The 72089-nt window shown below is 35.4% G+C and overlaps 2 protein-coding genes across 2 annotated transcripts; one reads left to right on the forward strand and one right to left on the reverse strand.

The window, feature by feature from the left end:
* Positions 1–13315: 13315 nt before the first annotated feature.
* Positions 13316–33412, reverse strand: LOC125670498 (adenosine receptor A2a-like). The gene is made up of 3 exons (XM_048905705.2): positions 33395–33412; positions 16680–16801; positions 13316–15650 (listed from the first exon to the last, which is right to left on the reverse strand). The coding sequence occupies exon 3, from the start codon at positions 15639–15641 to the stop codon at positions 14679–14681; it is 963 nt and encodes a 320-aa protein (XP_048761662.1). The 5' UTR covers positions 15642–15650; positions 16680–16801; positions 33395–33412; the 3' UTR covers positions 13316–14678.
* Positions 33413–46543: 13131 nt separating this feature from the next.
* Positions 46544–47308, forward strand: LOC130053789 (protein NYNRIN-like). Its single transcript, XM_056161362.1, has one exon. It carries the CDS (start codon positions 46544–46546, stop codon positions 47306–47308), a length of 765 nt encoding a protein of 254 aa, XP_056017337.1.
* Positions 47309–72089: the final 24781 nt, after the last annotated feature.

Below are 72089 nucleotides of genomic sequence, written 5' to 3' on the forward strand. Positions count from 1 at the left end.
AATGAAATTTCCTTGCGCTAAACACCCAGTAACATCTCAATATTTAAGGAGTTTATATGGGGACAACAGTTTTACATGATCCGCCTATTCATTGAACGCGGGAAATAAAACGCAAGGCGACGTAAACTGTGCATTGTGACGTCACATTTAGCCTCGACTTTTTTCTCTTTTTTCAAAGCAAACAAATTTTATAAACAACAATAATACATTCCGTATGCAATGAAAAAGGCCGTTAAAACCAAACAAAATTAACCAATAAATTAAAAATGGTAAAAAAGTAACCGTAATTTTATCGTATATTCTTATTCAAAGAAACTCATGAACTCGTTCATCTATTTAGTCGTATTACGGTTTTATATGTATTTATTTGCTAAAACCTGTACCAATGATAATTATATTATTCACTTTGAACAAACTGAGTGTTTAAATTACGAATTGCACGTTAGAGTCTTCTATTATTGGCATTCAAAATAAAACACGAATAACTGTTGAAACAGGTAATGAAAAAATAAATGGCGGCGCCCATATGGATCACGAAAATTTCAGTGAACGTATATAGAGATTATCTCTTTTTGTTTTGCTGATTTTGACTTTTTTCTTTTACATACGTGTTACCTTTAGAGCCTTGCTTCGCGGACGGGCCTTCGGCCCGTCCGAGCTTCGCTCGGTATAACGGCCTTTTTCATTGCATACGGAATGTTTTATTGTTGTTTATAATTGTTTGCTTTGAAAAAGAGAAAAAAAGTTGAGGCTAAATGTGACGTCACAATACACAGTTTACGTCGCCTTGTGTTTTATTTCCCGAGTTCAATGAATAGGCGGATCCTGTAAAACTGTTGTCCCCATATAAACCCCTTTAATATTGAGATGTTACTGTGTTTTTAGCGCAAGGAAAATTTCATTAAAATATATATTTTTAAATGAATCATAACCTGCCATACTTAACGGAATTATGATTACCACTTGGGACACTCGAATGGACATTACATGCTTCGCTCGGTCCAACGGTCACACCGTATACATATTATGATTATGTATACTGATATTTTTCTCTTGTTAAAAAAACTACTTGACATTTGAAATCTTATATGCATTATCTTTGTACATTTTTATCATCTTTGTTTTCTTTCATTGCTAAAATTTTAATGTGTAACGGGTAAGCGACTAATATTGGTACTTAGCGAGAATACTTTGCAACCTTATATACACGTTGTAATCTTATACAATTTAATCTTTTCTAAGATATATTTCATATTTTCTAAGCCTTTTTGTTCCTCTGTTTATCAAAACTATCTTAAGGATGTTAGTCGTTTTTGCCACATTTCTAGGTTATGTATAGACTGTGTGTTTTAATAGCTACGTATACTGTCATTATCTCACCAGAGGGCGCGTTACGCAAGCTTCACTTATAGTGCTAGCAGCGCACGGAACTCTGGGTAGAGAATGACTGTATGTTTGTTGTTTGTATCCAGTGTCCATAAAACATTATTTGACCCATATAAGGACGACGCGTGGTAATTGATTAACCTAAGATATATACCTCTTCAAGTGCATTGATTTTTCATGTACTTTCCCGTAAAACGGCCACTTGTTTCTTATTAAATGTAACACGTCTTGTCGTTTCTGATAAAACTGCAATAATGTATCAAAGTTTCTCATCAATTCAAACGACCAAACCCATATGACCCTTGCTTTAATTTTCCTATAGAACATTTGATGTCTGTTAATGTGTAAATTAGCTGATCGACATTCTCGTCTCGCAGTTAAATAAATTAGCTGATCGACATTCTCGTCTCACATTTAAAATAAGTCTATCATTGTCTTTCGTTTATTCTGCATCTATAAATAATAAAACTAATTCACCACTACTAAAAGAAATTCTGCATCTATAAATAATAAAACTAATTTACCACTTCTAAAAGAAATTCTGCATCTATAAATAATAAAACTAATTTACCACTACTAAAAGAAATTCTGCATCTATAAATAATAAAACTAATTTACCACTTCTAAAAGAAATTCTGCATCTATAAATAATAAAACTAATTTACCACTACTAAAAGAAATTCTGCATCTATAAATAATAAAACTAATTTACCACTACTAAAAGAAATTCTGCATCTATGAATAATAAAACTAATTTACCACTACTAAAAGAAACTCTGCATCCATAAATTATAAAACCAATTTACCACTACTTGAATTCACTGTTGACCGACACGACAAGAACGGTACTTCTTTTTATTGATTTTTGTTATGGCTGTTCCATCATTAAATAAAAATTCTTTAATTTATATACAGTTGTAAAAAAAAACAAAAAACAAAAAAAAAACAACAACTGAAGGCGGTGGTCATTTCTTTGAAGATGTGCATGGGAGTCCATTCTTGACCTTTTTGTGTACCGGACTGATCACTCTATTTTTGTAACATAAATGAATGAACAAAAACCATTACAGTAAGTATACCATTTCTAAGATATGATAGTCCATACCTGGTGGCGGTCACTTCATGTACAAGAGCAAGCTATGGTTTGACGCATTTTGCAAGACACATTGCTAATATCGTTCCCACGAAAATTCATCAAAACCTACTCTCTGTAGTACATGTATACCAGAACCATTTGCAAGTCACTATACCCACATTCGCTGTTATGCCAGTCTTTTACTTGCTATAGATGGTAGGATAATATAATGATGTCAGTCTCAAATTAGCTGGCACTGAATCTTATCAGTAGTTTAGTACCATACAACAGATGATATATAGTTCATTGTATTGTGGATGGAGGCGTCTGACCGAATCAAAAATAGAAATCTAGAACTCTTCAAATTATTGTTTACTAGTAGACATTCACTAAACACTCACCTAAAGATAATGTATCAAATATCTTATGTGTTTACGTACCTTCAAGACAAGAAATAACACTGATCAAGACAAGATTTCTCTCTCTGGTTTTTAATAAGAAGAGTTCATTGATAATATGGGACTCCATGATAGTAAAAGCAATACATTATTGAAGAGGCATACTTTCAAGTTATGAGAAGCTTGCTGTTTCAATTCGTCAATTAATAGCTGCTGTTATTTAAGAAATAAATTTCATTTTAAAAACACACGAGGATATGGACTGTAGTACTGAGAGCCTTCTTGTATATTTGGGGCGTTCTTTTAATATTGAAATATGACCCCTACTACATGTACCTGATTGAGATATGGATTGCTAAGAAACATTGTGTATATTTGTGGTCAGTTTTCAATGTTGAAATATGACCCCACCACTTGTCCGAGATGTGGACTGTACAGAAAACATTTTGTACATTGAGGGTCATTTTTCAATGCTGAAATTTGATCCCACCAGAAATGATCACTAAGGGTAATTTTTAACGAGGGTCAAAATTTCCCGATTGGGAGGGTAGTTAATTAACGGTCTAAGTCAATTTTGAACGTTGAAAATTGATCAAACATCTGTTGAAAATTGATCTCCGGGGTCGTTTTCCAACGGGGTAACTATGCAGTGTTATACCGGCAAACTTCATGAAGCGCTTCGTGAAAAGTATGACGGTGTGAAAATTCCAGTTCATATACTGATAAAAAAAAAGAAGAAACGCATAAGACAATTTCATATTCATTCAAGGTCACCCAAGTTCACTATCTAGTCCACATAAAACATCCATGACTGCATGACAACGCCTTCCCATGGACGCAAAATTTAAGTATCTAAAAAAATGTCTACTTTAACTCCAGAGCTTGTGCCAGTTGTTGCAAAGTCTGAGGCTGTTGTTTTCTTTGCCTGATGCATCTATCCAGTCCGTCCTATGCATGTTCGATAGGGTTCAAATCTGGTGAATTGGATGGCCAATGAAGAACCTGGATATTGCGTCTTTGCAGAACATCACGTGTTAGACGAGTAGTATGTGTACAGGCGTTGTCATGTTGTAATACTGCATTATTGGAACCACATGTGGCTGTATGACTTCATCTATATACCGTTGAGCCGTCAAAGTACCCTGTGAACCATTGATGTGCTGTCTGTATAGGACATTGTTGCCCACATCATGATATTGTAACAGGTAGGGAGAAAATGCAACGGACCAAATCGGGATTCGAACCCCCTGAATCTCTAGATAGGTGCTCTACCACCTGAGCTATCTGGCCACCGGCGATCGAACCCGGCTGACCGCTACATTCCTCCCTCCTTAAGTGTGAAGACATCAACCCAGGATCTTAATCCCCTGGCAGGCATTTTCACCTGTCAGTTCCAGCGGCTGATCACGGCACCAAATGTAACAGGAAGGGATAAAATGTAACTGACCAGACCGGGATTCGAACCCGGGCCCCCTGAATCTCTATTCATGTGCTCTACCAACTGAACTATCTGGCCACCGGTGATCGAACCCGACTGACCGCTACAATACTAACCCGTCCTAACCGTTCCGTCTCCTGCATGCAATTTTGCGCAAAACGTCCATTTTGGCGCCTATACACTCCCAGTCTTCCGTCAAGCCTCTGAAATAAAAATCAAGATTCATCGCTAAACCATAAGTGTCCGTTAGCCTTGCCGCGGCCATGCTCTTTGAGTCTGAGAACAGTTGAGGAGTCAGAACAGTGCCACGAATAGGTCTGCGCGCTCTAATCCCAGCATTCCGTAATCGATTGTGAACAATCTGATTAGATATTCTGCGAATCCCAGGAATGACTGATGATGTAGATGACGCTGTTGTGAATCGTTGATAAAGATTTACGCAATCGGATTCTGCTGACGTCATGCGTGGTCTACTTGCTTTATGACGAGATCATTTGTTGAACCAATCTGTTGATATCTGCTCACATTAAAGTAGATCGATCCTCATGTGATGTCATAGGTTTTTGTAAAACTCTTTATTAAGTTAAACTTTGCACAGAGGAATTTTATTTACTGGATAAAATAAAAGATTTCGTAAACTATTGATAGTGAAAAAGTTTATAATTTCCATTGATAATTAATTATTCATAATTTTAAAAATGTTGTCAAGGAAAATAGCTCCTATGCTGGTATTTCCTCTACTGTATGTCTATGAAACAATGTTTTCCCTAATATCCACAATCAATTTATGCATATTCATAAATTAGTTTTTCTAAATGTGTTGGCATTAGAAACTCATCATTTTATCAAGTTTTTATCTATCTTTATTATTTATTATTCTGTTTTATGAAAATGTGGAATTTTTTTTATGTTGACATATACTTCTGCTTTTGTATGTCTGACATCTTAAAAAAGCTGGCAACATACACATTTCATTTGGTTATTAATTGACGTCTACTATATTGAGTGGGAATCAATACCGTTTTTCCACTTTCAATCGTTAATATTGAAAAGTCACATGAGGGTGAAACTACCTTAAGCGATAAAAGACAGTCAGACGGAAACAGGATAAAGAGAATCCCTTTAAGCCATGGAGGGGGAGTTGAATTTCATGTCGAACTTGAAATCAGCATTCAGTACTACTACATACTGTAAATTTCTAATGATGTTTCTAATAACATTTTCTTGTGCGCTTGCGCACATCCACCATAAACGTCATTTCTTCATAGATACGCATTAGAAAATCATCGTTTTCTCCTTACATTGAGTAGACCAGTACTCCTTTAATACCCGTATATAATTTGTCGAAATTGTCAAATCGCATTATTTTTCATAGTTTATCATAGTGACAAAATATTGGTCTGGGTTTTAACATCGAACAAAACACTGTTTAATACATATACCTTTAATACAAGGCGAGTCAATAAGTAACCAGCCTAACTTAATTCCGGTTGAGATCCACCTCTTCTTTTTCGATGTAATTGCCCTCTAGTGTGATGCACTTCTACCAACGTTGTTCAAGTGCTATCAGCCAAGACCTGAAAAAATCGAATTCCTTTCCATTGACCCACTCCTCAACTGCCGTCACGACTTCTTCGTCAGACCGGAAATGACGTCCACGGATATCACTTTTCAAGTTTGGAAATAGGAAGAAGTCGCTAGGAGCTAGGTCAGACAAATAGGCAGGATGTGGTATTAATTCATACCCGTTTCGTTCTACAGCACCCATTTCAACTTTGCAAGTGTGGACTCTCGCGTTGTTCTGTTGCAGCAAAACACCCTTAGAGAGTTTACCTCAGCGTTTTTCACGGATGGCGGTTCTCAGCTGGTTTAGCAACTTTGCATGGTACACTCCAGTTATCATACTTCTCTTGGGTAAAAAGCCCAACATAATAACGCCTTTTGCGTTCCAAAATACTGTGTCCATCACATTGCCAGCAGATGGTTGCGTCTTGAACTTCTTTGGCCTCGGGGACCCAGGCCCTACCCACTGACGACTCTGAGCTTTATTCTCTGGCTCATAATAATGAACCAAAGTCTCATCTACAGTCACCAGACGCAAAAGAAAATCATCGTTTGACCTAAAACGCTTCAACAAGGCGTTGCATACTGATGCTCTGGTTGCCATGTGCTCATCGCTAAGGGATTTGGGGACCCAACAGGCTGTTAACTTGCGCATACCTAAACGATCATGTAAGATTGTTGAAACGCTACCATGTGGAATGCCTTATGCCTGCTCTATTTCTTCCACCTGAATTCGCCTATCAGAGTATACCAGATCCCGAACTTTCTTACACATTTCTTCGTCGGTGACATCCAGTGGGCGTCCAGACATGGTTTCATCTTCTAAAGACGTTTTACCGCGTTTGAATTCCCCTACCCAGAATTTAACCTGATCATAAGATGGTGCAGAAGAACCATAAACATCGTGCATATCCTTGCCTGTTTTACGGTACCTTTTGAATACAAGTACCGAATTATAGCACGGTACTCAATTTTAGATGAAAATCATGCCTTTGCATCACTAGCCATGTTTGACATTCAACTAAAGAATGACTCGATATGCGTGCAAATTTGTACCCAGGTATAATGTATTGAAACAAGGCATGAAAATCGTGACCGTCTCGGTCAATCGGAATGGGACAGGCTGGTTACTTATTGACTCGCCCTCGTATTTATAGTGGCATTCCTTGTGACCTTTGTATCAGAATCAATATTCTTTTACCTTGTGCAATTGTACATGTAGGTCATCTTTTCAAATCATTCAAAATACAGAGTTGAGCGGGGTATTCTCGGTCATGACCATTCTAGTTTTAATGAGCTTTTTCATCAGCATTTCTGTTTTATGGCATATTTAACAAGACCATTAATTTATCACTTATCTCAGGTGTCTTCAATGAACCATGGTACTCGTGTCACCGCTAAGGGATATAAGCCCATTGCACTGGGACCTCTAGTTTTCTTTCAAACGATGGCATTCTAGTTAACGATGAAAGATATAGGCCCATTGCAACTTCTTTTCCGTTAAATTCTAGATTACGGACTAGTGGACTTTCGGTTTAGTGGAGCTTCGAAATGGTAGTCTTCGAATTAGTGGGTGGTCACCTCGCCCGCCTCCTGGTGGCCGATATTTGGACGATTCATTCTAGACCCATATAATTTATGTATAAAAAATCTATTTGAAAATATTCAGCGAGAAATTGTTTCTTTCTTTTTTTTATCAATATACTTTCATGTATTTTCAAAAATGAAATTTATTTTCTATATTTCGTTTTTGTTGGAATTCTCAGCTGTTGAAACAGACGTAGTATTTTTTTTTTTTATCAAGATTCGTTCGCGAATTGTTTACAACTGCAACGCATTCATGAAGAAATTGCTATCGTACCAAGGTAATATGAGTGGCGGATTTAAGAGGGGAGGTGTAAACGATAAAAGAAGCAATCAGTTTTTTCCACTCTCAGAGAAAGATCTTTTGATTTACTGTTACTTTTATTGGGGGTACTGATATTCTATTATTATTTTTTTTAAACTTAAAATTTGTGTCAATTTATGAATTTCACCTCATCAAAAAATGACAGAAAATAGTAGAAATTACTGCAAATGAGACATATTCCAAGCTCTATAAAATCCGGGAGCTTCGCCCCCTGAGGGACTTAAGACGGCCTCATGACCCCCTGCCTCATGAAGTTGCCCCCTCCCCAACTTCATTTCCTGGACCCACTCCTTATTACAATTGGTAAAGATTTCAAAGGCAAAAACATTAGAAATGTAAATATTTCAGAATGATTCCCGGATCACCGTGAAAGCAGTGATTTACTATTTGTGTTTTTACTTTGAGTGTTTTTCGTCTCTTCGACCATTTTTCACTCATCGAGGTCACGTGGGGATCCGGGTTAGAATAGGTCCTCAGTACCCCATGCTTGTCGTAAGAGGCTACTAAATGGAGTGGCCCTTCGGATGAGACCGCAAGAATCGAGGTCCCGTGTCACAGCAGGTGTGACACAATAAAGATCCCTTCCTCCTCAAAGGCCATAAGCGCAGAGCATAGGCCTAAATTTTGCACCGGCATTGGTGACGTCTCCATATCAGTGAAATATTTTACACGTGGCATCATGCGTAGACAAAAGAAGGCAAACTGTATAAATTTTGCTAATAGAGACCGACATGGAACGAATATATTCGAAGCGACTGTCAAATTATATGAAGGCATAATGTGTCCATGAACATTTTTCACTAATTTTTAATTCAACGATAGCTTTAGTGACTTCGTATAGGTGTCTTTGTGGTATAAGTGTCTTTGTGGTCGGATACAATACGATAGCTTTAGTAACTCAGTAAGGTGTCTTTGTGGTCGGGTACAAACGTGTAACCTGAGGCCAATTTGATTTTTCTTGTCATGTGACCCATAGTAGTTGCATGTACAATAAAAGATAACGTATTACATCCGAGGATTTTCTCGACTCGACGGAAAAGCCCGAGTCATGTTCGGATCGATGCATTGAGAAGCCAGGGGCTGCGTTCACGATCATAGCGGCTGGCCTAGCTGCTAGGCTAGATATCTAGGTCTATATAAAGCACCGTATGAGTTAACGCTTGTTATATCCCTACGTAGGGCCAGTCTAGATGTTCCTTTCAAGTTCATAGTACTATCCAGTCACTTCGTAGTCGCTACAATCTTGAACGCAGCCCAGACCTATTTATAATGTACATGGGTGGCCATCATAATGAAGCCACGGTTCAAGTCCTATAACAGATCTTGTGTTCGACAAACAGAAGCAGAATTTGAGTTCTGCATTAGATAAAGTTGCTCGGTCGTCCCTGTAGTCATACCGCCGTATGACCCGTCTTCAGCATCAATCGAGTCCACTCGGACTCAACGCATATACTTACTTAGCCTCAGGTCGAAGCAACATTTCACAATTCCAGACCTGAAACGTTTTCAATACCATGTAACATATTCTCTTTAGAGAAGTTGAGAGGCATAGCCTTCATCGATTTCTCTTCGCAAGCATTCATGTTTTGATTCTGGAAAACGTGTAAATGCCGGAGTAGGTGACGGTTTATGTTTCGACCGAGCTTTCGACTCAGATGTGCTTGGATTTACGCAACAGACAAGTTGTTTTCAAACATTTAACAGTAACGCACAAAACTGTCACAAGGAAATCAACACTTAATAGCTTTTAATTCATTTTCAACATGTCCCCAGTCCCGGGTTTAAATCACAACTCTGATTACGTCAGCCATATTCGATGTGAATTCTTAACTGATCCCCTATTGTGACAGTTTCTCCCAAGACCAGTTAACCACATTACATATCAAACAGTCCTCGTAAACAAAAACATGGCACAAGCCTTGTTTACATAACAAAGAATTGTGAGCTCTGTATCTCTCATGTACCTCGACAATTGACATTCAATTTATTACAGACTATTAGAAATACTTTAGTTAAGCATTCTAAACATTAAAAATGGATAAATAAAATTTGAAAATACTAGCATTGGTCACATCTGTCTCGAATTCATGAAGAAATGACTATCATTACAGTTGGTAAAAATATTGAAGGCAAATACATTGGAAATGTAATATTGTCAATTGAACCAAAAAATATGTTTCAATATTTTTATACATGTAGCAAAACCATGTTGGAATGTACATATATAGATATAACAACTTTCAAATGAATTTAGTATTTCATTTGATCTGGAGACATCTTTTAGAATTTCTTGTAAACGTAATGACAAGCATGCTGTCACAATATCAGCACACTCATCTGAAGTTTCATTGGTTGTCTGCTGCTCTTTTAAATTTCCTTCTACAGCAAAGGTAAGGTGTGCATCTATTTTTTATTTCACATTATTTCATATTGATTTGCCTACTGGAAAGGTAGATAAAATCCCAGAGCCGTGTTACGAGGTAGGTGCTTGTCTAAGAGTATTGTGAAAATTTTCATCGATATCATTTCAGAGATACTAGATCTTTGAAACTTTTAGTTGCTTAAGAGCTTTTAAACAATAACGATGAATATGAGGAAAAAGTTATTGTCTGTACATTTTGTTTAAAAGACTTCTTAATTTTAAATATTTAAATTTTATATGAAAATATTTGCTATATGTTTAAATAGATAAATTTTAAATACAACTTTACATACTTTTGGGGTTTTAAAGTACAAACGTATATAATATATAGATAGACAGATTCAGTATATATATATATATATATATATATATATATATATATATATAGCGTGTAATTCTATCGTTATGGAAAACAAACTAACGAGATATATCATAATGAGAGCTCTTTATGTATATGTATATAATATAGTGAAATTGTGAAATTAGGATTCACGAACAAAAACTGATATATTCCTGTCAAATAAATAAATGTTCATTCGGTATAGCATACATACAAACATAAATACCAAGGAGAACCTATGAAAGCTCGAAAGCTTATTTCCAAGGGAAATAAGCTTTAAGTGTGGGAGGAAACTGGAGTACTCGGTGTCCGAGCGGGCGACCGCCGGTATACCCTCTCAGTTGCAACCACTGCCGATCACGGGGATTGAACTCGGGTCACGGGGATTGAACTCGGGTCGCAGCGGTGAGAAGGGAGAGCGTTACCTCTGCGCTACCCGGACACCCTATGTCAGGTGTTGTATGATTTGACCACTAGCCTGCTCTGAAAATCATAAAACTATTGTATTGACATCTTAAATTATATTTAAATTGTAATTTCGACAAGAATATTATTGACTCATATATATCATTAAGTCTCAATTTATGCGCATGTAATTATAACCCTAATCCGCAATCCCACGTATTTCCGGAACAGTTTAGAAAATACATGTACTTATTGTCCAAGTTAGGTAATACACCAATCTGATTAAAATCAGATCCTTTGATTCGCTGACGTAGATCTGATTTTAATCAGATTGGGTAATACACGTATGTTACGTTATTGATTGTATCTTGTTTAACGTCCCACACGAGAAATTTTCACTCATATGGAAACATGACCATTGCCGGTGAAGGGCTGCAAAATATAAGCCTATACTCGGCGCTTACGGCCTTTGAGCAGGGAGGGATCTTTATTGTGCCAACGTGCTGTAACACGGGGCCTCCGTTTCTGCGGTCTCATCCGAAGGACCACCCCATTTAATCACCTCTTATGACAAGCAAGGGGTACTGAAGACCTATTCTAACCCGGACCCCACGGCAGAGATTACATTTATTTACTGAAATATGTTTGCCATTTTACACACTAGCGTTGCTTAGCTACTGTAGTGAATTATACTCTACTCAGGTTTGTTTTTCTTCCACCGTTTTACATTATTAAAGTGCTTCCAATTCTCAATTTAACGAATGTAAAAATAATAATAATAAAAAGGTTCGAGACAGAGAAAATTATAAACAAAATCGATATACTGAAAGTATCCATCCGCCTTACAAAGCCAAAAAAGTTTCAGTTTTGACTATCAGCGGACAGGCCCTCATTTTCTAGTTTTATATGATATGTAATGAAAATTCTCTCTGCTATTCTTTAAACCCCTCCCATAAATTGTGTCCGATTATGAATTAAACAATATAGAAAACCATATGTTTTATTTCCCATATTAATTTTCAAGACGTGTCGCACCCATCCCACCCAACTCCTTTTTTCTGACAACATACGTTTATTCTTATTTTTACATGCAAAGTCTGACACCCCCTTCCCCGCTTTTTCATATCATAGCACTAGTATGTAAGCTTGAACTGAGTCCGTATATTGTACTAATAAAGAACACCCCACCCCACCCCTATCACGCAATTTAGGATTTGAGGTTCGGTCCGCCTTTTTTAACATGTGAACATGAGGTTTTCATGTTTCAAAGGACGCAAATAATAATTGAATATTTACAATTACTAGTTGTTTTCTTAGTGATAATCCTAAGCTGTTTAAACATATCATATTTCCCGATAAAAATAGTGATTTTACAACTTCATATACAAACCTATATAATATTATATCACAAAATATAAATGAGAGGAAAGAATGTCTAGGCTGTTTTTATGATGAGGATTACGTGTATGTAGACAATGGAAACACGGGATGATTTCTGCTTAATAGGATTTTAGAATATCGATCGAATTTGTATCCCTACGTGTGGTTGCCGAATATTCTTCAAGTGTTCACCGATTTCTAGCACGAACTGCAGGGTGGGGAACGAGCGGGGACATCACTGTGTTCCGTCATGTGTTGATATAAGACTAGTATGGAGAGGTCTTATGCAAGGGTTAATGTACGAGTATCGCTCCATTCCTTAAAAGGAATGGACCGAGGCCCTGAAGGGGCCGAGGTCCATTGCTTTTAAGGAATGGAGTGATACGAGTACATTGGCCCACTTAAAATCCACCTTTGCTGGGCCCCTTGCTACTAAACTTTGTGCATTTTAATCATGTCTTACGTTTTTCATTCTTTTGTTGCATGCATTTATATCTACTTGTATAAAGGTTGACCTACTTTCCGAACACTACATTCCTGAAAAATAATGGAGTGTTCGAACAAAAGAATGACGTCATAGGTGGATTTTAAATAGGCATTGTGCCTGCTGCCTAATCCTATTTATGTATATATGTATTTTCTGTATATACATGAATAAAATACTGTTGCAATGAAACTTAAGACTAGTTTTATCTCTATAGCATAGGCCTTAAATTTTGCAGCCCTTCACCTGCATTGGTGAGTGAAACATTCTCGAGAGGGACGTTAAACAATATTCAATCAATCAATCAATCTTCGCTATTTACACGACGTCTCCATATGAGTGAAATATTCTCGAGCGGGACGTTAAACAGTATACAATCAATCAATCATACAATCGCTAGTTACACAAGTACGATGGAGCGTATATTTAGATGCAAACACTTGCGTGTGATTATTACTGTCCTATGACAGCATCTAGTCAAGATTAAAATCGTGCAGAAACTACTTTTAAAAAAAACAAGCAAAATCATTTTACTGAGAATAAAGAAACCACAATATACATGTATGTACATTGGTATGCATGATTTGCAATAAAATGTGACGTTCCATTGATTTTATACTCCATGATATAAATAATCTAAACATTTGTTCCATAAAAGACATGAAAAGCGAACGTATTAGGAACTTTTTTAAGCCGACACAGTTGTTGCATCATCAGAATGTTTTAAACATTGTCAGGCATGAACAAGAAATCCACTTTATGGTACTTTGTTTATCCTGCAGGTCACGAAAGAACATGAACCTCAGCAACAGCTCGCTCCTCGACCATTCGTACCCGCCACAATCTACATCACCATCTCCCACGGTAATGCTGTTCTTGATCCTACAGCAATGCGTATTTATACTGTCATTTTCTGGAAATCTTATAGTCATTATAGTTGTTCTGAAGTATCTCAAACTGAACACGTTCAGCAACAGAATGGTCGTCAGTTTGGCAGTTACAGATTTATGCACCGGTTTCGCCAGCGGAAGTCAACTCCTCTATTTTCTATTTCCGCAAATGGACCAAAACAAAGTGTCTTGTTTCCTCCGGTATCGCATTGTTTCAATCATGACCACGGCTTCACAATCCTCTTTGATGTTTTCCACTCTTGACCGCTTCGTAGCGATCCACCGTCCGCATCATTACCAGAACATAATGACGAAACCACTGGGTATATCCTTCATCATTTTAGCGTGGTCTTTCTCGATAGGTACCGGTATTTTGCCTTTTCTGGTTCAGAATGATTGGAGCGATCTGCAGTTTTGTTTTTACCACATCGTTTTTGATAAATACATCTATCTCATTGACTCGATCTCCTTCTACACGTTAATGATTTCATCATTTGTGTTGAATATCATTATTTTGAAAACAGCATGGTCATTTATAAATAGAGTCCAACCTGCTTTTGAAACTTCTCGAAATCGTCAAAAAACAGTAAGAATGAAAAGTGATGTAAATTCTGCAAAAGTCTGGGGATTAGTTACGTTGTTTAACTCCGTCTGCTGGGCTCCGTTCACCACGTTTCCCCTTGGGATAGGCCTCGGAGTTTCCTACTCTCTATCAGAGTTGCTAACCATGAATTGGTTAGTATTTCTAGGTATGCTCAACAGCATCATGAACCCGTTCATATTCGCCTGGCACCGACAAGATTTCAATAAAGCTTTGAAAAAGCTCCTCGGGGTACGGGAAAACCGAGTGAATCATGCTGTTCATGTCAACGTGATTCAACTTAGGCAAAGAAATAAAACAAGCCAATCGGAAAATGGTTGTGGCACCAGTTCCTCTCAAACAAGAAAATGAAGACAAATATCCGATAGCCAAATTCTGATAACAGATTTAACTGCCAACGGAAGATACATTCAGCGTCAAAGATGTGTCCTTTCCTGGCCACATTTTACCAAAGCAAGGTATTAATTTGTAGCACTTTTGTTTAAAGTCATTGCGTTGCCATGCATAGATAAAGGGATTCATAATACTGTTTGAAATTCCCAGAAAAACCAACCAATTAGAGAGGTTGTAGAGTTCATTATTAATTATTCCGAAGCCATATCGAATTTGAAAGACAGTAAATGGAGCCCAACAAATACTAAAAACCACCGTGACGATAGCCATCACCCGGGCGCTACGGATGTCTTTTTCAATTTTCTTTTGTCTCTCGATGTTCATAGAATTTCCCGGACGAATTCGTCTCTGGTATTTCCAAGCCTTTTGTAGGATAAAACAGTACAGAACAACAGAAATGGCCATGAAGACAAACATAGAAAACCCTATGACAAGGTACACGTATCGGTGAAACATGACATGGTACAAGCATAAGGCACCTGAACTCCAATTGTGAGCGCCTGCAAAAGGTATCATCGACACCAAACTACCGAAGACCCACGCAGTGATGACGAACGTACTCGAAACCGTCCTGGTCATAATGTTTTTATAGTGATGAGGGAAACATATCGCAACAAAGCGATCAAAAGTTGTAAAAGTGACCAACACCTGTGACGTAACAGTCATGAGACATAGAATCTGATATCTCAGAAAGCAGGCCACCATATTCGTGTTCAAACTGACAAGCAGGAAATATAATACCTGAATTCCCGAAGTAACACCAGTGAAAAGATCGGCAATGGACATATTCACGACAAACTTGTTCGTGGCTGTCTTCAGTTTTAAGAATTTCACAAAGATGATGATTACGATCATGTTTCCTAAGCATGCCAAAAGAAACACAGCCTGTTGCAAGGTTATGAAGACAATGAGTGTTGCTGTTAAGGTTGGCTCGGCTGTTGTGGCATTAACGGACATGACAAATACCTGGAAAAAAAATAGACGTATTGTGTACTTGGTTTTGTATTGACTGTAAAACATTTCAATGTAAATAGATATTGTGATTGAATTCACCATGATGATATGGAAATAAATTTCATAGATGTCATTTCAAGTGTTGTTTAAAGATTTTACGATTTGGCAAGAAGCCGATGGGGGGAAACAAAGAAATAGGGATTAACCTATATTCAAATTTTATTAAGAAAATTGGTCGGTATTGCGAAAAATACACTAGTATACTCTTCCAAAAATGGGAGTGTCCTTCGAATTCTTTCAATATACATGTATACCTCTGAATATACCGTCATTTCCTCAAAGCAGAAGACAACACTGAAGTGGTTGGTACACTGAGTAAACACCATTACCTACGGTACAAGCCTGTATACTTAAACAGTCAACCATAACTTTTTGTCTTCGATCTCGGGGGGGGATCTAAAACGGGGGGGGGGGTGTCATTTGCATCTGTTTATCTTTTTTATATTATCTCTTCACAACTTTAACTTTGGTCACAACTTTTGAACAATTTTATGCGTGGGGTATGACAGATGAAGATCCATATTATATATACCATGGTCAAATTCACCTCATTTGAACTTTACCAATGGTAGTGCTTCACAAATTAAAATAAAATTTCGGCAACATAAAATTAAGTGTGAAAACATTACAGTAACCCGACTCTTTTTCAAAGCTTGTTTCCAAATGATGCTTCTGATTGACTTATCTCGAATAATACGCAAATCACTGCTGATAAATTGGCGGTTTTTTGTTTTGTTTTGTTTTTTGTTTTTTGTTGTGCTTGTACAAGAGATAAAAAGAACTGCTCTACAGTTCAAACAAGGAAAGTTATGTACGGGCAACGAATGAGCCAAATCGAGACGTACATTGTATAGCGTTCCATCATAATATGATCCCTACCTCATTGGATCTCTATACCCATCTGAATAGGTCAACAGGAATCAAACAAAATTGCACTTAGTATCAAGATTTTTTTAAAAAAAGATTTGAAGGGATGATTACCTAGAGCTCGAAGTATCTGTGACGTCCTTCAGTTTATGATGTGGATGTTTTCAAGACAATAACCTTCATGAACAGTATATATGCTTGCTTGAAGCGTTGCTGTTGATACCCTCATGTATTTTCTGAAATTTAATTCTTATGTTTACATTCTATTTTCATTTCTGTCGGAGAATTTCTAGTCGTTAAAATAATTGTACTATTCATCAAGCTTCATACGTACATTGTTCATCACATTCATGAGGAAATGGCTAACATTTCAATTGGTAAAGATATCGAAGGCAAAAGCACTAGAAAAGTTAATATCCTTTTATAACTGACAATATTTCTGTCATCAATCTGAGAGAAGTCTTTGTAGCTAGATGTAAATAGGAGGTGGTCAGTGGCGGTGAAGTTAAAAGGGGAGGGGGTTCAATCAAAGTTGATTTTGAACGGGACATAAACTCGTGTTTCACAAGGCACATCTAATCGTGATGTTGTGAATTTGTTGCTGCAGAAATACTGAGCTAGTCTTCATCTCTCAACTACTGATACATTCTTGTTACACCCAAGTATGTTTTTTCATGATCGATGTGCCATCCTCCCCTCCGAAAACACTTCATTAGAAATTAAAGCTATTTTGTTTAGGTATATTTATATCAACGAAGGAATGCTACGTATTCATAAATATTTTGGTACTTTTAAAAAAAAATACCGCTGCTTCCATTTAAATCTGGAAATTCAACTTACAACCTTATTTTAACAACAGTCAATATAAAAAATCACTTCACCCGACAGAAAAACCCTCATGTGAGATAGTCAAACAGATAACTTCAGGCGAGGCAGTCAAAATTTCAGAAAACCTCAGGTGAGATCTATTCAAAATTTTAGGTTGGAATATCGAGGGATTTCGGGTTTTTTTTAAATTTTTTTATTCAATGAAAATTTAGCTGAAACTACAAATTACATATTTTTTTCTAGGTCATTGATGTACTTGGGAATTGCCGTAACTGCCTTTGAATGTGAAATGTTTTACCATCTCAGCCGGGAGACTATTCTTTGGAGCTAAATATAATTCATCTGTAATACATTTCTCACGATTGTTTTAAATTTTCTTATGCCATGCTAAAACTAAACTTGTATACTGCCATTTCTTTTTACTTATTTATCAATTCCAACAGTGCTTCATAACCCAATTGTATCATATGCGTGAAAAAACTGAAGAAAAGTCCCGGAATGTGGATAAAATCAAAGATGCAATTTCCAAAATATAATGTCCACATTTCTAATGTTTTTGCCTTTAATATCTTTACCAGTTCTAATGATGAATGCGTTGAAGTTGTAAACAATGTGCGCGTGGATTTTGATAAATTATAGTACGTCTATTTCTCTACATTATACCTCTATTCCACTATGTTATATGTATATAATAATTTACATGTCTTCCACATCTGCTTTATACCTGGATATTATGTGGAATATAGATGTTAATAGCTAACTAAAACATCGATTTTATGATATATAGGATGACCTTGGCTTCTCCTTCCTCAACTTCCATTTATTTATTTATTCAACAATATTTATGTACCAATATACCATTATCACTGGCATATTGTGTTTATATCTTTCAAATAATTTGATACGCACGAACACGTTTTGCGTATGATCAATTTTTAAATTGAGGTAGGCTACTGACAAATAAGTTGGTGTTACAAAAGTTTCGTTCAAAGTCAGCGTTTTGCAAATTCTATGGTCGTTATAACGACCTGATTTACAAATACAACTTCTCATCGTGTCAAATGTCGGAAGTGTTCCACATCAATTGTTAAGCCGTTCTTTGGACACTGATTTTAACTACGAATTACTCCTTTTACCTGATCGACATATAGCGCTCACGGCAGATGTGACCAGTCAACAGGGGATGCTTACTCTTCCAAGGCACCCGATTCCAAGTCTGGTGTGTCCAGGGTTCCGTGTTTGCTCTACTCATAATTGTTTTTAATTCTTAATTAGTCACTGTTCGTTATTTTCACTTTTTCATGCATATGACCCTCTGTTGACCTATTCTGTGTATGTACCTCATTTAGCACGGTTTGATCGAAATGGATTGAATTGAATATTTCATGGGCTGGAAAATCCAACAGAAATCAAGGCAGAATGTGATTTTTTTTTTTAAAAAACCGTAAGGGCATGAAGAGCAACGTTAACTCGTTTCGTAAGGTATGCTGGCGTTAAGCGTTGCAGTTCATACCCAAATATATTTTCAACAATGTAACTTATTTCTTAAAATGCACTATAGATCTTCGGGAGCACGGAAAGATGCGCAGTATCTTGTCTAACTTTTAAAGTTTGCCTTCATCCAATATATTTTTAAATACATTGCGAGTTGTATTTCAAAAGAAATGCATGCATTTCGTTTATCTCCGTAGGTCGTCTTAAAAGTACAGGCTCATCAGCGAACGTGTCAATTATGAGATCAGAAGAATAACTAATCGTTCCACACGCCGATTTTGAATTTTATCAGTATGCCGTTCCGGCCCGAAAAGATCATTGCACATGGACACCTATAGGCAACTTACTTTGGTTACCAACAAATATTGAACATCTTGAACATCTTGAAAACCCAGCAATTTCAATTTCCGTTAATGTTTATTAAACCAGTGTTTTTGTATTCATTTTACTATTGATTCCGATAGAACCTTATCAACAAACTTTACCGCAGATATGTTAAATAAAGATTTCGGAAACATGGTACTGTATAAGAATTTCCGACCTTATATGAATAGTTTACGCTATACTGCTCCTCGGGTTAGAACATCATCATATATGAATAGTTTTGTACCAGCAACAATAAAACTATGGAATAACCTTCCTGAAGACATAACAAAATCACCTTCCATTACATCTATCAAAAACAAACTAAAAAACCCCGCAAGAAATACATATATTAAATTATATAATTATGGTAAACGTAGAGTAAATATCATACATTGCCAACTTCGCAATCAGGTTAGCAATCTCAATGCGCATCTTTTCAATCATTGTCTTATTAGTAATCCATTTTGTAATCTTTGTGGTAATCCATGTGAGGATAGTTACCATTTGTTCATGGAATGTCCATATTACAATGCACAAAGAAAAATGCTCTTGAATAACTTAAGTTCAATTATTAATATCCCTGTTACAGTTGAAATATTGTTAAATGGTGTCAATGGCGAATCTTTTAGTACTAATTCAAAAATATTTGATACAGTTCATTCCTTCATAGAAAGAGAGATGAATAGATATAACATTCAAATTCTGGGAGTTAGTGAAAGCAGATGGGCAGGAAACGGAATAATAACAACTAACTCTCGTAATACCATCATATACTCAGGAAGAGAGGATAACAACCACAGAGAAGGAGTAGCCATCATCATGACACCAACAGCAAAGAAAAGCATGATAGAATGGGAAGCAATTAATGAACGGTTAATGACAGCAAGATTTAATGGTAAATACGTCAAAACATCAATTATAGTCTGCTATGCTCCAACAAATGATGCAGAGGATGAACAGAAAGACACCTTCTACCAACAACTACAGAAGGCAGTAGATAAAATACCAACACATGATGTACTCCTGATAATTGGAGACCTGAATGCCAAAGTTGGAAGTTCAAATGAAGGACGTGAGAAATCAATGGGAAAACATTGATGTGGGACTATAAACGACAATGGTGAAAGATTGGTTGACATCTGTGAGTTGAACAACTGTGTGATAGGTGGCACTATATTCCCACACAAAGAAATACATCAGAAAACATGGATATCTCCAAATGGTAGGGACAGTAACCAAATTGACCACATCATAATAAATGGAAAATGGAGGCACTCGTTAGAAAATGTCATCGTTCGACGGGGTGCAGATGTAGGCAGTGACCATCACTTTTTGTTTGCAAAAATCCAATCTAATTAAAATTAGATCCTTTGATCCGCTCATCTACTATCGCTACACAAGGTAGTAGCGATAGTAGATGAGCGGATCAAAGGATCTAATTTTAATTAGATTGGCAAAAATCAGAATCCACCTGAGAAAAGCTGTGAAAAGATCAGATACAAAAAGAATAAAGTACCACACAGCAAGACTGAGAGATCCAGGTATACAGAAAAAGTTCTCTTTGACACTGAGAAATAGATTTCAGACACTTGGAGATATAGGAGAAGGTTTGGAAAATAACTGGAATGCGTTTCAAGACAGTATCATACAGACCAGTGCAGATGTGCTTGGCACAAAGACAAGATCAGACAAAGACTGGATACAACTAGATACATGGAAGCTGATTGACAAGAGAAGACTTCTTAAACAGAAAAAGCATAATGCAAGATCAAAGTGAGTAACAGCTAAATACAGTAAAGAATACTCTGAATGCAATAAAGAGACCAAAAGAAAGTTAAGGAAAGATAAAAGGGAATACTTTGAAGCAAAAGCAAGCGAGGCAGAAGAGGTAGCAAAAAAAGGTCAACAAGGAGAAATTTTCAAAATCACAAGAGAATTATCTGGGAAATATAACAGCGTAAGCTCCATCATAAAAGATAAAAATGGAAATAAGATAACCTTAGATGAAAAACAACTAGAGAGATGGACAGAACACTTTAGCGAGGTTCTTAACAGACCAATGCCCTCAGCCTTCCCAGACATAGACGAAGCTATTGGTGACACATCACTGAAGAGACATTATTTGTCGAAATGCGCATCTGGTGCATCAAAATTGGTACCGTATAAGTTTTACATTATGACCCCTGGGTCGAGGCCTCTGCTGGTGGACTGTTAGTCCCCGAGGGTCTCTACAGCCCAGTAGCTAAGTACTTCGTTACTAGCTTGAAAATACGGATGTATATTTAATTGCTGTTATAAAATTTAGAAATTCATTTCAAAATTAAGGATTATCTCCCTCATGCATAGCTCTTATCCTTGGACGAATTTGGCTCCACTTGTTTGGCACGCTGTTTTTGGCTATATTTAGATCTAAAACTTCATAGTTATTTCGGATTTCAAACATTTCGGTTGAGCATCACTGAAGAGACATTATTTGTCGAAATGCGCATCTGGTGCATCAAAATTGGTACCGTATAAGTTTTACATTAGAAACATTCGAAACATTCCAAGCAAATCTTGAACCACCAACCAAAGATGAAATATTAAAAGCAATAAAAAGTCTGAAGAACAACAAGTAATCAGGTATCGACAACATCAGAACAGAAATGCTAAAAGCAGGTCCGAAACCAGTAGCTAATAAACTATACGAACTTTTTAATAAGATATGGACCAACGAAGTACTACCTGCGGACTGGTTAAAGAGTCTTATTGTAAAGCTTCCAAAGAAAGGGGATACAACAGAATGTACAAACTGGCGTGGTGTTACCCTGTTGTCTGTGCCAAGTGAAATATTCTGCAAAATCATCTGTAGGAGACCCAGCGATGCCATAAATGATATCATCAGGAAAGAACAGGCTGGATTTCGACCAGGTGTAGGCTGTATCGACCAATCCATATATTTACATTAAGAAATATCATAGAACAGTGCATTGAGTGGAACAGCAAAATACACATAAATTTCATTGACTTTGAAAAGGCTTTTGACAGCATACACAGAGAGAGCCTTTGGAAGATACTCAAAACGTATGGATTACCAGAAAAATTCATTAACATCATCAAAAGTTTTTACAACAACTTCTCATGCAGTGTCATACATAACAACACACTGACAAACTGGTTTAACATAACAAGTGGAATACGCCAGGGATGCAGTATGTCACCTATGCTTTTCTTAATTGCAAATGATTGGGTTATGAGAAGAACTGTTGGGAACAAACGCAGAGGAATAAGATGGACACTGATATCTATACTAGAAGACATAGATTTTGCTGACGACATCGCATTAATATCATCTACTGCTGACCATCTTCAAAAGAAAACAAACTAACTGAATATAAATGCTAACAAGAAAAATAAGGAAAATAAGGGCCCGCTTGAAAGCCTGCTACCCGAGGATGATTCCACATTTATATGATTAATTCTGTCCCTGTTGCTGCTCAGAATAAGAATTTAAGGTCATACGCGACGTTTCTCAATAATATTTAATTTTTCTTGACATTTCAGGTACAATTCATTTGCATTTGCTCTTGTTTCTACACAAAAAATCGACACAACAACAAAACAAGAGGGCCATGGGCGACATCGTTCACCTGAGGCACCTTGGCCCATATCTAGAGATTTTCCCTATGATATATTTGCATGAAAAACTTTGATCCCTATCGTGGCCCTAACCTACCGCCAGGGGCCATAATTTTTACAAACTTGAATTTGCACTATGTCAAGAAGCTTTCATGTAAATGTGAACTTTTCTGGACTAGTGGTTCTTGAGAAAAAGAATTTTAAATATTTTCTCTATATATTTGTATGTAAAACTTTGATCCCCTATTGCGGTCCCATCCTACCCCCGAGGGTCATGATTTTAACAAACTTGAATCTGTACTATGTCAGAAAGCTTTCGTGTAAATTTGTACTTTTCTCGCCCAGTGATTCTTGAGAAGATTTTCAAAGATTTTACCTATATTTGTATGTAAAACTTTGATCCCCTATTGTGGCCCCTATCCTACCCCGGGGATCATGATTTTAACAAACTTGAATCTGCACTATGTCAGGAATCTCTCATGTAAATGTAAACTTTCCTAGCCCAGTGGTTCTTGAGAAATTTTTTGAAAATTTTCCCTATATATTTGTATGTAAAACTTTGATTCCTTATTGTGGCCCCATCCTCCCCCGGAGTCCATGATTTTAACAAACCTGAATCTACACTATGTCAAGAAGCTTTCATGTAAATTTCAGCTCTTCTGCCTCTTTGGTTCTTGAGAAAAAGATTTTTAAATGAAGCCACCCCATTTTTGTATTTTTGTAATTATCTCCCCTTTGAAGGTGGCACGGGCCTTCATTTTAATAAACTTTAAAGTCCTCTACCCAAAGATGCTTTTGGCCAAGTTTGGTTGAAATTGGCCCAGTGGTTCTGGAGAAGTAGAAAATGTGAAAAGTTTACAGACGGACAGACAACAGGCGATCAGAAAAGCTTACTTGAGCTTTCAGCTCAGGTGAGCTAAAAAAAAACAATAAAAAAAAAACTTGGGGTATATTACCAGGTGTTTTAGAGTTGATATATTTTGCTAGTTTCTGGTTGTGGTCAAGCAAAAGTCAGCTTACATGTAAATAGAAGGTTGTATATATGGACATTACTAAGTTTTTGTAGCAAAGAAGGGAAGAAAAGTCTTTAGATCAATCGGAAATCAAACCCGGGACCCTTGCATTACTGGTAAGACGATCTAACCGATGAGCTAACCAGACCGAAATACAAAGTACAGTAATATTACTAAATGTACAATATGAAATTTAAACCTATTTCGGAAATCATATATGAAGGAAATGAGATAAATAGATTAAGAAAAAATGTATCACAGTAAAGATTTATTTTTAAGTAAAATTTCGATCCTCCATTAAGGCCCCATCCTACCCTCCCCCGGAGGCCAGTATTTGAATAGACTTGAATCTGAACAACCTGAGGAAATCTGCATAGTACTATCACTAATCATGTACCTGCAACTTTTGAGGGGAAAATTTCAAGTTTTATCCTATTTATTCCCATATAAAATTTCAATGTAACCCCAGTTGTGGCCCCACCCTAACCCTTGGAGGCATTGATAAAAATGAATCTGTTGTACCTGAGGATGCCTGTCTGTTATCATGACTAATCATACATTTACTGTTCATAAGGAGAATTTAGACTGTTAAAGACTTTTTAATATATATTCCCGACTGTGGTCTCATCCAATCTCTGGGAACTACAGATTAAAGAAACTTGAATCTGCACATGTTCTGTGTTAAGTACTACGCCTTTAATTCTTTAAAGTGATTCTAATAGGCTTCCATAAATGCATAAGCCTCAACAGACAATCAATTTTAAAGATTATAAAGATTACAAAACTCATCATCTTGATTAAACGATATTTTTTTAACGTAAATATGCAAAACACGCCATAATGATATACGGAATTTAATAGGCCATTAAAGTGAAAGAAAACCGAGTGAAAATTTTCCTTATACCGTGAGTTATTAATACCAAGAAATACGCAATTTATATATCAAAAAGTATTATTTTAGACGTCCAAGCGTTTTCAAATTAATTCAATTATTAAGTGTACAAAATGTTAAAGAATTGCGAAACTTAGGAAAATTTTTATTCCTAGCAGAGAAAATAAGAAAAGATAATTCATAATTGTAATTACACCCCATTTCTTTTTCTCATTTAACACAATTTTTTTTCTTCTTCTATTTTTATTTTCATAGAACTCTCACGCAATCACCTATATTACAAATATGATCTTTTATACTTATATGTATGTGTATGCTGATCTATAGCTCTGATTATGTGTATGTTGTTCACCTTATATTTCATTATGTATAAAATTGTATATCTGATGTGCCAGATGGCACAAAGAAATAAACTGAACTGAACTGAACTGAACTAAAGATTATAAAGATTAGAAAACTCATCATCTTGATTAAACGACATTTTTTTAACGTAAATATGCAAAACACGCCATAATGATATACAGAATTTAATAGGCCATTAAAGTGGCAGAAAACCGAGTGAAAATTTTCCTTATACCACAGGGAATTTCAGAATTAATTTCTGGCAGAAAATTTTCAGTATTATACAATGAGAAACATATATTCAGTTACTCATTCATTGTTTTTAAAGATATTATGAGTGAAGGATTCTCGAAAGGACAAAAGGCTCCAAATAATGTTGAAATCTATTGGTGAACATCTCTCTCTCTCTCTCTCTCTCTCTCTCTCTCTCTCTCTCTCTCTCTCTCTCTCTCTCTCAAACCTAGTCTTCTATATCATAATGAGTATTAAACAAAACACTGTATTGAGAAGTCCGTGAATTAATGTGCAAGACTAGTATGATTGGACGTTATTTAGAAAAAACTAACTGAATTGCTAGTTTTTCAAAAATAAAAATCGAGAAGAGAGATGCGGAAATTGATTAATACTTGGTAAATCTGGCAGAGGTTCAGGTGCACTGATTCGTGTTAAGCTATTAAACACCAGTCTTCTGAAGTGCGAATTCTATGAATTATCACAATCCTCTGACAAAATAAATGCGTCAATGTTTAGAAACTGACGTCTCAAATGTACCTGGAATATCCACTCTACAAATAGAAAAAAGGTTGTTAAGAGGTCCTTGTTAAGACAGCCTTGTCAACGAAATCAAACCCTTTTTGACAACTAGGGCTTAGAAGACAAATAAACCATGCTAGAGGTTGTTCATACAATTATATGACAAGTTTCACTTTATCGGTGATGTATCAGAAAACCGTACGCTATTTGCCTTGTAATATCAAATCATTGCATCAGAGATATGAAGTTGAACTATGAAGTTGTATAGACAATTATACATGAATACTCTGCAGGCAAATAGTAATACAAAATTAAAACGGTGTCCTTTAAAAAACAATGACGTTATGAATTGAGGAAATGTGGTTTCTTATTGAAGGTTTTAGGCCTTTGTATATAGCATATAGAATATTTAGTTTGATGATATGAATGTGGTCATTAATTCCATGAAGTCCTCTGCATAATGTACATCCGAGAATAATGGCGCTTTTTTCTGGTTTCTTATAAATTACTGCAACGCGCAATATGATGTGATCTCATTTTCGTTTAGGTGTGAATTCGTGGGTATACAGTGTAGGTTATCATTGTACACAATTAGTCACCTTAATGATAATCTGGTCACTGAGTGATCGCAGCAATTTGTGCACAGCTTAGTCTTGCACTACGGGGTGATTACATTTGTGTTGATGTGTAAATTCGTGGGCAACCTAATCTTCCAACTGTCTGATCACGACTACATTCATTTTCTTGTGTGAAATTTCGTTTGATTAAACCTTATTATGTATCAAGTGACCACGGTTTTTTGATTGCATTTGACGTATTTGGCAGATGTAGCAACAAGCGTGCGCAATATCCATGTAGTGACTCGTTTGTTCGGATATCTTTCTCAAGATAATGAACGACATTTTATTGGATACCATTGTTTATTATGCATAAAGCATAAATGAAGTAGACAATAAACATAGTCTATGTAAGTCTCGCCACATAAGTACAGGGCCACAATATCACTAACAAAGAATTGTAAAAAAAATGAAAGTCATGCTGAAATGTTTACATTGTGCACGCATGTGCCTGAATATCGAAAAGCGGAAACTCCCCGCGTTAAAAATATTAATGTAAGTGATGAAAAAAGAATTTCAACTTTTAGAACGTATGGTTATCGTAAACTTCATACTTTTCAACTATGCAACAACATCTGAGAAAGTTTTGTTAAAATTTCATTTCATGCATTTTGCTCAAAATGAATTGTAGTGTCTCATTCATTTTCAAATTTTATTTTTCCCTTTCATTGACTACGATATTTCTAATTTTAATGTGCGTGCTGTATCTCACTTGTATCTCAACAACTGACATTCAAATTTTATATAGATAAAAATATAGATGCTCTTTCAAGCATAAAACCATTATCAATTTAATCCACACAAAAAACCCAACCCACTAAAGCAATATTTTCTTAGAATTCATTACGCAATATCAACATTTAGGAGTTATTTTCTTTCAAGGTCAAACTTGGTCCCATTATATTAAATTGATACGATACTAGTCAAAGTAAATAAAAAATGGGGTTAGCTCAGAAATTGAAAGAAAGTGTTGCACGTCTCATGTTAATTTCCCTTAAGGTGTTGCATGAAAGATCGATAAAATTAAGTTGTTCAAATATATGATAAAACTAATTGGAACTTATGGGTTGATTCAAACATTTTTGAAAATAAGTTTTAGAGACATGTGTTGACAAAAATTAGCCAAAATAATTCGAGTTGAAATCAAGCCATAAGCGATTTATATGATTTTTAGCGTTAAAATGGAGGGGTATCCCCGAATTTCAGAAAAACTGCCTCCGTGAAATAAAATAAATTTAGCATGAATATGTTCTTCGAGTTTTTCACTAAAAAACTATCGCTTTGAAATTTTGTTTCAAGGGCGCATTTTTTGTGTGTAAAATTCAAAAAATCGAAACGACTTCACTGATATTATTTTCAATTTCACCTGTACGTTGATTTTCCTCAGAAATGTATGGTCTACTGCGTGGTTCAGTGAGTATGGTCGTCGAATTTAACATGCAAAGATGTGTTCTTTTTTTAAAACGACCGGGTTCGAATTCCTCACGAATTTTTTTTCATATTACGTTTTCCATCTAAATTTTTTTGTTAATTGAAACACACTTCTAGTTTTTATAAATCTCTGTTTATTGCAATGTACCGAGTGTGAAATAATCTTCCAAACTGGACAATGTTTAGCATGAATATGTTCTTCGAGTTTTTCACTAAAAAAAACTGTCGCTTTGAAAGAGGTATAGCGCTTTTGCTGACGAAACGGCCGGCTTAGAAATCAAAAGGGAAAACACCGGTTTCCAATAATAGACTGGCGTGTTATTTTTAAATATAAGGGCAACGTTTTTAATGTTTCGTTAACCAAGATAAATAACTTCCGTAGTTTAGCATTACTGACATTTATACGAGTCGTTCTTTAATCAATAAACCATGTTCCTATGTGGAATGATGAACAGTACAATATTTTCATAGGTGCATTCATATCATACAACAACCCTTTTACAATGGGGTTACTTAGCTCACTGTCTTTTTCTGACATGGCTGCAGCACCTTTAATAGATTTCATCAGTTCATTTGCCTTTGGCTGATAATTTGAGGGTTTAGCTTTGGCTAAATATCATGACAGTTGCTACATGAGTTTTTATATTTACTATTGAGAAGTCAAACTGTATAACAGTTCTTTTCCTCCCTTGACTTATTTTTACTTATTACATGATGTACATTTGTGCCCTTTTTCTTGTAGTATTTGTTTAGCTTTTCGTCAGCCACATTACGGTTTGAAAATCCTGTGCAGACAGGAACAGGTTAGTGTAAACAAACGGAACTACAGTGATCTCAAGAATAAATTCCTTTTCTTTAAGTCGTAACTTGCAAATATTGGAAGTTATGATGAAAATGACTAATATTTGTTATAATATATGTATCATATTTATAACACATCCCCTCTCAAGAAAACGACACCCCCCCCACCCCCCCCAAAATAGAATGGGAAAAATATTGGACTTGAACTCGGAATGTATGCTTTAAGTGTAAGGTTACCGAGCACCTAAACTACTAGGCCACCCAGGCATGTAAGTTTAACGGTTTAACGTTTGACAGGCTGCTAAATCTCAAGGTAAATTTTGAGAACGATTTTTGTCATATTTTAGCCATTTTTAACAAGAGGGCCACCTTAAACCAAATTTCTTCAAATGGACTTATATACAGTCATAATCAAGTAAAACAATTTCAGTGTTTTATTTCTGGTTTAAGGTGGCCTTTTGCAACAGTTTGCATTTTTTTATGCCCATTACGTTATATCTACTATGTACTCTATATAATTACGGTGATGTTTATGCTTATCAAATAAACATATTATCAACATATAGATATCTTTATTGAGTAATTTGGGTAAACACAAGTATAAACTAACATTGCATAGCAAAATATTTGTAAAAAAATATATTCAAGAAAAAAGTATTTATATCGGCGAAATTGCATACCAAGTGCGCTATATCCATTTCTGAGTGTTAACAGAATGATTCTTATATTGATCTAAACCAAGTGCGATATACTTCTTTTGTTTTTTATGTGTAAAATTAAAAAAAAAAATCGAAACGACTTCACTGATATTATTTTCAACTTCACCTGTACGTTGATTTTCCTCAGAAGTGTATGGTCTACTGCATGGTTTAGTGAGTATGGTCGTCGAATTTAATATGTAAAGATGTGTTCATTTTTAAAACGACCGGGTTCGAATCCTTCACGAACACAATTTTTTTTTCATATTACGTTTTCCATCTAATTTTTGTTTTGTTTTTTTTGTTAATTGAAACACACTTCTAGTTTTTATAAATGTTTCAGGCCAAATCTCTGTTTATTACAATGTGCCGAGTTTGAAATAAGCTTCCAAACTGGACAATGTTTAGTTTGTGAATGGGATTCGCTGTAAACACGCCGAATACAGCATGCAATACCTGTGTTTTAATAGTCAAGGTTGCTAACGAGAACTGATATGTTTTTGTTTTGAGTGAAAGTTGTTGACAAAGGCATGATATGGTGTCTTTCACGAAAACCCATTGTGAACTTTACAAAGCTCTGAAAGAAAAACTTGAAGGCCAAACAAGGTAAATAACCGTTAAACAGTTTGAGTGAATAAGATGTTATGTATTCCAGTAGAATATTGCTATGGTGAATTAATGTTTTCATGTGCATGTACATATCATTTTGTTGAACTGTATTAATGCGTATTAAACTTCCCATATTTTGTTTGTGTTCAGAGTCATGTACAGTTGCCAACTGTTGGTTGTAGAAATTAATACATTCGAGTATAAGAGCTTTTGGACTGTAGTAGTATAGAATATTAAATATTTGATACACTCGTAACATGTAACCGTATACATTGTTTCTGATAATCAGGGGGGAAAACCCACAATTTAATGTTCACGATTTCAAAATTTACGTTTACACTCCATGTGTAATGTATTATATTACACCCAGATGTAAACTCATTTGCACCAAGAGTCATAAGGAATTCAACTCCTTACTTTTGGAGACAAGGCAATCTGAACCTTTATCAAAATTTATTAAATGCATCAGTAACATTAAAAAGCCTCCTCCTTTTTATTTTTCATTCGGAGAGAGACGTTAAAATATTATACACACAAGGATACGATACGACTGCATTTTTAATAAAGATTTATTCCGCTGCAATATCGTTGAGAGCCCTTTATGTACTTGTGGATAAGTAAAGGATGATTATCATTATTTCTTTTCATGTAGCGGGTACAGAAATACCAGACATGAATTAATTAACAAAATATTCAGTGTTTACAAACTTCAAATATAGTGAACACACATTCTACTGTGGGGTGACACTTCTCTCAGCAATAAGGAAAATGAGTATCTTTTATCTCTCATATTTACATATTTATTAAACAAAGTAAACGATATATAATTAACAATCTAGTAATGCAAGTCACCTACCATATGTATTTAGAATGTTGTCAGATGTCATGGCTAATTTTGAATAGTATTTGATGTTATATAGTCACTATATGTATATCATGAAACTCGTGGTATTTATGTTATATAGTCACTATATGTATATCATGAAACTCGTGGTATTTATGTTATATAGTCACTATATGTATATCATGAAACTCGTGGTATTTATGTTATATAGTCACTATATGTATATCATGGAACTCGTGGTATTTATGTTATATAGTCACTATATGTATATCATGAAACTCGTGGTATTTATGTTATATAGTCACTATATGTATATCATGAAACTCGTGGTATTTATGTTATATAGTCACTATATGTATATCATGAAACTCGTGGTATTTATGTTATATAGTCACTATATGTATATCATGAAACTCGTGGTATTTATGTTATATAGTCACTATATGTATATCATGAAACTCGTGGTATTTATGTTATATAGTCACTATATGTATATCATGAAACTCGTGGTATTTATGTTATATAGTCACTATATGTATATCATGAAACTCGTGGTATTTATGTTATATAGTCACTATATGTATATCATGAAACTCGTGGTATTTATGTTATATAGTCACTATGTATATCATGAAACTCGTGGTATTTCATGAAACTCGTGGTATTTATGTTATATAGTCACTATGTATATCATGAAACTCGTGGTATTTATGTTATATAGTCACTATGTATATCATGAAACTCGTGGTATTTATGTTATATAGTCACTATGTATATCATGAAACTCGTGGTATTTATGTTATATAGTCACTATATGTATATCATGAAACTCGTGGTATTTATGTTATATAGTCACCATGTATATCATGGAACTCGTGGTATTTATGTTACATAGTCACTATGTATATAGAGAGGGCTTTTAGAATTTGTGCCCTATCCCATTGTAATGCAATACAATACGTTCAAATCAAACACGACCTTCTCTTTCTCCGCAAATGAATGTACATCAACAAAAATGTCATAGATGAATTGCATCATAATCATAATTAGATAATAAGTGGAGGATCTGTACAATAATATTTTGAAATTGAAAACTTTCAAATCTACTTTATTTAGTAAAAAATGTAGTTTTAGTAGAAATGAAAAACCCCTGCTGGACTCGAACCCGCGACCTACAGATCGGCAATCGACACGTTAACCGACTGAGCTACCAACAAATCAATCGGTCAAAAATAGGAATATGCAAATATTGCTGATATTTAAACTTTCGTTCATAATTCAAATTATGACGATGTGGTATTTTCTCAATACAATTCTATAAATTTTTATCTTAAAAAAAACAAACAACAACAACAACAACAACAACAAAAAAACAGGTATCGTATGATTGCATTTCTGAAATCTCAATAGTCTGGATCTTCCATTTCAGCGGAGTTTGCGGCGTTCGGGTACTTTTCGCAAAACAAATTATTCCGTGTCTCTGCCTTGTCCCACTTATCTTACAGGTATTTTATACACGAATATTTTGTTATGCAAAGATCTAGTACACGTACATGTACATATCTATATGTACGTGGGTGATCTATTCAGATAATATTTGTCGTTTGGGAAAATTCTCGGGAAATAGGATAAACCAGTCAGTCCTTAAGATAAGCTAGGATGCTCCAATCATTTTAACTTTCATGCAATGTTTCTACTTTCTAAACATTGTGTGTATTTCTTGTAGATTTTCATTTCTTGACACATATTACGAAGTAAGGGGAAAAAATACATTATCTACCAATGTTAGGAGCACATCCCAATCATCAAAACGTCTCCATATTCATGAGTGAAATTAAACAATATACAACATTTTAAAAATGTATAAGCAGCCGTTTTACTTCTTACGCTTTTTAAATCCGCGTTACGTGTCTCTTTTATTACGTTTTACTTTCGCGTTGTCACATGTTTCTTTCGCAATATTACGCCTTTGATTCGCGTTATAATGAAAGAAAACACCCTAACAATCCACATTATAATTTCTCTCTTTGAATGTTAGAGCTTCATGACAATCCACATTATGATTTCTCTCTTTGAATGTTAGGGCTTCATGACAATCCACATTATGATTTCTCTCTTTGAATGTTAGGGCTTCATGACAATCCACATTATGATTTCTCTCTTTGAATGTTAGGCCTTCATGAAAAGTATGTGTTGTAGTTCATACCCTCGCGCATTTAAAAGAAATGAAATCAATTTTTGGAATTTACATTCTACTTTCATTTCTGTCAGGATTCCCAGTCGATAAGATATACGTACTACATTAATCAAGATTCATGTGCGCTTTGTTCACAACTGCGTCGCATTCATGAGGAAATGGCTATCATTACAACTGGTAAAGAAACATTGCAAATGTAAATACATGTGTAATAAAATATTGTTTAAATGAAAAAAATATACATTACCGCAGTATTCCGTTTAGTAATATTATAAATTACTAATTTAAGACGTAACATACAATGCACCTTTCTATCCATGTCTTACCTTGCACGTCGATTTCCCGGTGACCGACTGAATATAGGGGTGTGTTTATGGGACAGTAACAGTTGTGTAAATTTCTCTTACTGTCGGTCTCGCAATAAGTACCATAAAACGGACCACTGATTGATTTAAGCGTGTCAGATTACCTGATGGAGTGAAAAGAAAATAACGGGCGACACGTGTTACCGCGGCTGGACGAGGATTCTTGGGGTTAGTGTGAGGCTGTATCAACAACAAATTGCACTTTGACAAATACTACTGTAGCAAGACTGAAGTTGATATAAAACAAATTTTAAAAGACGAATATCGATTGAGAATGTTGCAATTTTACAAGCTTAAAATAACACATGTGTATTTAAGAGATTACGAGAACGTATATACTATAATAATAAAAATTGATAAAAACTTGTTAAAAGGACAAATTTTAAATGTCAACAGTTTAGAAAAACTGCTTATTTATAGATATGTATAGATTGATTGTGGATATTAGGGAAAACATGGTATAATAAAATAATTGAATGAAATTCCTCTGAAATATAGATTTCTATCATGCACAAAGTTTAATTTGATAAAAATGTTTTTGATTTATCATCGGGTTCGTATTTTGGATCATTCCCCATTTTTTGTTCACCATAAATTCGCTTGAATCACATGTACACAGATTCATAAAACAGTTTAGACGGAAATTTTCACCCTTTTCCCACTTGCAAGGTTGAAGATACATATATACTAATGATAAGATATCTTTTGTTTCGAACTAAAATGGTTAAAGCTACTGTATAGACATGTACATGTATGCTGCGTTTTACAATTAGATAATTATTATCATGAATAAAAATAGGTGCCTTTTAATCAAGCTATTAAACTCTTCATGCAAATCATATAGTTTAACTCGATTGGTTAAAAAAAGGTTTCAAGCTTATTTCCTAGTTATTTCTTTATTCTTCGAGTCGAATATTCCGAAATATTTATGATCACGTGACGCGCAAGCTGAATTATGGCGGACGGCCCACCCACATGCTGTTGGCGGAACTAAAACACAGGGTAGGGTAATCAGCTTTCAACAATAGACGTGGGTAGGGGAATTAAATGTCACGTGTGACATAAAATATTCAAAGGAAATCCTCTTGCCCCGTGATATTTCTAATACATGTACATGTAGCACTTTTTCCTCCTCGTGCGCACTTCCACCATAAACGTCAATCCTTCATAAATATGCATTAGAAAATCATCGTTTTCCCCTAGCATTTATTAGAACAGTACTTCTTTAATACCAGTTAATGATTTGTAGAAATTGTCAAATCTTTCTATTCTATAGTTTATCATTCTGACTAAATTTTGGTCTGGTTTCCAACATCGAAAAAAAAAATACTGATCAAGACAGGCCCAAACCTGTTAGGATTTTTTTGTATTTTTAAAATACAACGATGTAGGACCTCAGCCGTGCACATATTTTGTTCTGTGCCGTAAATCGAAGGTTTTTATAAGTGTTGGATCTATAGCTCTGTGGTCTGACCCAAAATTTCCCCAGAGAACTACAGATCTGCAACTGGGCCAAACCATGATCAGATAAGGACAATCCATGATCAGGACAGGACCGTTAAAAGAGCCAACAATGGACATATCTAGAATATCTTCTCTGCTCTGAGCAAAGTTACGGTTATTATGCACATCTTGTTACATAGGCAATCGAATTTGTCCGTATCACTAGTGTGAGACGACAAGAAAGGGGCCCATGCTTTGAGAGACAGATTATATTGTCTACTTAGCACTATAGCGAGCTAAGACAGCGTCCCAAAAGAGTCGCTCGTGATGCAAACTCTACTGAAAACACGTAAGTAGAAATTAGTCAAAGGAAAACTCTTATCATTTGTAAAAATTGGACTTGTTCAAAAACAGTGAACCATCCCAGTTGTTCAAATAGTGACGAGGAGCAACATCGAATATAATCCTTGCTGCTCGCTTGGGAAAGTTTATGAAAACGGGTTAGCTGTTTCGAGGAAGCAATACCCCATTCTCGAAGGTCATATGTGGATTGGGGGTGGGGGTATGTTATTATTTTACGTCTCATTCGAGAATTGTTCACCCATATTGAGACATCACAAGCTGTAGATGAAGTGCCACAAATGTTGACCTATGCTTGGACATAGCAGTGGGTATTCTTTATCGTGCTAACGCCTTCAGTGATCCGGAACCTCCGTTCTTTCACTTACAATGCCGGGATCGAACAAGGGTTGCAAAGCGAACGTCTCAACCACTAGACTACGGCTGAGCTACCATAAAATGGTATCGCAGTACATGCCTTTGCGTTGACCGCCACTTGAGTGCACGCCTTTACTAGATTTTGACTAACAGCTATATTTGAAGTTAATCGTGTCTCGTTATACCGGTACTAGCGTAGTATTACCGATGGGAAGGAAGCTAGATCGAGCTCAATTTTGTATATTGTCATAAGACATGGATATTGCACGAAATTTACAATATATATCGAAGACCCTGGAATTTATTGTCTGCACAAGAATTTATGTAACAGGTATACTTTTAATTATTTTCACCAAAATCCGTGGATGACATAGACGTGCTGTACTTAGTAAGACAGTTCGCATTCAGTGTTATTAAAATCGTCGTTATTCTTACACAACACATGCTTTAGCCTAATGCATGTACGTCTATATCATAAATATAAACTTTGTCACACAAGCTCCAACAGCTGCATAAGCTTCATTTGAGTGTTGGCGGAAGTAGATAAAATAAATAAAACATAAAACACAAATTATTGGGAATAAAAGGTGCAATTCAGCCATGTTATAATTATATTTTTTTTTTCAAAGTCCAAGAAGCATACGCGTCAGGGCTGATGGTTTTTTACCTTTCCACTTCAAAAAGGCAATACGGCATGTTATCACATAGGGAATCTGTATCTTATGTTTCATGACCCCCAAGTGAACACTTAGTATCCACTTATTCTCAATGCATGGCTATATATTACTGCTATGATCCACAATATTGATACACTAAAATATTTTGGTGTACCATGAGTATCATGTATCATATATTGTCTATTTACTTATGTATACACTAGCTGCAGAACTGTAGCTCTCTGTAAAAATATTGTGACGGAACAGAGAGCTACAGATCCATCCCTTATAAAAACCTTCGATTTACGGCGCACAAAAAGTTGCGCATGGTTGAGGCCTGATATTGTTGTATTCTGGTGTTGTTGTCTCATAAACGTGATATTAAAAAAAATCGTAACATATTTTCCTCCTGTACTTGTGTCCAAACATACCTTCAAATATTCCCTAAAGCCCCATACGACATGAAAACTTACAACTTTTGATGATTTAGTTCGTAGAATTTGTGAAATGCTGACTTTAAACGAGACTGTTGAAATCCCTGCATTTTCAACTTGTTTGTCAGTAGCCTGCTTTTATTTAAAAACTGACCATACGCAGAACAAGTTCTTTCGTATAATGGATAATGCTAAAATGGATTTAAGCAATGGTGAGGGTTCAAAGTCTTCTATAGAAACAAGAAGAAAGAAATATGTCTACATTCTGTATGCGATTAGTCTGCCCGTATGCAGTGTAGACTGACGATCTAGGTAGGGACTGCAATCAGACTTTCTGACAGCTAAGAATAAGGCAACTCTGGGCAGGTGCTATAGATTCATGAAAATTAACGATAGTTTCCTTCTGTCTGCATATATAAATCTTAAAATCAAAATTAAAACAAAATTGGACGATGTACATATGTACACCCGTCGGCAATAGTAGATAATTCTTATCTTATATTTCAAGGTTTTACTTAATTCTCAAAACTTTACTACATGCTTGTTATGGACGGAGAAAACCAGATCTCCGGATGTGTATATGAAGGCTATTTACCCACCCCAAAACATATGGCTAGGTATATAGCGTGATTGGCCAAAATCAAAATTGAAGTTAAAAGTTTGAATTAATTGTCGAGATAAGAAATTATCACACAACTGAAAAATCATCGTGGTTAGGGTATTTTTTAAAAAGTACAGTTTTGGTGGGATTTTTTTTTATTAGTGTAATGAACTTTCAAATGTCTAAAATCAATATAGTTAATTAGTGAGTGGGTTAAATGAATTTGTAATGAAGTGGATGGAAAATGAATTGACACTATTTTCCCTTATCCACGCTGCTCGTCCTATAGTGGCGATATGGTTAGTTTTTCGTGTTGTTGTTTAATAAAACTATCATCTCTTTTTCTCAAAATTGTCCTTTAATTCTTTTAGCCATTGAAAGTATCTACCATGACTATGGTCAATTTATTGAAATAAAATAATTGTTCTGGTACGTTTTCCTCATTAAAGATAAAATTAAGTCATGTTACCGTATAAACTCGAAATAAAACAATCAATCAGGAAAAAAGTCGTCATTAAGATATCTTTATTTTATCTTCTAACAGGACGTGTGCTCGTTAGGGGAATACATTTCACTTTTTGTAACAGATACTGTTCTGTTCTGCTGTCACTCACGAAATATGATAGATTGTGAATTTTTAATGACATGTGATATTACACATTCTAAAACTCTTCAGGCTGGACTCTTTTGAGACTTATTAAAAAATCCACAGCTGAAGTTTTCGATTGACATAATTATTTTAGGGGAAAATATAGTGCTAGAAAACGAAACACGGTATGGTAGTATACGCCATGAAAAAAAATCCATGACTAACGAAAAATGCAGTACCTACAAGATCAAAAATAGTATGCGTTATAACCAAGAGTAGTGGAAAAATATTTGTTCTGGATTTTGACAATCTGCGTTTTGTACATATCTCCAACGAGTAGGTCTTCCGTCCGCGATGCAATATAAACAAAATTTAGATCAAACATTTACTTTTCACAATTTAAAATTACAAACACAACAATTCATAATTATAGTTTTACCCCAAAAAATCGTTTCAGAGATAGAAACAGGAAATTTTTGAAAAATATGCACTTTAGATCCCTTATCCCGTAATTAACCAAACGTCATTTTGATGACGTAGATTGAGAACGTCAATACATACATCTTTGCTTCTATACAAATTCTTCATAGATTTTGAGATATTCATAAATCACTTTTGACTCCTCCTGAACCCTTAAACATAATACCACGAAATAGGTCTAAATACCTACAACTTTTGTTCTACAACGAATAACAAATTCAATATTTTCCAGTTTCGAGATAGTTAGGATATTCAATTTCAGGGGCCGTACCCGTAATTCTTTGAAAGAGTTCGCGAGAAGAGAATCGAAGAATAACATTCTGAGCATTTTTACGCGGTGACGTAGTCCACCTCATTTAGTCAGCGTTCTATTTAAGATGGTTGTTCACCAATATACTACGATTTTCATTTCCTAATTTCTTGAACATTACGATTTTTACAACTCAACGGATAATGGAAGACAACTTCGTTATACTGAAATCTGATAGGAAATTTGCCCCTGTAAATTTTCAAAATGGGGTAGAAAAGTACCAATTTTTGATTTGTTGACTTTTATTTTTGGGCTCTAAAATAGAGTTCATGTGGGATGTAATGATTTCTTCAAAAATAAATGTTTTCTGATCAAGAGAAAAGCTCAGTTTATCAGCATTGTTTTTTGAGTTATTGTATACGTAAATGATAATCAGTAACATTAGGTACGCAATAAAGGTATTCAGTCGATAACCAGTATATGTTTGTGTATTGTTGATCTCCAAGAAGATTGTGTTCCTGCGCTTCTGTCAGGAAAATATGCTTATCAGTTAAACAACTCCTACCAAAAATATAGTACGCTCTAGTGAAGCAAACCAAAGAAGTGCAATATTCCTAAATCACAGCTTAGAATTCCGGAAACTGCAGGAACAGTATAGTTACTGAGATACATGTAGTTTATATCATAGTAATCCGAGATTCCTCTGACTCTTACCCCCGTTTTTATATTTGACATGTGCGGGGGAGAGTCAGAGCGGACTCCATATTGAAAAGTGGGAATTCAACGACACCAGCTGGTGTCGCTGCTTTACCTACCTCTTACAACTTTATTTCGCGGATCTATCTTCCAAGACGTGAGAATTCAGTTATCGGAAGATTATTCTACAAATACATCATGATTAATACGATGCTATCGCCGTTTAAACAACCCTAACACCGACAAATGGAGCATCACTTGAATTAGGTCGCCGCCTCGCCATTTGATTTCTTTGCACATGACGTCAGCACATATAAACACAAAATTCCATCGTTTAAACGGCGATAGCATCGTATTAATCATGATGTATTTGTAGAATAATCTTCCGATAACTGAATTCTCACGTCTTGGAAGATAGATCCGCGAAATAAAGTTGTAAGAGGTAGGTAAAGCAGCGACACCAGCTGGTGTCGCTGAATTCCCACTTTTCAATATGGAGTCCGCTCTGACTCTCCCCCGCACATGTCAAATATAAAAGCGGGGGTAAGAGTCAGAGGAATCTCGGATTAATATCATAGCTACTGCATGATACATCGCTATACTTCACACTGCGCTGTACATTGTTTAAAATTATAATCTACGCCATAAATCGCTAATACTTCGAGAAAATTTTCGAACTTACCGTCATTTATCGAAGATATTTTACTTTCCTTTCGATTTTTCTAATAGTAAAAAAGAATTTGGCGAAAAAATTAAACAGGATATATATAGAGATCATTTCAATGACGTGTAAAATGTTGTACAGTATTGACCAAATTGAAGTAGGTCACGTCCGTGCAGTTTTTATATCAAATGATCTAGACCATTTCATTTGTATGACACGTTTCTTATCTATGTATATTTCTCGATAAAATCTTAACGACGACAAATACCAGTAGTCTTACCAAACACACTTCCTAAAATACCAGTAGTCTTACCAAACACACCTAAAATACCTATAAACCATATTTTTCATTGATTTCATTTTTGGCAATTTAGATAATTTCTACTGATGACCAGATCATTATGTTTTGTTTTTAAAGGAGGGACTCTTCAACGTTTCCTCAGATACCAACTAGTTATAATGAGATAGCGAATATACATAGCATCATTATCTTTGTGACGTCACTTCATTTCAGTACTTTGAGTGTTCTTTACCGCTTTACAGCAGGTATTTTGTTTCAGAGATTGAAAGCATCAAATTTTCGTATTTTTCTCTTTTTCAATTTCTGTACTTTTGATTCTTTTCTTTTTTTCAGCCACTGTTCACTAATATAACACAAAATTGAAAAGAATTGAGATTCATTCATCTATGACAATCGCGAAAGCACGTATGGCTGTTTACTAAACCAGTCAAACCAAGCATTTTAAGAGTATGCATAGCAATACATAGTCCCCTACCGGTCGCAAAAATTCTTGGTCTGCAACAATATTCAAAGTTTATTATGTAGGTTATGGTAAAGGGGAAAATTGGGGACTAGAATAGGAATGGTTGGAAATCAACTACTATTCAAGTAGAGACTAGACCAAGAAAAAAGACAAATTTATAATTAGGTTTAGGACTTTCACCTAGTCAATGAACTGTGAAATGTAGGTGATAATGAATAATTTAGCTACATTGTTGTATTACTATGCTAGATGTTTTAGTGAGTGTAGTACTCTTGTCTACAGAAATAAGAAACTTGGATGTAAACTGATAATTCATGCTATTTTTCTAAGTTCAAGGGCCATAACTTAGTGAAAAATCAACGGACCAAGACGTAATTCGAACTTCATCTGTAACTTGTTATGGCAAAGCAATGTATCAAATATAAAATGAATATCTACAAGAACAGAGGAACAAAGTACGGAAAACTGATTTACCAGACAGACAGACATACGGACGGACGGACAGACGGACGGACGGACAGAGTGCAAACCTAAAGTTCCCTTCGACTTTGTCGGTAGGGGACTAATTACCTTCCTTAAAAACTAGAAGAATGCGTACAATAGCATTAGAAACTAAAAATCACCCACATTACTAGTCCGCTCTGTCTTCCTGAGGAATACTACACAGAGAAATTTGATATGGATGACAAGTGGACGATATGTACAGTAATATTTTGAAATTGGAAACTTTCAGATTTACTTTATTTTGTAAAAAATCGCAGTTTTGATAGAGAGTAATCTGAAAAAAATATATCAAAACCCCATCTGGACTCGAAGCCGCGATGTACAATTCAGCAGTCGACACCCTAATCGAATAAGCTATTCAGGAAGTCAATTAAAACTAAAAGGAATAGACATATATCGCTGATATTTATATTTTCATACATGTTTTAAAGGAAGTCAGCCATTATGACAATGTAATATAACCCCTTAAAAACAATTCCTACAATTTTAAATATACCAATACAGCAGAAGTACTAAGAACAACTAGGTATGGAACTAAATCTTTCAGGTATGAGTGTGAATATAGTGCGGGGAATTGTAAATGTAGCTCCTGCAGACTCCAGACTTTCCTGCCTCGATCTTAACTGCTTTCCTCTTTGTTGAAATATATTGTCCCAAAAATGCTTCATACCAAACTTGAAAGAATTGAGAGGGTATTTAATTATCAAGAAGTTAAAAATGTTCAAGTATTAATGCACACATTTAATCACTTTGACAAGTTTGGCTCCACCCTGGTACCAAACTCCCTACTCTTGGAATCATGCTCCTTCTAAATATCTAAATATTTAGCTTCAATTTGAGTTTCAATAGCATTAAAGGCACATAAATACAATATGCCAAATTTTGCGCCGCCCTCGAGTCAGAATCTCTAACCTGGGGACCATGGAATTTACAATTTAAGTAGAGGTCCTCTTGCTCAACGTGACTATACAGTTAGTTTTCTTATACTTGTTGCAGAGGAGTTTTAAAAAAAAAATTGGTCAATATTTGTCAGTTTGTCAGTTTTGGCCCAATACGTCTCAAAAATGCTTCATACCAAATATCTAAAAAGCACTTTATGTAATTGCTAGTATCCTATTTTATGTATCCTCCGAGTCTGATTCTGAATTTCCATGAGCCAGAGGCTCATTGGATATCATATACATAAATACAATGATACAAACAAACAAAAATGGCATCGTGGAGAGTGAGTAGACAACAATGTTACAACGTTATACAATTTAGACTAAACAAATGTTATCACACCGTAATTATGAAAGTTTCGTAGCTTAGTTGCATACTGTCAAAAATTTCAAAAATTAATAAGATCTTTAGTATTTTTAACACTGAGTAGTTTAATCAGTTTGATAACAGTTTTGTTTAATAGAATTTCTTAACATATTTTTTTTCTCGAGTCATCATACAGAGGGCATTTTAAGATAAAGTGGAACTCATCCTCTACATCATTTAGCTCAAAAACAGTACATAACCGTCGTTCTCTGACTATATTATTATGTCTTCCAACTTCAACATTCAGTTTATGAGATGAAGTTCTAAAGCGAGTAATAAAAGATTTGTCGGAGAGTGAGCGCCCCATTTCGAAATATTCATGATCACGTGACGTATCACGCGGAATTTCAAAAATCAACAATTATACATGTAGAAGTAAAAGCATGGACAGCCTTCAAACTGTTGACGGGACACATTCAGCAATGAAAGACAGTCAGACGGAAACGGGGTAGAAAGAAACACATTAAGCAATGGAGAGGAGTTAAATTTCATGTTTAACATGAAATCACCATTCAGTACGACTACATCCTGTAAACCTCGCATGTTGTTTCTAATAACATTTTTCTTGCACGCTTGCGCACATCCATCATAAACGTCATTCCTTTATAAATATGCATTAGAAAATAATCGTTTTCTCCTTACAATAGACCAGTATTCCTTTAATATCGGTATATGATTTGTCGAAATTGTCAAATTTATTATTTTTCATTGTTTATCATACTGACAAAATATTGGTCTGGTTTTTAACATCGAACAAAAGACTGTTTAATACGGCACATATATTTTAACGGACGACACACGACGACGGACGCAGACCAATGCCAATAGGCAATGTTCTTTAAACTTTTTTCTGATATATTTCATTTTTACAATTAAAATATTGTTCTGTGAGGATGCAGGGTAGAATAGGTCCTCGGTACCCCTTACTTGTCGTAAGAGGCGACTAAATGTGGCGGTACTTCGGATGAGACTGCAAAAACAGAGGCTCCGTATCACAGCAGGTGTGGCACGATATAGATGCCTCCCTGCTCAAAAGTCATAAGCGCCGAGCATACATGTAGGCTTGACTTTTGCAGCCCTTCACCGGCAATGGTGGCGTCTCCATATGAGTGAAAAATTCTCAAGAGGGACGTTAAACAGAATAAAACCAACAACCAAATAAAATTTGTAACATGACTACTTACTCCGAAACCTTTCTGTATTGGAGGTTGTGCCAAAAAAGGGTCTCTCACAGCGAAGCGAGCTCGATTATTCTTAAGTTCCCCAATATGGTCGACAGACTGATAGATACAGGGGTGAACCTGATTGACTTTGCGTTGTCAGTTGGAAGCGGTAGACCTTAATGATAATTATAATGTGCACTTCAGATTAGCCTAATACAACTGTTGAACGTCGAAGTTCAAAATCTATTTTCTGAAATATTTCTAGTTAATGGTGTGTTTTTGGGTTGTTGTTTTTTTAAATACTACATGTATATAAATTCTTTAGAACAATTTAATTGAAATATAATTTTTTCTAGAATTATTCACCATGTGTTCTTGGTCCACACTCTCAACTCTTTGGACAAAAATAACCTGACGATTTTAACCATGAAATATCCATATGTTCTCACAGGCGGATTTAACAGAGCGGGGTGGGGGTGGGGGCTAAATTTTTCAAAGTTTAATGCAATTATATGTCCTTTATCAAACTAGAATTTAATTCACAATTTTTATGGAGTACCTTTTTATAAATAATGTACATCGATTGATCAAAATATCACGTTAAAAAAAGAATATCATAAAAAAAACAAGTTACTTATTTTTAATCTCATCATTTATGCGTCGCTTTTGGTTTCAATTGGACTTGTCCGGTTAAAAATGCAGCAGGAAATAAAGCTACATTCTAAAAGTACCAGGTGAGCCTCAAAAGATCTTAAATTAACAAATACTAGAGCATGTATATCAAGAGAGTTAAAGAAAATATTAATACTGACGAAAGACGTACATAATAAAGTACCAGTTTACATAAAAGCTCACTATTCCGACTCTCCAAGGCTAATGGCTCGTAGAAAATGTATCAGCACTAACCTGTCTTGCTAATAAACACAAGATTAATAGATTGCTTGGATTTGGAAAAAAAAACCTGCGGTGGAGTTTTTCTACATTTGAGTATATTCGGATTTCAATACAATATTTATCTTGGACACAGACGCAAGCACTTTGCTATTGGCACAGTATTGTCACAGGTTCAAGATTGTATAGAACGGCCTATTGCGTTTGCCAGTAGGAGTTTAACAAAATCGGAGTAAAATATTGCGTCACGAGAAAAAGAATTATTGAGTGCAGTTTATTTTGGGAAATATTTTAAGCACTACCTGTACGGTAAACTGGTACTCTGTTGACCTCGCTTCTCTCGTGCACAACAGGTAATAGCCTAGGTCACGCAAGCCGTTTGACTTCCCACTCAAACGCCTTGGAGCGTTCTATTTAAAAATATTACACCGCGAGGGGGCGCAATCGAAAAACGAAAATGGGACACCGAAGAAAACAAAGAGCACAGCTGTTGTTTCATATGTCAGTTTATGTGTCGCTTGTTCTAAACAAAGCAAACGTTGTGTTTTTGCAAGTTCGAAACTTGGTCCTTCATTAGAGAAACCAGTGACGATATGACCAGAGTTATGCTGACTTCACGAGAACTAGTATTACTATACAGGTCTTCTTCAAACATTAATTGCGGTAGAATCGCACACAATAGCGATTTCCCATAGCCTGTTGGTAATACTGCCAACACGTCTGACCTATTTGCTAATTTAAGTAAACACTCTTTCTGTAAAGGTTTCAGCGAGAATTCGATTTTTAAATCTGATAAAACTTTGTTTATCTTCTGTTCGACTGCGTCCGTCATCGTTATGCATCAACCAATCAGCTGCTTTATCAGAATTCGGATAAGCCTCGTTATGGAGTGTAAATGTTTATCGTAGAATGCTTCTAGACGTTTGTCTCGTAGAACATTGCATTGACAAACGTGTAGGTGACCTAGACTAAACAGGTAAGCGCCAATTTTTGACAGCCATGATTTTGGGCTGTACATCGTTATCTCACGCTTTTAACGAGAGTTCACTTCAAAATAACAACGACACTAGCGATGACATCACAGTCGACTACATTACGTTACGAATATAGATGGTGAAGTATGAAGCGCGAGATTCGAGAAAGCCACAACGGCGCTATCCAATCTAATTAAAATCAGACTTCTTAGATCCGCGCATTATACTCAGCGCAAAAGTATACGACGCGGATTTAGGAAGTCTGAATTTAATTAGAGTGCGGCACTACCATTCGGAATCTCTCCAGTGCGACATGAAAATCAATTGACCAATGAAATCGACTAATGTGGGCTAATCAAAGTACCGCTTACCCGTTGTTTGTGTGTAGCACCAATCAACGGGGAACCAGTTTACCTGCATGGTCGCCAATTCACATTGCGTACAGATCACAGCTCGCTGAGATGGCTAGTGAACTTTAAAAATCTCGAAGGTCAACTCGCCCGATGGATGGATGTTTTATCAACATTTGATTTCACCATTGAACATCACTCAGACATGTTGCATGGAAATGCAGACAGTCTTACAACACAACCTTGTAAACAATGTAAAGTGGACTATTGTACATCGACCATGTCAATATCTGCCATGCGAATATGGAGGACCAGTTGATCCGGACGAAACCTTTGAAATGTCTCCAGAATGACGACAACGACAGGCTTGTCATTGATAATGATGTCTTGCACAGGAAATGGACTTCGTTACGGGGAAATATGTCCTACAAGCTATTGTTCCCAACAGCGAACGAAGAAATGTACTAAAACATTATCATGATTGTAGAACAACGGGCCATTTTAGTATACATAAAACGTTGGCTCGGGATTGTCAGTCCTATTAATGGTCTGGTCTGCAAAGAGATGTACCCTCTTACATTTCTGGTTGTGAAGCATACACTAGGCGGAAAGCAAACAAAGCTCCTATGAAGTTAGTATACTCTGGTTATCCACTAGAGAGAATCGTCTCTGACATACTAGAGAGAGTCGTCTCTGACATACTAGAGAGAATCGTCTCTGACATACTAGAGAGAATCGTCTCTGACATACTAGAGAGAATCGTCTCTGACATACTTGGAGAGCTACCTCTGACAACTAATGGAAACAGATACGTTCTAGTTGTTGCAGACTATTTCACAAAGTGCACAGAATGTTTTGCAATACCTAATATGGAAGTGTCAAGGGTTGCTGCAAAGATTGTCGAGGAGGTGATTGCTAGGTTTGGAGTACCAGCAGTAGTACACTCAGATCAAGGCCCGCAGTATGAAAATACTCCTCCATATCATCCCCAGTCTGATGGGATGGTTAAGTGTTTTAATAGAAAACTTACAACAATGCTCTGTGCTTTTGTGAGCGATCATCATACAGACTGGGATGTGCATTTGCCTTTCATTGTGATGGCCTACCGAAGTTCTGTACATGAAACAGGCATAACACCCAACATGATGATGTTTGGAAGGGAAGTGGCTACTCCTTTAGATCTCCAATATGAGATGTCATCTCAAATAAAAGAGACGCCCAGCAATAAATGGGTATGGGGATTCCAAGAAGGTCTTGAAAATGCACATGCATTTGTTAGGAATAAGATGAACCAGTCAATGATTAGACAAGAACACTACTATGACTGCAAAAGTTTGATTATGGTGACGAAGTGTATGTTTATTTCCCAAGAAGGAAACCTGGGACATTAGCAAAATTAACAATCTTCTGGCAGGGGTCCTGCATAGTTGTTAAAATATATCAGATTGGACATACTTAGTGAATTGTGGTTCAGATCAAGTAATGCATGTAGACCGGATGCGCGAAAAGTGCAAACAAGTTTTATCTGTTGAACATGATGGCATATTTAATGGTGAAGTTAGGATAGAAACATCTGATGTTGATCATAATACACGTGATGTTGATATTTGTTCTGAAACCAAACCTTCAGATGAAAGGTGAAGATAACGAACAGTGATCAATTTCATAACTCCTTCAAGCAATACAAAATAGATAGTTGGGCAAACACGGACCCCTGAACACACCAGAGGTGGGATCGGGTGCCTAGGAGGAGTAAGCATCCCCTGTCGACCGGTCACACCCGCCGTGAACCCTATATCCTGATCAGGTAAACGGAGTTATCCGTAGTCAAAATCAGTGTGCCAAGAACGGCCTAACAATAGGTATGAAACACGTCAGACAGCATTTGACCCAATGCTCGTCCAAGTAAGTCTTGCAAGCCACCTATCTGGCTGAATGATTATGAAAAAGTACATTCCTATACTGTATATTTTGCAGACGGCAAAAACAAAAGTAACTCCATGACAAAGTCGTAAATGTCCAATGTGTACATATGTAGCAAGAGCCGAAGATGATTACAGGAAACGCGAGTTGAAATGTGCTATGCGAACCTTCACTTGTACTTACTGCAATTACAACAGTAGCAAGGAAATCAATGTAAAGAGGCACGAAATAAGAAGTGATCCTGGTATGACGGAAGAGCCCATCAAACTAGACGGAAACGAGGTAATGCCAAAGAATTAATTCCATGCAGAAGTAAATCTGTGGAAGTGCAAGATGCGGAGCAGTCTGAGGAAGAGTGGTTGAAATAGGAATATGGATATGTAATTGGTAATTTCTCAACTGACAGTGGCGACAATAGTGAGGATGACACGAAAGATGACCAAACCAGGCAAGAAAAAAGTGCCATTAAAGATCAGTTATTGGAGGATATAGGCATTTGGAAATGAGGAAGCCGATTGTGAATGTCGCAAGAGGAAGCTATCCATGGTTGATGGTGTTCAGACAGAAGTCAGTAAGAGGGTTGTCGTAACCAAACAAACTAAGCGGTTTCGTGAGGGTGGCATTGATGTTGAAGAGATGAGGGAAGAGAAAGTTGAATTAACAAATTTTGTTGACTTAGGAAGAGAGAGAATTCAGTACTTATTCATTTTACTTATTGATCATACACGCGGGACGCATGTCATCATAGGCATGGGTAGTGTAATGATTCCGGAGTTTTGAGGTCTTATCAAATGGATTCTTTTATTAGCCAATATCTAATTAGGGCCCCGCATGAAATGCGGGAAGCCCTTTAGTAATCATATTCTCCGTCTGTCCGTCCGTCCGTCTTACCGTCTGTCCGTAAACACTTTCTTTGTGACACGATAACTCAAACAGTTTTTATCATACAGTTTTCAAATTTTGTAGAGAAATAATTTACAATAAGAGGAAGAAGCCTAAAGATTTTGGGGTCATTTCACTTTGTCTGTATGGCATAATATTTGTTATTAAGAACACTTTGTGACACAATAACTCAAAAAGTTTTCATTGTACAGTTTTCAAATTTTGTACAGAAATACTTTACAATAAGAGGAAGACACCTATATATTTTGGAGTCATGTCACTTTGTCTGTCTGTTTGTATGTCATCATCTTTCTTATCATGACCGTATCTATTTACCACTCTAGGGGAGATAATTCAATTTGAATTATGATATGCATTGTATTGATATAGAAAACTTACACAAGAAATAACTCTACAACATTGTGTATGTGTATATTTTTGTTTTGTTTTTTTAAATGTGATATAAAAATGCTTAATGTTACATGTATATTGAACTAACACGTCCCAAGAGGTTAGAGCGTTCGCCCCGCATGCGGAAGGCCGGGGTTCGAATCTCGCCCGCGATAAAAAAGGTAGTAAAAGTTCCATCGCCAAACACTCGGCATCAGGTATGAATGTTACGGGTCCTCTGAGATGACCTTAAAAACGGATGACCCGTGTCACAGTCGGTGTGGCACGCTAAAGAACCCTCACTGCTCAATGACCGTAAGCGCCGAGCATAGGCCTAAATTTGAAGATCAGTAAAGTTGGCTACTAGTAACCAGCTACTAGTAATTGGCTACTTAAAAAGAGAAAAGTTGGCTACTAGTAGCCAGCTACTTGAACCAGGAAAAGTTAGCTACTAGTAGCCAGTTACTAGTAGCCAGCTACTAAAGGTAAGAAAAGTTAGCTACTCGTAACCAGCTACTACAAAATATGAAAGTTATAATTACTGATAGCTCGCTACCAGATAAAGGTTAATGAGTTTGAAAATTAATATCTATCAGATTTATTTCTAAAGAGGACGAGGAGTCGTATGAAATTTCATGCTCAATTATCCCCAATTACATAACGTTGCAATGCAAAATACGAATAAACTTTTTCAACTGAGTGTTTACTTTAAAAGTGATACGGATTGAATTCAGACCTTCAATCATTTGATATACCATCCATTTTGAGATATCTGCTACTTTTACAATTTGATTCGAGTTACCCTGAAATTTCAACATAAGTGTGAATACCGTAAGAAACTTTATGTTTGTATTAGATATCTGACGAATTTACGACTATACATATGGCAAGAAGTGATAGATGGTGTTTTGGTACGCCACGAATTTTCAGATATCGCTCTTTAGGAAATCAGTTACTTATACATTTTGATTATCGGTGCAATGAAATTTCAAGATCCGTGTGAATACCATAAGGAACTCCGTGTTTATATCATATATTTAACTAACTTACAACGATACGTATGGCGAGTAGTGATATTGGGTATCGTGATATGTCATCAATTTTCAGATATCACGCTTAAGGAAGTCAGCTACATATACCTTTTGATGGCAGGTAAACTGAAATTTCAAGTTTTTCGCAAATATCTTAAGGAACTCTGAGTTTGTATTAGATATCTGACTAATTTACAATTATCAAAGTGAAGAAGAGTGATATTAGGTATCTTGATATGCCATCAATTTTCAGATATCACGCTTAAGGAAGTCAGCTACTTAAACCTTTTGATTGTAGGTAACCTGAAAATTAAAGTTTTATACCAATATTTTAAGGACCTCTGAGTTTGTATTATATATCTGACTAATTTACAATTATCAAAGTGAAGAAGAGTGATATTAGATATCTTGACATGCCATAAGTTTCCATATATCACGCTTAAGGAAGTCAGCTACTTATACTTTTTGATTCCTGGTAACCTGAAATTTCAAGTTTTTCATAAATATCTTAAAGAACTCTGTGTTTGTATTAGATATCTGACTAGTTTACAACTATCCATGTGAAGTGGAGTGGTACTAGGTATCTTGATATTCCATCAATTTTCAGATATCACCCTTAAGGAAGTCAGCTACTTATACCTTTTGATTGCAGGTAACCTGAAAATTAAAGGTTTTAGAAAATATTTTAAGGAACTCCGTCTTTGTTTTGAACATCTGGTTAATTTACCAATGCACATATGACAAAATCTGATATTAGGTATCTTGATATGCCATCATTTTTTAGATATCACGCTTAAGGAAGTCAGCTACTTATACTTTTTGATTCCAAGTAACCTGAAATTTCAAGTTTTTCATAATTATCTTAAAGAACTCTGTATTTGTATTAGATATCTGACTAATTTACAACTATCTACGTGAAGAAGCATGATATTAGGTATCTTGATATGCCATCAATTTTCGGATACCATACTTAACGAAGTCAGCTACTTATACCTTTTGATTCCAGGTAACCTGAAATTTCAAGTTTTTCATAAATATCTTAAAGAACTCCTTGTTTGTATTAGATATCTGACTAATTTACAACTATCCATGTGAAGGGGAATGGTATTAGGTATCTTGATATGCCATCAATTTTCAGATATCACCCTTAAGGAAGTCAGCTACTTAAACCTTTTGCTTGCAAGTAACATGAAATTTCCAGTTTTCTACCAATATTTTAAGGACCTCTGAGTTTGTATTAGATATCTGACTAATGTACAATTATCAAAGTCAAGAAGAGTGATATTAGATATCTTGACATGCCATAAGTTTCGAGATATCACGCTTAAGGAAGTCAGCTACTTATACTTTTTGATTCCTGGTAACCTGAAATTTCAAGTTTTTCATAAATATCTTAAAGAACTCTGTGTTTGTATTAGATATCTGACTAGTTTACAACTATCCATGTGAAGTGGAGTGGTACTAGGTATCTTGATATGCCATCAATTTTCAGATATCATACTTAACGAAGTCAGCTACTTATACCTTTTGATTCCAGGTAACATGAAATTTCAAGTTTTTCATAAATTAAAGAACTCCTTGTTTGTATTAGATATCTGACTAATTTACAACTATCCATGTTAAGTGGAGTGGTATTAGGTATCTTGGTATGCCATCAATTTTCAGATATCACCCTTAAGGAAGTCAGCTACTTATACCTTTTGATTGCAGGTAACCTGAAAATTAAAGTTTTTAGAAAATATTTTAAATATCTGGTTAATTTACCAATGCACATATGACAAAATCTGATATTAGGTATCTTGATATGTCATAAATTTTTAAATATCACGCTTAAGGAAGTCGGCTACTTATACCTTTTGATTCCAGGTAACCTGAAATTTCAAGTTATTCATAATTATCTTAAAGAACTCTGTATTTGTATTAGATATCTGACTAATTTACAACTATCTACGTGAAGAAGTATGATATTAGGTATCTTGATATGCCATCAATTTTCGAGTATCATACTTAACGAAGTCAGCTATTTATACCTTTTGATTCCAGGTAACATGAAATTTCAAGTTTTTCATAAATATCTTAAAGAACTCCTTGTTTGTATTAGATATCTGACTAATTTACAACTATCCATGTGAAGTGAATGGTATTAGGTATCTTGATATGCCATCAATTTTCAGATATCACCCTTTAGGAAGTAAGCTACTTGTACCTTTTGATTCCAGGTAACATGAGATTTCCAGTTTTCTACCAATATTTTAAGGATCTCTGAGTTTGTATTAGATATCTGACTAATTTACAACTATCCATGTGAAGGGGAATGGTATTAGGTATCTTGATATGCCATCAATTTTCAGATATCACCCTTAAGGAAGTCAGCTCCTTATACCTTTTGATTCCAGGTAACCTGAAATTTCAAGTTTTCTACCAATATTTTAAGGAACTCTGAGTTTGTATTAGATATCTGACTAATTTACAATTATCAAAGTGAATAAGAGTGATATTAGGTATCTTGACATGCCATAAATTTACAGATATCACGCTTAAGGAAGTCAGTTACTTATACCTTTTGATTCCTGGTAACCTGAAATTTCAAGTTTTTCATAGATATCTTAAAGAACTCCTTGTCTTGTTTCTATTAGATATCTGACTAATATTAAGTTTTCCGTACACATCTTAAGGAATTCTGCGTTTGTATTAGATATATCATTAATTTACCATCTCACATATGACAAGGAGTGATAATACGTATCTTATTATGCCATTAATTTTCAGATATCACGCTTAAGGAAGTCAGCTACTTATACCTTTTGATTCCAGGTAACCTGAAATTTCACGTTTTTCATAAATATCTTAAGGAACTCTGTGTTTGTATTAGATATCTGACTAATTTACAAATATCCACGTGCAGAGGAATATTAGGTATATTGATATGCCATCAATTTTCAGATATCAACCAAAAGGAAGTCAGCTACTTATACCTTTTGATTCCGTGTAGCCTAAAATTTCAGGCTTTTCGCAAATATCTTAAGGAACTCTGTCTTTGTATTATAAATCTCATTAATTTACCATCTTACATACGACAAGGAGTGAGATTAAGTATCTTAATATGTCACCAATTTTCAGATATCACGCTTAAGGAAGTCAGCTACTTATACCTATTGATTCCAAGAAGCATAAAATTTAAAGGTTTTAGCAAATATTATACGGAAGTCTGTGTTTGTATTAGATATCATATTAATATACCAGTGCACATATCACAAGGAGTTATATTAGGTATCTTGATATGCCATCAATTTTGAGATATCACGATTAAGGAAGTCAGCTACTTATACCTTTAGTTTGCAAGTAACCTAAAATTTCAAGTTTTTCGTTAATATCTTTAGGAACTCTGCGTTTGTATTCGATATCTGACTAAGTTCCAACTATCCACGTGAAGAGGAGTGATATTAGGGATCTTGATATGCCATCAATTTTCAGATATCACCCTTTAGGAAGTCAGCTACTTATACCTTTTGATTGCTAGACACCTGAAATTTCAACTTTTTCATAAATATCTCAAGTAATTCTGCTTTTGTATTAGATATCTGACTAACTTGCAACTATCCACATGAAGAGGAGTGATATTAGGTATCTTGATATACAATTAATTTTCAGATATCACCCTTAAGGAAGTCAGCTACTTATACTTTTTGATTCTAAGTAACCTGAAATTTGAAGTTTTCCGTAAATATCTTGAGAAACTCTGCATTTGTATTAGATATCTGACTAACTTACAACCATCCACGTGAAGATGAGTGATAGTAGGTATCTTGATACCTATTATCATACCTCTTCACGTGGATAGTAGTTTACTAGTCAGATATCTAACAGAAACACAGAGTTCCTTAAGCTATATACAAAACACTTTAAATTTCAGGATGTCTGGAATCAAAAGGTATAAGTAGTTGACTTCGTCGAACGTGATATCTGAAAATTGATTGCATATCAAGACACTTCATATAAAGCCCTATAATATCGGCAAAGATAAATTAGTCAGATATCTTATATATCTATCTGAAAATTGATGGTATATCAAGATACCTAATATCACTCCACTTCACATGGATAGTTGTAAATTAGTCAGATATCTAATATAAACAAGGAGTTCCTTAAAATATTGGTAGAAAACTTGAAATTTCATGTTACTTGCAATCAGAAGGTATAAGTAGCTGACTTCCTTAAGGGTGATATCTGAAAATTGATGGCATATCAAGATACCTAATACCACTCCACTTCACATGGATAGTTGTAAACAAGTCAGATATCTAATACAAACAAGGAGTTCTTTAAGATATTTATGAAAAACTTGAAATTTCAGGTTACCAGGAATCAAAAGGTTTAAGTAGCTGACTTCCTTAAGCGTGATATCTGGAAACTTATGGCATGTCAAGATACCTAATATCACTCTTCTTCACTTTGATAATTGTAAATTAGTCAGATATCTAATACAAACTCAGAGTTCCTTAAGATATTTGCGAAGAACTTGAAATTTCAGTTTACCTGCCATCAAAAGGTATATGTAGCTGACTTCCTTAAGCGTGATATCTGTAAATTGATGACATATCACGATACCCAATATCACTACTCGCCATACGTATCGTTGTAAGTTAGTTAAATATATGATATAAACACGGAGTTCCTTATGGTATTCACACGGATCTTGAAATTTCATTGCACCGATAATCAAAATGTATAAGTAACTGATTTCCTAAAGAGCGATATCTGAAAATTCGTGGCGTACCAAAACACCATCTATCACTTCTTGCCATATGTTTAGTCGTAAATTCGTCAGATATCTAATACAAACATAAAGTCAAACAAAGTTTCTCACTTATGTTGAAATTTCAGGGTAACTCGAATCAAATTGTAAAAGTAGCAGATATCTCAAAATGGATGGTATATCAAATGATTGAAGGTCTGAATTCAATCCGTATCACTTTTAAAGTAAACACTCAGTTGAAAAAGTTTATTCGTATTTTGCATTGCAACGTTATGTAATTGGGGATAATTGAGCATGAAATTTCATACGACTCCTCGTCCTCTTTAGAAATAGATCTGATAGATAATAATTTTCAAACTCATTAACCTTTATCTGGTAGCGAGCTATCAGTAATTATAACTTTCATATTTTGTAGTAGCTGGCTACGAGTAGCTAACTTTTCTTACTTTTAGTAGCTGGCTACTAGTAACTGGCTACTAGTAGCTAACTTTTCCTGGTTCAAGTAGCTGGCTACTAGTAGCCAACTTTTCTTTTTTTAAGTAGCCAGTTACTAGTAGCTGGTTACTAGTAGCCAACTTTACCGATCTCCAACTTTTCTCTTTTTAAGTAGCCAATTACTAGTAGCTGGTTACTAGTAGCCAACTTTACCGATCTTAAATTTGAAGCCCTTCACCGGTCTTGGTGACGTCTCCATGTGAGTGAAAAATTCTCGAACTAAACGTTAAGCAAGATACAATCAATCATTCCCAGGCTAATTAGAAGTAAAATTTATTATATCCGGTTGCAAAGTGAAACTGCTTCAAGAAATTTAATTATGTAGTAATTGCACGTTACACATTAGAGAACTGTTCTTTTTAATAAAGAACTTCACAAAATAGATACAAAATGAGTGTACCTTATTCATTACTGTTACCGAGCTTTCGTCGGTGAAAATCTCGAAATGGCGTAAGGTCCACATTTTCTACGTGAGTATTTTGATATTTGCTTATGAATTGTTTTAGCACATACATGGTATGTCTCGGCTAGGAATAATGGAAACTTTCTCACCTATATATGTAAAGACATATTCTATAGATTTCTATTTTTAAAAATTTAGAACACTTTTATCAAATGACAATGTGTTTGAAAACGCTTAAAGCCCCGATGTCAGAATTCCCTTTTCCAAGACATCAGTATGTCAAATTCATAATCCTTTTCGAATAGGATGTACCAAAATTTTGTACCAGTTATCCATTTTGAATCCCCTATTACAATGGGATTTAGTTGCACTTTTTTGTGTTTGAGTGGATTAGTGTGTGTCAAGCAGAAGTAATTTTTTGCATCAGTCTCTCATAAATATGATTTCACAAATTTGCATTCCAATGTTTCTTTGAATATTATCAATTCTAACATATATACCAGCCCCAAACATTGCTATATCAAATACAGATGACATTTTCCTCTAATAACCCTCAACGGGGCCCTTGCTGACTGTGTCAGTTTTCTAGTTTCACGTGATAAAAGGGTATAAATACCGAGCATCAGCAATCGTCCGTGTTATTGTTGATAGCGTTCAGCCGAGGGAAGAAGACAAAGAATACAGTGTATAAGTTTTATGAATTAAATAAAGTATAATTCCTCGCCCGTTCATCGGTTTAGAGAGATAATTCCGAAGACAATTTCGGATTGACATATTTACAAGGCCTGTCACGGAGAGGCTGACCTCAGTTGAGAGGCTGGCCATAGTTAACGTCTGTATTGGCTGAACAGACCGTCGTCCAGGCTGCTGTGCCCACTGTCCGTCCTGAATAAGGCAATCTACAGTGAGTGCAGTGGTCTAAGGGCTATCGCATATATTGTCCATCCTAGACAGGCAGCACACAGTATATGTGGTAATCCAAGGGCGACAGGGCTCAGTGTTCCATATAAGAATTAAGACCTCGCAATAAATTGAATAATGTAGTGATTGTTAAATATTTGATTACAACCTAGGTAAGATTAAGCAGTGTCTGTAAACTTTTCCAGGTCACTGAAATTGTTCACCCCAAACCCTGGATCAGGTACGAATCTAAAGTATAGTTAGTACTTCGGCAAATACGTTACAAAATTTTACAATTTTAGAATTGTGCACAGTAACGTGTGACGTCACGTACAGAAAGCGGAATAACTCCACCAAGTCTCTGGTATAAATAAGAACCATGTAATGAATATAATAATGTTCCAATTACTGCATACACCCCAAATCATTACTAGTATTACATTGTATATTAAGCAGTAAGGCCAGTCAGCAAACGAAATATCAACGCAACGCATCTTTTCCAATTAAGCTAAGCCCAACCGGGAAATGCACTTGCAGCTTGCTTGCCTTGAATATATTCAAATATTGACGACAATCCATTTTCCGCCACCGAGGCAAATTGAGGGCCTTACCTAGAGCCATAAAAACAACACCACTAAAGTATCGAAATATAAGCCAACTGGGCAAGGTTCAGTCACCTAGGCCAAACGCCCGCCAGAGTTTGTTTATACACAAACCAAACTCTTCCATGCAAGGATTGTGGGATAGGGAAATCTCGCGAACTTTTTATAAAAGTGGCGATGGTGTCATCATAAAGAAATGACATCACCTGAAAAATTATTTTCTTTTGTTTTAATTACTCCAATTTCGCATCGTGCAAATTGATTTCATTTATGAAACTATATTCTTCTTATGAAATGAAACTTCTGATGATACATGCAAGTGTACACGTACATTATCATGTATGTAATTAAGCCATTATCAGGACGTGCATTATCCTGTATTGGTATGTGGTATCTGGTAGTGTCTCTGTGTGCGGAGAGCTATGGGAAATATTTCAACTAGGCTTTCTGAAATAAAATAAAATTACTTTCCTAAAAATGGCCGAAAAACCGTAAAAAAAGAAGAAAACGTGTCTTTCCACTTACATGGATGTCTAAAGAATGACTAACCAATGAGACTATACACCGATATGTGACGACAGCTGGTACGCCTTGTGCAGAGTTTACAAGTATCTATGTTTTAGAACAATTAGCAGACGGCAAACATTTTTTTAAAAACCAATCTAATATAGAGACTTTTGCAACTCTATCTAGGAACATTCATAGTGGAGATTCTAAAATCCCCTGTGTGCTCTGACGAATCTCTAGCTTTTACACCACACAGAATGCAAGGATAATCTGATGAAATTTGAGAGGTACAATTTGGGATATTGTGCTATGTTAAGCGACTGTTGGTAACAAAAACTATGAATAGTTATATATTGTCTACGGAGGTAGTAAATAATTTTAAACAAGAGGTCCACAGGCTTTATCGGTCACCTGAGTACTAGTGAAAAGTAGCACTACTCCCAAGGGCTATGGAATCTAGAGAGAAAAAAAATTCTGTTCTGAATATCTAAGCTAAATTCTAATGATCAGCAACAGTATAAAAACAAGACGTGTTCATTTAAATGTTTTACAAATAAACACTATATACTAGGTTTGACCCCGCCCTGGGTTCAGAACCCCAACCTTGGGATCATGAAATTTACAATTTTGGTAGAGGCTTTCCTGCTCTACATCGTTATGCATTTAGTTTTTCTTATGTGCGGTTGAAGAGAAGAATATTTTCTAAAATTTGTGAATATTTGGCAGTTTTTGCCCTACCCTTAAGGCCCAAGGGATGCAGGAGTCATGAAATTTACAATTCATATCCCCCTTGCTCTAAAGATGTTTCATATCAAATCTGAAAAGAATTGGAATGACAGTTATTAAGAAGTTAAAAATTTCTATTCACACATTTAATAACTTACCATTTTTGGCCCCACCTTAATACCAAAACTCTTACCCCTGGGATCATCATATTTACAATTTTGGTAAATGACTATCAGTTCTTTCTAGATATCCATTCGGTTTCAATTTAGTATCGACGATGTTACATGTATTTAAGTGTTTTACACATAAACACTATATACCAAGTTTGAACCCGCCCTGGGGTCAGAACCTACGGAATCCTGAAATTTACATTGATATCCCTCTTTTCCCAAAGATGCTTCATACCAAATTTGAAAAGAATTGGAATGGTAGTTATCAAGAAGAAGTTAAAAATGTTCAATATGTTAACGCAAGACGGACGACAACTAATTGCAATAGGTCACGTGAGTAAATCAGGTGACCTAAAGACATAAACAAGGTTCTTTTAAAAATCGTTTTCGGGACACAAAAATTGTTTTACAACATTTTCCTTGAACAATGTAAATAAATGTACCAAAAAGCAAATGGAATTATAATTATACGGTCTGATCTCTAGATGAACCTAATGACATGTGAACATGTTCTAGATAGCATGAATTAACAACAGGAACTTCCAAAGATGTTCCATAACGAAATTCATCAGACGTGTGTATTCAAGGTGTCGAGCAAGCACCATATGCTATCCCTTGATATCTGTTAAGTTTGACAAAGTAAAGGGGACAACGGAGATTAGATGAGACACTTTATAGATACCAGGGACCTTACTGGCCGGGGTTACGCCAACAGGCCAGGACAAAAGAATTTAATGTCAGAGCAGAGATCCCTTTATTCATTTATTTGTGCATTGGAATTGTATATTAAATCTCCCAGTCATAGTCAAGATCGATGCCGATAATTAATGTATACAATTTATCACTGGTGATCTTTTATTGTCCTTCCAAAGTCTTTTCGGTTGGAAGATTACTGCTCTTTTGTATAAATTTTAAATAACTTCGCTAAGTGCTGGTAAGGAATATATGCATTTTGGGTTTGAAGTTTACGAATGGCAACAGTTAAATGATACGTTAATTTTCCGTATCTTAACGTTTTGCATTGTTCTGCTTATCTGATCTTTAAAGTTGGTTTATATACATAAACTTTTAAAAAGAAACTATTTCAGTTAAAACATGCGTGATTTTCCTCGATCTTGGATTTAAGCACGAAAGGCTCTAAAAATATTTTCTTCGGAGAGCTTTGTGAAAAACTTCAGAGTGTGTTCGTTTCTAAACAAATATTTGAAATGTGGATTACGAATTTGACTTTGAATTTATTTTGTGCACATTCTTCCAAACACACGTAAAGTGAAACTGTTCGTCTACTAAACTAATTCAGAATGTATGAAGGGAAAACATCCACAGAATTTGATTACGGAAGCGGATACATAAATGTTTTTATTCCCCGTGCTGATGGAACTATAGTGGACCCAAGGAAATTTCATCCACCGTCTCCGATTTTTACAATAGAGCAAATTTACAAATTCAGTGATGATGTGAAAAAAGACAGACATTTGTTCTCACACAGAAAACCATATTTTCATAGTTTCTACGAAGGGAGTCCAGAGCAGATGAAGGACGACGCGTCTAGAAATAGTGAACCCACTACATTTGGTTCGGAAAAGGAAAACAATGCATCTGTTAACGTTGTCAAGCTTTCTGTTGATGCTTCTACCAAAGCGATTCCTCGGATACGTGATAAACGCTTCAACGAACGGTTGAGTGCCTATGTTCGAAAAAAGGCAGAAAAGACGGAAACTACTGACCACAGCGTCAAAGAGTCCAAAACACTGGCGGAAAAAACTAACAACATTTTGCTGAAGTCGCCAACACACGATTTAACGCCGAGAAGACCAAAGATTCGGCGCGGACTAACGTTTCACACAGCACCACCTACAAGGATGGATACCATTCGGCTACCAAGACTGAACTCATCAACCCCGACTTTTTCAAAACAAAGCACCATGTTAACTTTGAATACTGAAAGGACCATGTGGTTTCCAGATTATGTGATTGACAAAACCTACCAAAAATTCGGTTTCGGTAGACATCCGATTCGTCCATCTTCCAAACCGAACAAAATATGGAGACAATCGACGGCACTTTTGGAAAGGGATAAGATGTCGGTTATGAATAGAGCCAAGTCGGTGGAAGTGTACGGTACAAACAGACAAACACGAAGTGTGAACAATATCTACCGAGAACAAACAATGGCTTGAACATTCACAGTATAATTGAAAAAAAGCTTATTCATACATATTGTTTGCGAAAAATATTTTGCGAAGTTTAAATTTCACTAATTTTAATGAATTATTTTTTTTACTATTCACATTTGCTAAATATAACTCAGTTAGTTGAAGGTCATGAAACCTACGGAGTTTACACATGGTTATAAATTTGTCTGTTTATTTTTTGGTGTAAATATATAAATTCATTCTGCTAAACGTATCCGTTTGTCTGGAATTGCTCGATAATTCATTTTTCTTTCAAACTATACCCGTGGGGATCGGGGTTAGCATAGGTCCTCAGTACCCCTTGCTTGTCGTAAGAGGCGACTAAATGGGGCGGTCCTTCGGATCAGACCGCAAAAACCGAGGCCCCGTGCCCCTTCGCCGGCAATCAATGGTGACGTCTCCATATGAGTGAAATTTCCTGGACAATATACAACCAAACTATCTGAAATTTACTAAAGTTTAATAGTTTTTTTTGTGTATAAAGTATCTCATTTCTACCGAGACCCTATGTAATTCAGAGTTTCCATTGCCTTAAACGAAACCGACCTTGATATTACCCATGTAAAACCCTTTAAAGGTGAAAAGTAGATGCAATTATGTTAATTAAACATAGTGATTTCAAGTGTATCATATATTTCCTTAAACCTAAATTTGTAATTCCAAATAAAAGATATGAGTCCTCCGATTCACAGACAGCACTGCTCGACAAATGAACGATCTCGTGGTTTTTAGGTTATCACTTCAAACGATTTACAAAACTTTTCAACGGCTTATCTTGGGGGATCCATAATTTATATTCCAGCAATGCACCACATCGAATTGAAAAGGATATTTCATTTCTAACTGAAAGCTTTGTGAAAACACAGCCTTACTTATCAATGATATATGTATTAGCATTGAAATGAAAAGTGATATAAAACTTGGCATGATAATGCCCATTGTTCAGCGATCATTGTGTATTTTGTAGTCAAGTACGTATATACAATATCTTAGCTGGAAAGTCTACTGTTCAGAAAGACAATGAACGGCTCTTGATCCAAGTTACACTTAACGGAAAAGGTATCAATAGAATTCTTCTCCTTCAGAATTTTACTTTTCATGATTCCCACATCAATATCATTCCACCCAAATACCTTAACGAGTCAATAAGATTATTATGAATACAAAATTAATGTACATACTGAAAACAATGTTTTATTACGTCAATCCAAAATAGGTAGAAATATATAAAAGAAAAATGGTTCATTATTACAGGGAAATACTATATTTATTACGTACAAAATGACTAATGTCGTGTTCTGCAATACGTGTCCAACTCCTGTGGAACCTTTAATAGCATGCCAACAGGTCAAAGACATTTTAATACGTGTTTTTCTATATCACGTTGTAGTCTGATGATCCATCATTTAATGACCCCTAGCTTTTGAGTCTCAATTATGAAAACCCATCTTAAAAATAGATGGAGAAACTCGACGGCATCCTGGATATCCATCTAAATTAGACTGGCTTGATTCTAGCACAGTTTTCAGTTGTCTGTATCACATATTTCACGATATTGGTTCTTGTTGATACGTGAAATAGTTTTCCTTATGTATCCTCTAAATAGAAGGAAATGATTGTTATCTAATTTATAACAATGGCTGAAAAGAAAGTTTTAAAAAATCGATTCTGCTACACTCTCTATTCAGCTATTATTTTGTGTCTACAAAGATCGTTCTATTTCCTGGAAGGAACAAAGTGCGATGATTATAAAAATCTTTCCTCGAAAACACACCAAAGAAATGAAAACATAAGAGTCACGGGCCTTATCGGTCACCTGAGTACTAGTTAAAAGTATCGATAGTTCCAAGAGCTAAAAATCTTGGGAAAAAAGTCCTGTTCTGAATATCTAAACTAAATTCTAATATTCAGCAACAGTACAAAACAAGAATTGAATATTGTTTAACGTCTCTCTCGAGAATATTTCACTCCTATGAAGACGTCACCACTGCCGGTGAAGGGCTTCAAAATTTAGGACTATGCTCGGCGCTTATGGCCATTGAGCAGGGAGGGGTCTTTATCGTGTCACACCTGCTGTAACACGGGACCTCGGTTTTTGCGGTCTCATCCGAAGGACCGCCCCATTTAGTCGTGTCTTACGACAAGCAAAGAGGTACTGGTGACCTATTCTAACCCGGATCCCCGCGGGATGACATGCGTTCTTAAAACTTCCAATGCCCTCAAAAGTGCATATACTGATGGAAGGTTTTATATAATATATGTATTGTCATTAAAGGATATCTCTAATTTGGACCCACGCTAAAGTTAAATCCCTAGGCCTGTGAAATTCACCATTTTTGTACATCTTTTTCTAAATATGCATTTAGTTTTAGCTCACCTGAGCCGAAGGCTCAAATGAGCTTTTCTGATCAAAATTTGTCCGTTGACTGTCGTCGTTGTAAACTTTTCACATTTTCATCATCTTCTCAAGAACTACTGGGCCAATTTCAACCAAACTTGCCACAAAGCATCCTTGGGTGAAGGGCTTTCCAGTTTGTTCAAATAAAGGGCCATGTCCCTTTCAAAGGGGGGATAATCACAAAAATAGGGTGGGGTCATTTAAAAATCTTCTCAAGAACCACTGGGCCAGAAAAGCTGAAATTTTCATGAAAGCTTCCTGACATAGTGCAGATTGAAGTTTGTTCACATCATGGCCCCAGGGGGTTGGATGGGGCCACAATAAGGGATCAAAGTTTTCCATACAAATGTTTATACATTGTATAGGAAAAATATTCTTCTCAAGAACCACTAAGCCAGAAAAGCTGAGATTAACAAGAAAGCTTCCTGACACAATGTAGATTCAAGTTTGTTCAAACCATGGCCCCCGGGGGTTGGATGAGGCCACAATAGGGAATCAAAGTTTTACATACTAATATATATATATATATATATATATATATATATATATAGAGAGAGAGAGAGAGAGAGGATAAATCCTTAAAAATCTTCTCAAGAACCACTGAGCCAGAAAAGCTGAGATTTACATGAAAGCTTCCTGGCATAATGCAGATTCAAGCTTGTTGAAATCATGGCCCCCGGGGGTTGGATGGGGCCACAATCGGGGATCAAAGTTTTACTTACAAATATATAAGGAAAATCTTTAAAAATCTCCTCAAAAACCACTGAGCCAGAAAAACTGATATTTACATGAAAGCTTTCTGACATATTTCAGATTTCAGTTTGTTAAAACCATGGCCCCTAGGGGAGGATGGGGTCACAAGGGGGAATCAAAGTTTTGCATACAAATATATAGGGAAAATCTTTAAATATGAGCCAAGTGACTCAGGTTAGCGATGTGGCCTTTGGACCTCTTATTTATACTGTATCAATAATTTAACATTTTGATAAATGACTACCTACTCCTAAATATTTATTTGGTATCAATAACATTAAAGCAGATATCATTTACATGTTTATACATATACACAAAATTTGGTCCCGCCCTGGAGTCAGAACCTCTACCCCGGGGATCGTGAAATTTACAATTTTGGTAGAGGCCTTCCAGCTTTACATCACGGTGCATTTCGTTTTACTTACACATGTGTGGTTGTAGAGAAGATTTGTTTTTAAATATGGTCAATTATAGGCAGTTTTTGCCCCGCCCCTAAAGCCCCGGGAGTGCAGGAGTCCTGCAATTTACAATTTATGTCCCCCTTGTCCCAAAGATGTTTCATACTAAATGTTAAAAGAATTGGAATGGTAGTTATCAAGAAGAAGTTAAAAATGTCTATTGTTTACACCATTGATAACTGACCATTTTGTCCCCACCCTGATACCAAAACCCCTAACCCTGGGATCATTCTATTTACAATTTCAGTAAAGTACTAACTGTATTTTTCAATATTTATTCAGTTTCAATTTCGTATCAATGGCACTAAAGAAGATGTTATTAAGTATTTTACATATAAACGCTATATACCAAGTTTTGCCCCGCCCTGGGGTCAGCACCTCTACCCCGGATATCATGAATTTTACGATTTTGGTAGAGGTTTTCCTGCAATACATAATGATGCATTAAGATTTTCTTACACATGTGCGGTTCTAGAGAAGATTTTTGAAAATTGATCAATGTTTGGCAGTTTTGTCCCGCCCCCAAGGTCCCAGGGGTTCAGGAATCCTGAAAATTACAACTTATGCCCCCTTGTCCCAAAGATGCTTCATACCCAATTTGAAAAGAATTGGAATGGTAGTTATCAAGAAGAAGTTTGAAATGTTCAAATTGTTAACGCACGACGCAGACCAATTGCAATAGGTCCTCTGAGTTTACTGAGGTGACCTAAAATCGAGTAAAGCAGTAAAAGGTATCCATAAAATTCTTCTCCTTCAGAATTTTACTTCTCACATTAATCTCATTTCGTCCAGATACCTTAACGAATCAATAAGATTATAATGAATGTTCATACTGGAAACAATGTTTTAGGTCGTCAATCCAACATAAATAGAATTACATAAAAGACAAATGGTTCATTACTACTGGGAAATACTATATTTATTAGAATCTATTATTACGTACAAAAATATTATCTAATTATAACAATGGCTGAAAAGAAAGTAAAAAAAAAATGAATTATTATACACCGGGTATTATTTTATGTCTTACAGCATCTAGAAAAATCGTTCTTATTTCCTGGAAAGAATAAAGTGCGATGATTATAAAAATCTCCCTTCGAAAATACCAAGCAAGCAAACAAAAACAATAAATAAATAAATTTTTAAAAGAATATGAGTAAAAATGAAAAGCAGTAGATTCGAGTGACTTTGCTATGAAATATAAGTTATGTGAACACTGAATAAGAATATTTACATGTGCCAATATATTCCTTATATGTCAATACTAATGAACAATGACATTCAATTTGTGTAACATGAAGTTGTTCATGTGCATGTGATCAGTCTCTCTTGCGTATGAATACAATCACCGCTTCAAAAGTCAGGTACTTTCACCTGGCTTCTTGCTTACGCAATGCAGTGACACATCTAGGGGCCCTCCCTTTTTCGCCTCAAATTTAAACAAGAGGCCTACAGGCACAGGTCAACCGAGTATTAGTTAAAAGTACCACTAATACCAAGGGCTATGAAATCCTGTTCGGTATATCTAAACCAAATTCTAATATTCAGAAACAGTAGAAAACAAGATGTGTTCTTAAAACTTAAATGCCCTCGAAAGTGTCTATACTGGTGAAAGGCTTTACATGATATGTGTAACATTAAGATGATGTGACTAATTTGGACCTGTCCTAGAGTCAAAACTTTAAGGTTGCAAAATTCATAATTTTAGTACATCCTTTCCTGCTTTTCCTAATATGTAGTTAGTTTTTATACCGTAACAGTAAAATAAAGAAGTCTTTCAAATGATGAAGACAATAATCATTTGGCCCAACCCTGATACTAAAACCCCGGCCCCTGGGATAATCAAATTTACTATTATGAGAAAGGACTACCTGTACATACTCCTTCTAAATATCTATTTAGTTTCAATTAAGTATCAATAACATTAAAGAAGATATTATTTAAATGCTTTACACATACAATGTACTGGTATATACTATACGACTAAATTTTGGTCCCACCCTAGGGTCAGAACCTCTACCCCAGGAATCATAAAATTCATAGTTTTTGTAGAGGCCTTCTTACTCTACATCACTGTGCATTTAGTTTGTCTTACACATGTGCGATTGTAGAGAAGATTTTTGATTTCGTTAATTTTTGGCAGTTTTTACAACGCCCCTTAGGCCCCAAGGGTGCAGGAGTCCTGAAATTTATAATTTACATCCCCCTAGTTCGAAAGATGCTTCACACCAAATTTGAAAAGAATTGGAATGGTAGTTATCAAGAAAACGTTCAAAATGTTCGATTGTTAACGCACGACGGAAGACAACCAATTGCAATAGGTCACCTAAGTTTACTCAATTGACCTAAAATAGAAATTGTGTTAGTGAAATTCCAGATTGGCACTCAAAATAGCTGAGTATTTTGTCTCTAATACTTGACTTTCAGACGTTCCCCTCCTGGATCCGCCACTGCAATGACATCATAACAGAAACAAAAATAAAACAAATATTCATACAGATTTTATTTTGTAACCGAGCAAGAATTTCATCAATTCAGAAATAAAGATATCATTCAATTGTTTGATTTTAAATACCGTCTGCTATGGCGTGTAAAACGTTGTGATGTACATTCGATAATATTGCAATATATATTCAATATCTTGTGATGTATATTCAATATCTTGTGATGTATATTCTATATCTTGTGATGTATATTCGATAATCTTGTGATATATATTCAATAATCTTGTGATGTATGTTCAATATCTTGTGATGTATGATCAGTATATTGTGATGTATATTCAATATCTTGTGATGTATATTCAATAATCTTGTGATGTATGTTCGATAATCTTGTGATGTATATTCAATAATCTTGTGATGTATATTCGATAATCTTGTGATGTATATTCAATATCTTGTGGTGTATATTCAATAATCTTGTGATGTATATTCTACATCTTGTGATGTATATTCGATAATCTTGTGATGTATGTTCAATATCTTGTGATGTATATTCATATCTTGTTATGTATATTCAATATCTTGTGATGTATATTCAATAATCTTGTGATGTATATTCAATAATCTTGTGATGTATATTCAATAATCTTGTGATGTATATTCAATATCTTGTGATGTATATTCAATAATCTTGTGATGTATATTCAATATCTTGTGATGTATATTCGATAATCTTGTGATGTATATTCAATATCTTGTGATGTATATTCTATATCTTGTGATGTATATTCGATAATCTTGTGATGTATGTTCAATATCTTGTGATGTATATTCATATCTTGTGATGTATATTCGATAATCTTGTGATGTATATTCAATATTTTGTGATGTATATTCAATAATCTTGTGATGTATGTTCAATATCTTGTGATGTATGATCAGTATATTGTGATGTATATTCATATCTTGTGATGTATATTCAATAATCTTGTGATGTATATTCAATATCTTGTGATGTATATTCATGTCTTGTGATGTATATTCGATAATCTTGTGATGTATATTCAATAATCTTGTGATGTATATTCAATAATCTTGTGATGTATATTCGATAATCTTGTGATATATATTCGATAATCTTGTGATGTATGTTCGATAATCTTGTGATGTATGTTCGATATCTTGTGATGTATGTGCAATAATTGTATTATGGGTAATATGATGCAACAGCGTACTATTAAAGTAAGGACAATTTTCATTGGTTGGAAATAACGAAAGTATCCGGTGAGGCAAAATATGATTCTCTAGTATGTCAAATTTAACACTGTCTGACTTCTTGGGACCTGTCCTAGACACCGGTACCTAAAGTATGGATACTGCTTAACACACACACCCTTGATATTTTTCGCGGCAATAATTTCTCCAAAATGCGTTGATTCCCTGCCTATATCTCATCCCTCTTTCGATTTATGTAATCGTTTCATGCTTTTTGTAAGCTATGGTGATTGGCCTTCTACCGTTATACACATTTCAGAGAAATCATGATCACCGCAAAAAAAAAATTATCAAAAAGGGGGAGGGGGTAGTATCCATACTTCAGGTGCCTGTGGTCCTAAAGTCAGGGCTCTAGGGTTTAAATATAAAGTTTTGGTTCATTCCTTTCTGTTTTCCTATATATACAAAAATTTAGCTTTTATCAAAGTTTCGTATATCTCTGCTTCATTTTATATAGTATCAGAATAATCAAAGAAGTCTTCCAAATGATGAAGACATTTAATCAATATAACAACTTTAGTCCCACCCTGGCACATCGCGTCTTGGAAAGTAGATCCGCGAATAAAAGATGTAAATGGTAGGCAATATGGAATCCGCTCTGACTCTCCCATGTCACAATGTAAAAGCGGGGATAAGAGTCGGAGGAATCTCCGACTAGCTCGATATTTGCGATCATAATTGAAAAATGTAATCAAGCAAATAGAAGATTTAAAAAAAACACCTGCTTAAATGCTTGGAGCACCGTCAAAGTTCAACAAACGTTTTTGAGTAAGAACATGGCTATCCAAATATCTTTTTAATGATTGAGATTCCAACACTGAAAGGAAATATATTCTTGTTGCTGTCATCTTGAATCTCTAAATTCAATGTTGATAATTTGTTAAGATTTGATGGATTATGTTCGTTGAAATAAATACAGCATGAAATTTGAAGATAACGAACAGTAATCAATCTCATAATTCCTATAAGCAATACAAAAAAATAAATAGCGAATTGGGCAAACACAGACCCCTGGACACACCAGAGGTGAGATAAGGTGCCTAGGAGGAGTAAACATCCCCTGTCGAACGGTCACACCCGCCGTGAGCCCTATATCTTGATCAGGTAAACGGAGTTATCAGTAGCCAAAGTCAGTGTGCCAAGAAGGGCTTAACAATCGGTATGAAACACATCAGACAGCATTTGACCCAATGAAAGGTTGTATTGGCAAGTTAGATCTTTATAATGAACATAGAATTTGCGAAATACTGACTTTAAACAAGATTGTTGAAACCCCTGTACCATCAACTTGTTTGTCAGTAGCCTGCCTCGATTTAAAAACTTACCATACACAGAAAAAAACTATTGCGTATCGAATCAGTTGAGAGATATAAACACCATATGCAGGTGATAATGGAATATTGCTACATAAACATGAGAAGTTGACGATGGAAAATCTGAAATCATCCCGTTTGTCATAAAGTTGACTTGTTAGTTTGCCGTTAATATCTACTTTCAATAAAATATATAAGTATGAACCAGAATTGGACGACTCTGTGGTGTCTTTTAATTCGAGTTCACAGGGATATATCGAATCGACATATGAATGAAAATTGTTATTGTTAACTGATAAAACGTCGTCGATATATCTAAATGTCGAATTGAAAGACACAGCAAGAGATTTTTTTCTTCGCACGTAGAAAATTTTGAATAAAAACAGTTCACCTAATAAAGGAGCACAATTCGTGCCCATGGAAATTCCAACAGACTGTTGGAAGACCTGATCACCAAAGACTACGATGATATTGCCTATGAGGAACTTTTTTTAATTTCAACTTCAGAGTATTTGTGCGTGGAATCAGAGTGGTGTTTAACAAAGTAATGTTTTGGATGACTGTCCACTAGATATGAATATTTCCGTTTTCCATTTTTGTTGACGAAGCAACTGTCTATGATGTCAAAAAGTCTAGTCTTTAATTCATCGTGAGGAATTGTGTTTAGTGTTGAAAAGTTACACGTTTTGATGTTGTTGATTTGAGAAAAGTTTTGCAATTTCAAATTTACTAAAGGTTCTTTAGAATTTTTTAGAATCTACCTTTGATTTACACCACTTCTGGCATATGTAGTCGCACAATGCGTATGAAGTTTCTCCTTCACAGCTGTTAATATTTTCGTGAGGAGCAGATAGGGGCTTGGTAGAACACTTACTGGATCCAGCAATGTATCTTTGCAAGGGTTTTTATTAAGTTTAGGAATCCAGTATAGGTACGGTAACTCATATTCATCCGACCATTGACTGGGATATTAAATGTGTCTAAAATTGAAGCGCATGGTTTTGAAGAATTTCATCTTTTGAAAGGGCAGTTGGAGTATACCAGTAAGTACGATTACCAAAAGTGGAATTAATGCAAAGTTCGTTTAAAATACAGTGGTAATAGTGAGCCTTACAAACAAAGACAATGTTGTACAAGCTTTGTCAGCTGAAACTAATACATATTCCTCATGTAACCAATCTAATTCTTTTATCACTTCTGGTTTACTAAACACAGAAGGATAGATAGTACGTACTTTTGTTTTAATATGTCTAATGCGGAATTTTAATATTCCTCTTATACTTTTAATCCATTCTGACAAGATATTAAATTCTTCTTTTTCATATTTAGCCCATCGTCTGGCATAATCTTCCACAGAATTTTTAACAGATATGAAATTTTGTTGCCAATTGAAAGACCAGGGTTCTCTATATTTAGGACGTTTTTAAAAAAAAAAAAAAAAGTTATTTGTCCTCAGTTTCAACTATATCAACATCACCAGTAATGACATGTCCAGCTGGACTATATATCAACATCACCAGTAATGACATGTCTAGCTGGACTATAGCTGAAAGAAGACGAAGAACAAGAACACGTAGGTGGATTAAGTGTAAGATGGTCTATATCTAGGCACTGCAAAGTTTGTTTATAATTTAAAAGTTTGGATGCATTAGTAGAAGTAGCATATTAAAACTACAGTGTAGAATTAAAGCACACCCCCCCCCCCCCGTGTTATCAGTTCGCGGATTAAAAAGCGTAAACTGACCCAAACCAGGTTATACTCGTATAACTTGCCCCAGAATTAAAGTCATTTCTTAAATGAATAACAGATCGTTTATCATATTGCCGAATCCATTTACTTTCACGTATGCATTAAAATCCAAATATTAATTTGCACACTTTGAGATCTACCGAAATTTCCAGGACAGTGATAAACTTTAATACTATACATATATAATTTTATTGTATGCACAACGATAAAGAAATATAATGGGATTGAATACATAAATATATTTGTGAAAGATTCATCCTTTGGATATGTAAAGACTGAAAACCTTTCTGGGAGGATCTAAGAATTCTTCCAAAGAATGTCTTAGTTGATACACAGGGGCTAAGCCCGTTTTCTATATTTATGGTATCACAGAGTTCGGACCCAAAACGGGCTTAGCCCCTGTGAGTTGATGCGCTATTTTTAATGCGCAAAGCGTGATAACTCGCATTGGACTCTGGAGGCCCGAGTTAAAGAGTTAAAGGGGTCTCCATTGGCATACACACACCCTCGGTTTTACCGGGGGAAGACTAATTTATGTACATAAACCAAATTAAAATATTTTTCTATCAGCCTACGCGACAGTGGGCTTTGAGCATTGTAATTTATAACTCACAGGTCACTATTAATTAAATAGAAGTTATGTCACTGTTGCAGAACGTATTTTAAAAATCATTTTATGAAAGTTAATTTGCAACGTGTACCAGAAGAAAAGAAGCACTGTCTTAAAATTCCGACTTGCTTAGATTAAGATACTGATATTATGGACTGACTAAAGCTATAAGTTATCCTAATTTATGTGTA

This window comes from Ostrea edulis, chromosome 4 (assembly GCF_947568905.1).
Source record: "Ostrea edulis chromosome 4, xbOstEdul1.1, whole genome shotgun sequence".
NCBI classification, from domain to species: Eukaryota; Metazoa; Mollusca; class Bivalvia; order Ostreida; family Ostreidae; genus Ostrea; species Ostrea edulis.

Excerpts from the sequence above, each read along its gene's own strand:
- LOC125670498 (XM_048905705.2), bottom strand. The coding sequence starts at position 15,641 with ATGTCCGTTAATGCCACAACAGCCGAGCCAACCTTAACAGCAACACTC.
- LOC130053789 (XM_056161362.1), top strand. The coding sequence starts at position 46,544 with ATGAAGTTAGTATACTCTGGTTATCCACTAGAGAGAATCGTCTCTGAC.